Below are 72,089 nucleotides of genomic sequence, written 5' to 3'. Positions count from 1 at the left end.
CCTCCTTCCTTTCCTTCCTCCTTCCTCCCTCCCTCCCTCTCATCCTTCCTTCCTTTTTTCCTTCCTTCCTTCCCTTCCTTCCTTCCTCTCTCCCTCCCTCCTTCCCTTCCTTCCTCCTTCCCTTCCTTCCTTCCTTCTTCCTTCCCTCCTTCGTTCATTCCTTCCTTCCTTTCTTCTTCTCTCCCTCCCTCCTTTCCTCCCTCCCTCCTTCACTTCCTTCCTCCTTACCTCCCTTCCTTTCTTCCTTCCTTCCCTCCTTCCTTCTTCTTTCCCTCCTTCCCTCCCTCCCTCCTTCCCTCCCTCACTCCTTCCCTTCCTTCCTCCTTCCCTCCCTTCCATCCTTCTTTCCTTCCTTCTTCCCTTCCTTCCTTCCTTCTTCCCTTTCCTTCCTTCCTTCTTCCCTTCCTTCCTTCTTCCCTTCCTTCCTTCTTCCCTTCCTTCCTTCCTCCCTCCCTTCTTCCCTCCCTCCCTTCCTTCCTTCCTTCCTTCCTCCTTCCTTCCTTCCCTCCTTCCTTCCTTCCTCCCTCGCTTCTTTCTTCCTTTCCTTTCCTTTCCTTTCCTTTCCTTTCCTTTCCTTTCTTCCTTCCCCTCTCCCTTCTTTCCTCAACAAATGCTCCAGGAGTTCCTGATATCCCCCAGGAACTGTCCCAGGTGTTAGGGATGCAGCCATGAACAAAGTAAGCCACGGCTTCCTATCCCCATGGGGCTGACATTCCAGTGGAAAGAGACAGACAAACATAGTAAGTAAAGCATGAAGGGGTGTCTGATCTTTTGACTTTCCTGGGCCACATTGGAAGGAGAAGAATTGTCTTGGTCACACATAAAATACACTAATAATAGCTGATGAGCTTTAAAAATTGCAAAAAAAAATCATAACATTTTAAGGAAGTTTATGCATTTGTGTTGGGCCGCATTCAAAGCTGTCCTGGGCTGCATGTGGCCCATGTGCTGCGGCTTGGACAAGCTTGGCATAGAGTATGTCAGATGATGGCAATGCTGTGGAGGAGAATGAAGCAGGTGAGGATAGAGGACACTAGAGCGGGGGGTGCTTTGCAGTTGTATGGAGGTGACAGCATCCTAATTGAAAAGATGATGTTTGATCCAAGATCTACAGGAAGTTGGGAAGCCCAGTCTGCAGACACCCACTTGGGAGAAGAGCATTCTAGGCAGAGGAGACCACAAGTGCAAAGGCTCTGAGGTCCGAGCAAGCCTAATGGGATTTAGGAGCAGCAGGGAAGCCAGCATGGCCACCAAACCCATTTCCCTCCCACAGGACAGGTTCTAAGCATCTACCAAAAGGGTCTGGGACTCTTTAGTCAAAAAGACCTAGGTTTATCCCAGCTTTGCCTCTTTTCCTTGCCGATGCAAATTGAGGCAAGTGATGAGACCTCTCAGAGCCTCGGTTTCCTTATCTGTAAGACAGGGATAACAACATGCACCCACTTCATAGAGGCCTGGTGAGGTGCAAATGAAGTAATGCGTGCTGTGCCTCCACTCTGCCTGGCCCATGTAAGCTCCAGAAATGGCAGTTCCGGTTGTCATCATCAACATTATTACAAGCTGGGCATGGTGGCTCATGCCTGTAATCCCAGCACTTTGGGAGGCCAAAGCAGGAGGATCACTTGAACCCAGGAGTTCAAGACCAGCCTGGGCAACATAGCAAGATCCTATCCCTACAACAAATAAAGAAATTGGCCGGGTGTGGTGGTGTGCAAGTGTAGTCCTAGGTACTCAGGAGGCTGAGGCAGGAGGATTGTTTGAGCCCAGGAGTTTGAGGCTGCAGTGAGCTATGATCTTGCCACTGCACTCTAGCCTGGGTGACAGAAAAAGACCCTGTCTCAAAAAAACACAAAACACAAAAAACGAAAAACAAAAACAAAGAAAATAGAATCTAGGCCAGCTACAATGAGTCATGCCTGTAATACCAGCACTCTGGGAGGCTGAGGTGGGAGGATTGCTTGAGCTCAGGAGTTCAAGGCTGCAGTAAGCTATAATTGCACCACTGCACTCCAGTCTTCGTGACAGAGCGAGACCTTGTCTCTGAAAAAAACAAAAATGATTACAGCTATATGAGGTTGTCTCAGCCCCAGCAGACCCACTACCTTCCCAGGAGACTCTAGACTGAAAACATGCTGGCTGTGGCAGCACCCTCTGCCGAATCCCCCAGCCCTGAGGCAGCAGAGAACAGAGGGAGGTTCTGAAATGCGCAGGGCCCCAGAGGGAGGGGTAGTCCTCATGGTGAACCTGCTGTCAGCTCTCCTGACAGCAAATAACCCCTTGATGACAAGGAGAAATTGATTAGAGAGAATCACAGGAGAAATCCAAGATGCAGGGCCAAACCAAGAAGTCCACCAAGGTCAAAGCTAAATGAAATGTGAACTTGCAGAGCGTCTTCTGAAATCCTGCTGGGCTTCCCGGCACCTGCCCCAGGCACTGAGGGTAGGCCTTCTAAGACAGCAGGGCCACCAGGAGTTTAAGTATTCTTTCTCACAGCTCCTCCCCAGCAGGCCAAAATTGCCCCTTCCCTGCCAGTTAATTTTCACTGAGACTCAGGAACGGCCTCCTTACTGCTGAAGTTTTAAGATGATTTACTTAAAAAGTATCTATGAGCACCAACTATGCACAGCCACCATTCTAGGCATTAGGGTACAGGATACACGATCTCTCTTCTCCTGTGGAGCTTTCAGACCAGTAGTTCTCAAAGTGCGGTCCCTGGACCAGCAGCATCAGCATCACCTGGGACTCGTAGAAATGCAAATTCACGGTCCCACCCCAGACCCGCTGAATCAGAAACTCTAGGGTGGAGCCCAGCAGTCTGGGCTTTAACAAGTCTTCCAGGTGATCCTGATGCATGTGAAAGTATGAGAACCAGGCCGAACACGGTGGCTTATGTCTGTAAGCCCAGCACTTTGGGAGTGGATCACTTGAGGCCAGGAGTTCGAGACCAGCCTGGCCAACATGACAAAACCCCTGTCTCTACTAAAAATGCAAACATTATGGCATGGTGGCTCATGCCTGTAATCCCAGCACTTTGGGAGGCTGAGACAGGTTGATCTCATGAGGTCAGGAGTTTGAGACCAACCTGGCCAACATGGTGAAACCCTGTCTCTACTAAAAGTACAAAAATTAGCCAGGTGTGATGGTGTGCGTCTCTAATATCAGCTAGTCAGAAAGCAGAGGCACGAGAATTGCTTGAACCTGGGAGGTGGAAGTTGCAGTGAGCCGAGACCTTGCCACTGAACTCAGGCCTGTGTGACAGAGCGAGACTCTGTCTCAAAAACAAAACAAAACAAAACAAATAAACAAATAAACAAACAGAAAACAGTATTAGAACCAATGGTCTAAAATGGTGGTTCTCAACAGGCCAAATTTTGCAGGGCATGAACATGCATATCCCAGGCTTGCACATGTGGCAATGTCCAAAGATATGTTTGGTTATCATAATATGGCAGAGGATGCTACTGACATCCAGTAAGTAGAGACAAGAGATGTTGCTAATCATTCTACAACCATAGAATGCACTTCACTCGCCCCCAACAAAGAATTATCCAGCCCAGAATGTCAATAGTCTGAGGTTGAGAAACCTGGCCTAAGACGGACACAGGGAGCTAGATAATGAACAATTACATAAATAAATGCATAAGATAATGCATTGTCAGGTGGTAGTAAGTACTCTGAAGTAAATAACTCAGGTCATAAGAGAATAGCTAGTGGTGGTGGTAAGACTGGGTGGCCAGAGAGGGCCTCTCTGAAGAGGTGACTTTTGAGCTGAGACCTGGTGATATGGTTGGGCTATGTCCCAACCCAAATTTCATCTTGAATTGTAGTTCCCTTAATCCCCACATGTCACGGGAGGGACCCAGTGGGAAGTAATTGATCATGGGAACAGTTACCTCCATGTTGTTCTTGTGATAAGGAGTGAGTTCTCATGAGATCTGATGGTTTTATAAGGGGCTTTTCCCCACCTTTGCTCATTTTTCTCCATGCTGCTGCCATGTGAAGAAGGACATGTTTGCTTCCCTTCTATCAAGATTGTAAGTTTCCTGAGTCCTCCCCAGTCATGCTGAACTGTAAGTCAATTAAACCTCTTTCCTTTATAAATTACTCAGTCTCAGGTACGTCCTTATAGCAGCATAAAACAGACTAATACACCTGGATTACAAGAGGGACCTTGCCAAGGAAAACTTTGAAGGAAGATGACCCTAGGCAAAGGGAACAGCAAGACAAAGGCCTAAAGTGGGCAGGGGCTGGATGTGTTGCTGATTCACGGAAAAGGCTGGATTATGACCCCAACTTTTGTAGGAAAACCTTCCTTCCTTCCTTCCTTCCTCCTTCCTTCCTTCCTTCTTTCATTTCTTCTTTTCTTCTTCCTTCCTTCCTAGATGAGCTGGACCAAAATCACTTGCAAACAGAGAGTAAACTGAATAGAGTAGAGTTCCTGAAACTAGGATGGAGGTGGGGTATGGTGGTTCATGCCTGTAATCCCAGCAACTCAGGAGGGTAAAGCAGGAGAATTGCTTAAGGATAGCAGGTTGAGACAAGCCTGGGAAACACAGCAATACCCTATCTCTACAAGAATTGTTAAAATTGGCCCAGTGTGGTGATGCTCACCTGTGGTCCCAGCTAGTAGGGAGGCTGATTTGGGAGAATCGCTTGAGCTCAGGAATTTGAGGCTGTAGTGAGCTGTGATTATGCCACTGTTCTACAGCCTGGGTATGACCCTGTCGAATAAAGGAAGCAAGAGAAAGGAATGGAATGGAATGGAATGGAATGGAAGAAGGGAGGGATGGAAAGAAAGAAACTAGGATGGAGAAGTGAATAAAATGTCTGGGAGGATAATGCACTAACTGGCCTCCAAATATGGACTATCCTTCCCAGTGTCCACACCTAGTATAGTCCTCTCCCCTTGAAACTGGATTGGCTTGTGACCTCTTTTTGACCAACAAAATGCTGTAGAGGTGATGCTGTATAAAACCTGAGACTAGGTCAGAAAAGGCCTTGCAGCTTTCACCTGAATCTCTTAGAATATTCACTCTTAGGATGCCCTGTCTTAGAACCCAGCTGCCATGCTGTGAGCAGCCCATGCCATATGGGCAGGGTACATATGGTTCCCGGCCTTCTGCCAGCATCCATCACTGGCCATGTGAACGTGCCATCTTGGATATTCCAGCCCCGTTGAGTTCCCCACAGATGACTGCAGCCCCCAGAGGGTGCTATGTGGAGCAGAAGAACCACCAGCTGAGTCCAGTCAATTGCAGACTCACAAGAGATCATATAACTGTTATTATTTTAACCCACTCAGTTTTGGGAGGATAATGCAGGATGAAGCAATAGAGAGGTGAGACAGATAGGATTCTGACACTTGTGGGTTCCACCTTGAGGAAATCCCATGCATGGAAATTCAAGCATACCTGGGCATTGTGTGAGCAAAGCTAGGGGTGAAGAGAGCAGCAGGAAAAGCAGGTGGGAGATCAGATACTTGGGATCTGGTCCTGATTCTCCCACCAAGTTGCTGTGTGGCCTTCAGCCTAAACCTTTCAGAACACCCTCTTGACACTTAGGGGCTTGGGTCCCATGATCTCAGCACTGGCCCAGCTCTGACATCTTTAGCCAGCTGGATTCTTCACTGATCATCAATCAACTGGCAGATTCCTGCCTCCAAGCATTTGCTCATGCTGAGCCACCTTCCTAGGGGGTCCCTATGCATCCTCCCTGCTGGTGCCAGCCAAATGCCCACTTCCTAGTAATATTTACAGAGCATAGGGTCTCTGGATCCAGACCATTTGGGTTCAAATTCCAGCTCTATCAACTCCTGTGTATGACGTTGATGAGTCTCTTAACCTCTGTGCCTTAGTTTTCCTTAGTAAAATAATAGTACCTCTCTCATGGGGGTAGTTGGGCAGACTTAATGTGATAATTCATGTAAAGCATTTAGCCCTGGACCTTACCCAAGTCAGCTACTGCCATGATTTCCTGCTCATTGCCTGTGTCACACATTTGCGCTCCACTGAGTATATTTCATTTAAGTCTTGTCTCTTACCCATACATATCATCTCTCTCCTGGTAAGCTGCAGGCTTCTGGAAGGCCTGACTCAGGCTAAAACTCAGACCACAAGACTGAACACCAAACAGGAGAGCAGACCCTGCAGGGGGAAGCAGGTGTCTACAGTCCTTTAACTAGCAGTGGGATCTGGGCACCATCCAGGGCTCTTCTGAGCTTCTGCTTCCTTATCTATAAAATGGAGGTGACTTCCCCGACCCTGCCTCCTCCTGGGGTTGAGATGAAAACTAACCGAGATCCTGGGCACAGAAGTGCTGTATGAACTGCCCCATGCTGGAACACGCAAGCGGCTCAGTGGCCCAGGGTCAGGATCACAGTCCTAGAAGGCAAAGGATCTGGTTCTTGCTCTGGCTGTGGGCACATTGCGCCCCCTCTCTGGCCCTCAGTATCCCCGGTGGTAAAGCAAGGTGAGGTCATTAAACCTGCAGACATGTTAGTTGAGCCCACATAGTGTCCTTCTGTAATTCAAATTTGTTTTTATTTTTATTTATTTATTTATTTAGACAAGTTCTTACTCTGTTGCCCAGGCTGCAGAGCAGTGGCGAAAATGTGGCTCTCTGCAGCCTCAACCTCCTGTGCTCAAGCAATCCTCCCGCCTCAGCCTCTGAAGTAGCTGGGACTACAGGTGCCGGCCACCAAGCCCAGCTAATTTTTGTACTTTTTGTAGAGATAGGGTCTCACCATGTTGCCCAAGCTGGTCTCAAATTCCTGGGCTCAAGTGATCCTCCCACCTTGGCCTCCCAAAGTGCTGGGATTACAGATGTTAGCCATCACGTGTAGCCCAAATGTTTCTATTTTTTATTTTTTGAGATGGAGTTTTCACTCTTGTCACCCAGGCTGGAGTGCAATGGTGTGATCTTGGCTCACTGCAACCTCCACCTCTGAGTTCAAGCGATTCTCCTGCCTCAGCCTCCCAAGTAGCTGGGGTTACAAGCGTGCGCCACCACATCCGGCTAATTTTTGCATTTTTAGTAGAGACAGGGTTTCACCACATTGGCCAGGGTGGTCTCGAACTCCTGACCTCAGGTGATCTGCCCGCCTCGGCCTCCCAAAGTGCTGGGATTATAAGCATGAGCCACCGTGCTTGGCCCCCAAATCTGTTTTTAAAGACTGGAGGCATTCACCTGAAATTTCTAGGCTCTCTTGGAAAAATCAGGAGATATGGCAGTCCAGGTCCCATGGCTCCACATGGCAGATGCTGAGTGGTGGCCGTCCCCTTTCGAGAGGGGGCTGTGCTCTCCCATTCCCAGCGATGCTTCATTCATCCCAGGCTTCATGCCCCTCCCGCTGTACTCATGAATGTCGCCTGCCTGGCCCTGAGGGCCATGAGTTTGAAAGACCCGAGCAAACTGGCCTCTGGGGTTGCTTGTTGCACTAACATCCTAAGAATCTCTGCCCGCAATGATTATGACAGTCATGATTCCTGGTATCCGACTTAGCCCAGCACAGTTCTGGGAACACAGTGGATGCTCTGCAAACATTTGGTTCCCACCCCTCCCCAGCTGCCTAGTGACCTCGGTTACCCTACAACCAGGAAGCTTGAGATGAGCCCTGGAGGGTGTGCCCTGCCAAAGCCTTGCTCCCTGCAGGCCTGTCCCCATGCAGCCTGCCCCCACACAAGCTGCATCCGTGGGGCTGGTGCAGTGGAAATCAGGACCTTGTTCTGGGGGGTGAGTCTCAGGAAACCTCCAACACTGTGGAAGTTTCTTTCTGATCACTTCCAAATTGGCAGCCCTGCCCTCTCCCCACTCTCTTACTCCAAACAGAACCAAACTTCACTTGTGGGCAGGAATTTGCCTTCATCAGAGCAGAGATGGACAGTGTGGACTCTAGCATTGCATAGAACCAGGGTTGAAGCTGAGCTCCGTCACTTGGCAGCTGTGACTACAGCTGAAAGTCCTTCACTTCTCTGACTCACAGATTCCTCGAGTGTAAAATGGGAATAACTCTCCCACCCTGCCCACTTCAGGCCACTGGCAAGATTAAGAGGGACCTGTCTGTGGAGCATTTAGCCAGGCACTCAGTGACTGCCCAGGAAGTGGTAGCTGTCGGTATCTTTGTCCCAGCCACAGAGGGACATCATGGCTTGCTTGGCATTTCCAAACCAGAAGAGGCCGTTTCCCCTAACTCCATCATGAAACCGAGAGGAAATCGCAGAGATAGAGTAGATGTGTCTGGAGTCAAATTGGAACTGGGTGGGACCTCTGACTCCTGTGTAGAAGGCACCCCCAAATTTTGCCAGCATTTAGGGGCAAATGAAAGGGTAATAAAAGAGTTTTATCTTCTTAATGCTAGCACGCTGATATGGTCTGAATGTTTCTCGCCTCCAAATCTCATGTTGAAATTCGATTCTCAGTGTTGGAGGAGGGGCCTGCTGGAAGGTGATTGGATCATGGGGGCGGATCCCTCATGAATGGTTTAGCGCCATCCCCGAGATGACAAGTGAGTTCTCGTTCTGAGTTCACAAGAGATCTGGTTGTTTGAAAGTGCAGCATGTCCCCCGTCACTCTGTTGCTCATGCTCCAGCCATGTGATACACCTGCTCAGCCTTCACCTTCCACCATGATTGGAAGCTTCCTGGGCCCTCACCAAAGGCAGATGCTGGCACCATGCTTCCTGTACAGCCTGCAGTACCAGGAGCCAATTAGACCTCTTTTCTTTATAAATCACCCAGTCTCATATATTGTATAGCATGCAAGAATGGCCTAATACACATGCCAAGTTTCCTTAAGGAACTAACCCTCCTCCATGCTCAGTATGTGTGATTCACTGGGGTTGACACCATCACCCCAGAAGCAGGCCTGCCAATCAGATCCCTGATTCCTCTAACCACAGTGATTGGTTCACAGATGAGCATGTGACTCAGGCTAGGCCAGTGAGAGGCCTCTCTGGGATTTTTGCTGGAGCTCCTGGGAAAGAGGACTCTTCCTTGAGCAGAGGTGGCTAAGCTGATAGGACACTGGCCTGCAGCTGCTGGTGGGCAACTTTACAAGCAAAGGAAAAAGCAAAAAACCAGCCTGTGAGTGATGCCAACACAGAAGAAAGCAGAGCCAAAGGCTGTAGGGAGAGTTTCTTGACAATAACATCTGAGTGCCTAGATCCAGCCCTGACTGAAGCTGTCCTCTCCTTTGGACATGTCAGATAAAAGTATTCATAAATTTCTTTTTCTGTTTGAATCAATTTGAGTTGTGTTTCTGCCACTTGTAATAAAAGACTCTGATGAATACAGTCCAGAAATACAGACTGCTGCAAACAGACTGGGTGATTAAACAAATGAATTAATAAGTGAATAAGTACATGAGTTAATAAAGGAGAAAGAAAACAGCGAGTGAGTGAATGACTGATTTAGGGAGTGAGTGAGTGAAAGATGTATGCTAGGAAACAGTCCACTCTTGTCCTCTAGGCCTCAGGTACCAAAGCCTTCTGTTCCAGAAAGACCTCCTCTATGGCTGCAGGTTTCAAGAGGACCCTGAGTAGCCTGTGGTATTGTGTTAGGGAGGATTTTGCAGTGTGTCTCAGAGGGCATCCAAATATCTTGGGCAAGTCACTTGACCATTGGAGAGCCTAAGCTTCCTCGTCTATGAAGTGGGGATAAGAAGTCTTCTCTTCCAGGGCTATCGTGATAGTTAAATGAAGTAATACACATAAAGCACTTAGCACAGGGCCTGGTGCTTGAAAGCCATTTTGCAAGCAACAGCACGATTATCGTTCCTGTTATTAGGCTTTCAGGCCCAGCTCATTTCTGCCTCCTCCAGAGAGTTTTCCCTGACCATCTGCTCTCCCATCATCTGCCTTCTTTTGTAGCAGAATTGACAAGCTGGGCCAGCACTTGGACACTGTCTCCTCTAGGAGTCTTGCTCAAACTTTGGGACATTGGAAACCCCAAGGGGAATGTGTTACAAATGCAGACTCCTAGACCCACCTCCCGAGGACCCTTGCCAGAGGCCTGCTGTGAGGCCCAGGAACCTGCATTTTCACCAAGTCCCACACCCTGAGATGATTCTGAAGCAAGACCGTACCTGGAGAACACTCATATATGCATCATCGCATTTTACAGATGGGGAAACTGAGGTTCAGAGGGGAACACAGATTGGCCCAAAGTCATGTAGTGATTCACTGGCAGAGTTGGGCTTGCACCAGAATTTGTGCCTTGCGGACCTGGGCTGGTTCCGCCCTGCTGTGGAGGGGCTCCCTCTCTGCAGACTGAAGCTTTCCTACAGCCCCCTCAGCATGCTTTTCACCACTGGGTGCTCCAATCCTGGGCTGCCTCTTGCTTCCAGAACATATGTCCACCAGAGCCCTGAACCTAGTTGGTGCTCAACAAATATCTTCCAGGTGATGGGCATGACTCAGGCAGGGCCAACATATTTAGCAGATTTTTTTAACAGACGGGTGGGAATGGCATGAATGACCTGGCCGTGGGAATGATGGAATCTCCAAAATGGCACAAGGAAAAAACTATCATGCCTTGATGGATCCCAAAATGTATATAGTTTTCCTTGGTTTTTCTTTTCTCTCTTGATGAGAGAGTTACGATGTTGACAGAGATACTGAATAAACCTGCTAGAATGTAAACTCCATCAAGCAGGAGTTGCCTGAACTTTACCCTTCCCCTGCCTGGCACACTGTAGGTGCTCAATAAGTGTTGCTGAGATGAAGGATATGAGCTGTGGACTCTGTTTCCCACTCTAAGTAGTTTGTTCGCACCGTAGGTGGTCTGATAGTAACAAAAGTGTTATGTTCCCTGGAGGTGTCCCTGCTCCCCTCCCACAATCCCTCCCAACCCCTCCAGCTGTGGAGAAGGCAGAGATGGAGAATCACGAGATGGTCCTGGTTCACATTCTTGGGCCATCTTCTGCAGCTCCGTGTATCTATGGGATGGAGTGTGGGTGAGAAGAAGGTTTATGCTGAAATCGCCTCTGCACTGCCAGGCCTGCCATCCCCTCTGGCTGCCCGGCCTTCCTCCATTAGCACTTTGGCGCCGCAGCCCTTGGCTAAGCCCAGACTGGATTTGATTGATTCTTTATGGGCTGCAGATTTGATACCCACGCAGAGCACATGTGGAGGATATGCCAGGGAGGAGGCGGGAGAGAGAGTCGAGGCCAGGGGGAGCCTTGGGGGTCAGACCCTAACCTTTGCAAGACATGGGGCTTCCCCAGATCTGGCCCAGACCAGGACGCCCCTTCCTGCTGCACCCTCATGCGAATGACTCTGGTTTCTAGAATGACCCTGAAGTTCATTTTCCAGCAATGTCTGATCAAATAGGGATGTCTAAGGGCAGTCTCTTCAGATGGGACAAGCCCGGGCTAAACGTCCTCCCCAAAAAATGCAATGTGAGCATTGTTCATCTGTTATTGATTGGGAGACTGTGAGCTTTGCATCCAAAATCTCCAATAAAACTGGCTTGGAAGAGAATTTCCTGAATCCCTGGGTAAGTGGATAAAGATGTTCCGGGAGTCTGGGGTGGTGCCGGCGGGGAAGCTCACACACCACGCACAGTTGGTTTTTCCCTTTGTTACTTAATGAAGAACAGAAAACAATCAGCCTCATCTCTCTGTATCCAGAGCCGGCTCCCTTCTTCCTTTGAGTTAATTTCCGGTTGGAGGCTGGCGCCTGCTTAGCCGGAGGGCCCCTGGGAATCTGCTCCCCTTCTCTTTTGGGTTGGGGACTGGAGGTGGCTCATTCTTCTGGGCATCCCGTGGTAGGGGTCTTGCATCTGTGTGTGGCATTAGGCGGGTAGGGGGTTTTGAGGGAGCACAGTAGAGCATTTGGGAGCTGGTTCAGTTGCTGAAGCAGCCTAGATTACAGAGAGATGGAGCCAGCTGTGAGGTCCTGTCTCAGCTGTGACTGGCCGTATGACCTTGGGCAAGGGGCTTCACTTTCTGGAGCCTCAGTTTCCTCATCTGTGAAATGGGTGTCATTTCAGCCCCTGCCTCAAGGGGTTATGATAAGGAATCGAGGAGGCTATGTATGTAAGGCACTTGCATGGTGCTGGTGCAGAGCAAGCACTCAATACATGTGGGTTGTTAGTCCTATTCGCTCCTGACATCAGCAGCTGGGACTCCGCTGACTTCATGGTGAGCCCCAGAGACAAGAGAGATGGGATCACCCTTTCCTTGGACTGTTCTTCCCCTTCCTCCACGCCCACCACAGCCCCCTGGGTCATGGCCGGAAGGATGAGGACAGGCTATCTGAGTCAGAGTGTGTGTCATCTGGGAGTGGGGGGTGGGGTGGCCCCTCCATGGGAGAAGAGCCTGAGGCAGGCCAGGAGCTAGAGACCTCAGCCCAAGCCAGGGTGTGGCTGGAGAGGTCAACTTTTGGCCTCATGACTCCACTGTGTGGAGAAAAGAGGCTTGGGCAGCCTCCCACCTCCATCATCACTGATTTGGGCTTCCTTAGCCCTCACAGCAGGTGAGGAAGGTGCCCCCTACAGGTGGTCTCTGCCCTTGAGCACCTCTGGGGCTTTGAGCTCCAAATGCCTCCTCCCCCAGATGAGGAGGTTGATTTTTGCCTTGTGAACATCAAAGGTTGTTAGACAGCTCCAATCATGGCAGGGCTCACAGAACTAGACTGAGATCTGAGCCACCAGACAAGTCTCAGCCTATCCCAGAACTGTGTACATACCGAACAGGTCCAAATCAACATGGCTAAGCCTCAGAGGACTGGACTGGGAGTCCAACCACCACCCAAATAAGTCTGAATCTAGCAGGTTGTTTGGTTGCTCTAGGAAAAAGCTCAATGTTCTCTAGGAGACAATAATGATCTCCCCCTACACAACATAACAATCATGACGGCTAGGTGCAGTGGCTCAGGCCTATACGCCCAGCAGCTTGGGAGGCCGAGGCGGAAGATTTGCTTGAGGCCAGGAGTTCAAGACCAACCTGGGCAACATGGGCAGATCCTGTCTGAAAATAAAAAAAGAAAAAACAAACAAGAACAGTCACAATGCCCAAGGAACAATTCAAAATTATTCAAGACACAAAGAACCGGCCGGGTGTGTTGGCTCACACCTGTAATCCCAGCACTTTGGGAGGCCGAGGTAGGTGGATCACCTGAGGTCAGGAGTTCAAGACCAGCCTGACCAACATGGTGAAACCCCGTCTCTACTAAAAATACAAAAATTAGCTGGCTGTGGTGGTGGGTGCCTGTAATCCCAACTACTCAGGAGGCTGAGGCAGGAGAATCGCTTGAACCCTGGAGGCAGAGGTTGCAGTGAGCCGAAATCGCACCATTGCATTCCAGCCTGGGAGACAAGGGCAAGACACCATCTTAAAAAAAAAAAAAAAAAAAGACACAAAGAACCATGAAAACATGAAGTCCTCCATCTGATAAAAGTTATCTATGAGAAATCTAGAACTAAGAGCATACTTAATGGTGATAGATTGAAGGCTTTCCCCTTCATAGGATAGGAGCTGTATCCTGCACTAAACATAAAATGAACTCAAATGGATCATATACCTAAGTATAAAACATAAAAATATAAAAATAAAAAGCATAAAAATATAAAAGTTCTAGAAGAAAATATAGGAGGAAATCTTTGTGATCTTGGGTTAGGAAAAACTTTCTTGGATTCAGCACCAAAAGCTCTATCCATAAAATAAAATTTTAAAAAATGGATACAATGGACTTTGTCAAAATTAAGAACTTTTACCCTTTGAAAGACTCTGTTAAGAAAATTAAAAGAAAAGCCACAGTCTGAGAGAAACGATTTGCAAATCACATATCTGTTAAGAGATGTGTATCTGGGATATATAAAGAACTCTCAAAAATAAGAAAATAAATAACCTAACAAAAAACGGGAAAAGATTTGAACAGATGTTTCCTCAGAGAAAATATCTGGATGGTAAGTAGGCATGTGAAAAATGTTCAAAATAATCATTAGAGAACAATTACAGTCATGCATCACTTAATGAAGATATGTTCTGAGAAGTGTGTCTTTAGGTAATTTTGTCATTGTTTGAACATCAGAGTATTCTTTTTTTTTTTTTTTTTTGAGATGGAGTCTTGCTCTGCCACCCAGGCTGGAGTGCAGTGGCCGGATCTCAGCTCACTGCAAGCTCCGCCTCCCGGGTTTACGCCATTCTCCTGCCTCAGCCTCCCGAGTAGCTGGGACTACAGGTGCCCGCCTCGTCGCCCGGCTAGTTTTTTGTATTTTTAAGTAGAGACAGGGTTTCACTGTATTAGCCAGGATGGTCTCGATCTCCTGACCTCGTGATCCGCCCGTCTTGGCCTCCCAAAGTGCTGGGATTACAGGCTTGAGCCACCGCGCCCGGCCAAACATCAGAGTAGTCTTACACAAACCTAGATGGTAGAGCCTGCCACACACCTAGTCTATGTGGCAGAGCCTATTGTTCCTAGGCTACAAACCTGTACAGCATGTTTCTGTACTGAATACTGTAGGCAACTGTAACACAGTGGTTAAGTATCTGTATATCTAACCATTAAAAGGTGCAACATTATAATATATATGGTATGATAAAATACAGTATTATAATCGTATGAGACCACTCTTGTATATATGGTTCTTTGTTTAACAAAAATGTCATTATGCAACCCATGACTGTGAAACTACAATGAGATACCATTCACACCTATTACACACCTATTAGAATGGCTACAATTTAAAAGACCAACTATACCAAATATTATTGAAATGGAACACTCACACTGTTGGTATGAGTGTAAAATGGTATAACCACTTAGTAGTTTGTTTCTCAACTAGTTAATTACATACCTACCATGCCACCCAACTATTCCATTCCTAGGTACTTACCCTAAAGAAAAGGAAATATGTGTGTTCACACAAACTCAAATGCAAATGTTCATAGCAACTTCATTTGTAATAGCAAAAAACAACAACCCAAACATTCATCAACGGATGAATGAATTATTAATAACAAATTGTGGGGGACTACTATTCAGCAGTTAAAAGGAATAAACTATTGAGACACATGACATCATAGACAAACCTTGAAATAATTTTGTTGAATGAAAGAACCCAGACAAAAATATATGCTCTGCGACTGTAGTTATATAGGATTCCTGTATTGTGACAGAACGCAGATCCGTGGATTTGAGAGTGATGGAATTATTTGTTGTCCCAATTATAGTGATGGCCCCGTAATTGGTATACACAGGTCAAAACTGATCGAATTGAACACTTTAAATATGTGCGGATTGTTGGCCTTCAAATATACCTCAATAAAGTCTGAGCGAAAAGGGAGAGCGTCCTTCCCATACTGATATTAAATGTCCATTCACACATCACTCTAAGTCATCCCCTGCATTTCCAAGCATTCGAAGCATTTCCTTAAGCGCTGTAATGTGTCCAGCCTTCCTGCAGCCTGGTGAGCTAGAGGAGGCAGACATAAAGCAGTAACCATATGTTGCTGTGAACTTAATTTGACTATTCGAGACACAAAGCCCAAGAGTTACGGGAGAAAGAGTAATTCTGTCCTAGCCCAGATTCCTTTTCTAAAACCAAGCCTGAGACAGGGGGCTCTTGCGCTATTACTTGAAAGGGAGGAGCTGTAGAAGGTTGTGTGTTCAAACCAGCTGCAGACAAGAGTCACGATGGCCAGATATGTGAACTGCGCCCTGGGACGTCCCTCGCGGGCCAACCGTGGAGCGAAAAGGAGACCATCTATGCACTGGCTCCCATCTCTCATTGGTCAGAGGTTTGCACACAGAGCGACGGCTCTCCTACACTACTAGGCTGTGCACACGTGGGCGTGGGCCACACAGGCGTCCTGACGCACAGTTAAGGGAAGTGCCAGGGTGGGCAGGAAGCTCCGCCTGTGAAAAGCCTGTTGGGCCCAATAAAAGCTGGGACAGGACACTGCCTTAGGACTGAGGACAGGGAGGACAAGAGGATCTGACTCGGTGAGTAGGAGACATCTGGTAAAGACTCCAGCAGGGGTTGCTGGGAAAGCACCAGAAGGAACAGAGATGCTGCAGCCAGGCACTGAGGAATGAGTAGGATTCCACAAGTACGAGAGTGTGTGTGGCAGGGAGCGGAGGTAACAGTCTCAAATGAGGGAACAGCAAGAACAAAGATTTTGAGGCAAAATCGCGGCGTATCTGTTCAGTTGCCCTGTGTGCCTCTGGCTTCTGTTACCATTTCTACTGGGCCTCCATGATTGGCTCCTGCGATTGGCTCAGGAGCTGGCACATGACCCATGCTCGGCCAATCAGAGCCAGGGAGCATCAACCCTGGATTTTGCAGGAAAAACCTGGCTCTTTCCGTGAGGATTGCTACAGGGGTAGGAGAGGAGCCTGGAGCCGTTGGGGGCATCATTGTCACATCGAGGAGAGGATGCCTGAGAATGACTCTGACACCGAAAAGAGCTGAGAGATGAAACAAGTTCTTGACGTCATTCGAGTGCCTGGATCCAAGCATACCCCTGATTAGGATCTATCTTTTGATTTTTCAGTTTACTCAAGCCAATGAATCCCATTTTCTATTTTAGGGTGTTTGAGTTGAGCTCCTGTCACTTGCGACCAGAAGTGACCAACAGGTCCTAAGTATCCTCAGGGCCTCGTAAGCATCTGATACAAAGTAAGTTTTAGGGATTGGCATTCCTTGAAACACCTAGAACATCCTTTCTTCTTTGGACACTGGCTCCCGGGGGGAGCCCTTCCATTCTCGTGGCACATGGGACGTTGGTCAGCACGTGCACTTTGAGACCAAACACCTGGGTTCAAATTCAAGCTAAGCCAATTACTAGATGTGCAACCAGAGGAAAATTCCGTACTCTCTCCGTGCCTCAGTTTCTCCATCTATAAAATGGGATTCATACTACTCTTTACTTCGTAGGGTCACTGGGGCCTTTTAGTGAGTTAATATATGTGAAATGCTTACACTGGAGCCCAACACATAGTTAGCACTCAGTAGAGTCAAGCTGATATTAGCAGTGTACTGGTGACTTCTAAATCAAGATCTCTAATTCATACTGGCTGCTGAACTCCAGGCCAATGGACAACTCTGTTGAATGGGCACAAGACTGGGCATAGCCTCTACCCCACCTCCTACAACTCATGCCCCATTGGCATCTGATTCCAAAGCTCGGTTACTCATGCCAGAAAACTGGAGCTTCTCCTGGAATACTGCCCCCATCCTGCCCCCATAACCAGGCATCAGCAAGTCCTGTTGATTCCACCTCCTCAATATCATCTGGAAATTCTTGCTATTCAAAATGTGGCCTGTGGACCAGTAGCATCGACATCAGACTCTCGGCCTCACTCTGGACCTAAGGACTGAAATCTGCATTTTTTACAACATCCTCAGATGGTTTGTGTGAACATTGAACCCCTTCTGATTTTCTCAACCTTGGCCGCACACTGACATCATCTGGGGCTGGGGGCAGATCTTTTAAAATGCTGATGCCTGGGTCCCACCTCCATAGACTCTGACTGCATCAGTGGAAGGTGTCAAATACAACAGTCCTCTGGCCTCCAGGGTAGCCCCTGCCACTCCACCCCCCACACTTCAAGCCAAGGTGGCCTTCTACAGCAGGGAAGAATTGTTCCTACCCCAACAGAGAGGTACCACACAGGTACAGAAACAAAAGTCATTTTCTCTGACCCCAACTTCCTCATAAGGCTCCTCATGCTGCTGATGACAGGTAAAACAAACAAACAAAGAAACTTGATTTTACCAGTTAAAAAGGCCTCAGTGACCCTATGAAGTAAGTAGTAGTATGAGTCCCATTTTACAGATGGGGAAACAGAGGCATGGAGAGAGTAAGGAATTTCCCTCTGGTTGCACATTGAGTAATGGGCTTAGCTTGAATTTGAACCCAGGTGTTTGGTCTCAAAGCACATGTGCCACGAGAATTGGTACCTTGGTCTTTCAAGGCCAAGGTGATGCTGTCCTGCAAGGGTTCTCCTCCTGCCCACACCAGAACTTTCCTTCCCGACCTAGGCTGTGCATTCAGGGGGCACATGCTTACTCTCACAGTGGCGGGGGAGTGGCTGCTCGTCCATCTGTGTCCTCTGACCCCACTCCACCTCAGGACCTTGGGTGTACTAAGTCACTTATCTCTGAGCTTTGGCCTCTCTGGTCCCTGAATCTGCTGGTACAGTCTTCGTTCCTCCTGGCCTGCAGATATGTGCCCACACTCCTGCTGCTGATGGTAGGCCCTGCCATCACCTCCCTGTGGCCTCCTTGTCCTCATCCTCTGGGCTCCTCTGAAGCTCCCCACTGCTCCCCAAGCCATTGAGAGGTATAGGGGGACTTATGGACCTTGTGAATGTCACTCCTAGGCCTCTGGGAACCAGCAGGGCTCTCTCGGGCCTGCCGCTCTAGACACCTCCCTTGGTGTCTACGTGAGTCAAGAAGGCTGGCAGGGGATGGCCAGGGCCGGATGCTCTCAAATTCCCCCTTCACTTCCCCAAAGTGCCCATGAGAGTTTCTGTCTTCTCTCCTCCCCAACAGACCCATCCCAGCTTCAGCACTGGGCTGGGGCCTGTTCCACCTCCTGCTCCTTCCCTCCTCCCTGGAAGGATGTCTAGGTCCTATTTTCTCTAGGGCAGGAGCTTCTCTTGCATCCTATGTAGGTTCCCTCTCCCTAGGGCTCACAGTAAAGCTCTCTGGTCCAAGCCAGTCAGGCCCAGCCTGTGAATTCAGAGGGAGCTTTGAATATTTCAAAAAACTTCTCTCTTCACACAGCTGGCTTCTGAGACACTTCTCTCACTGCAATCCTAAGAAAGCCAGCCTGGCCTCTTCGTTCTAATGAATACCTGCTCTCCGCATCCCCAGGCAATAAGCCTCCTGGACTTTTCTTGGAGGTGGAAAGGCTGCAAGACAATATGCTTTAGTGTGGGAGGAGGGGAGGATTCAAAGCAGCCTCCTCACAACCTGAATGGCCATCAGCTGGTGAAAGATACAACCACGTAATGGATTATTACTCAGCACTGAAAAAGGAACCAGCTCTGATACACACACAGAGAAATCTCAGAAGCACTGTAATAAGTGGAAGAAGCTAGTTACAGAAGGCAACACACTGTGTGAGTCAATTTATGAGAAAGTTTAGACAAGCCTAGTGTGTACAATTTAGAGCAGATCCGTGGTTGCCTGGGACTGGGTGGAGTGGAGGGGAGGGACTGATTGCAAAAGGGCATGAGAGAACTTCGGGGAGTAATGGAAATGTTTATATCTTGATTGTGGTAGTAATTACATGATTGTATACCCTTGCCCAAAATGATTGAATTGTACATTTAAAATTGGTGAATTTTATTATATGTAAAATAGACCTCAGTGTAGCTGATTTAAAAAAATAGTAAAAATCACCAGTTTTATGTTTTAAAACATCAACCGCATTTCATATTGAAAACTGACATCCCAATATCTGATTCTCCATTTCAAACCCCTTACTATCTTCAGTATCAAGTCTAAAAATCTGCCCTGCTCTCTCCCTTCCTTCACCCTTCTAGCTCAAATCTGTTCTTGGAAACTCAGCTTAAACCTCACCTTCTAACATGGGCCATCCCTGAACCCCAGGACTAGGTTAGGTCTCCATGTTCTGTGATCACATGACAAGCTCCACCTCCTTCGTGTCTTGTGACTATTTGTTGGCTTTCCGTTTTCTCCTCCACACTGTAAGCTTGGTGTGCCGAGGTCCCAGTGCAGTATCTAACATAATCAATGAGTGTTTGCTGAGCAATTATTGTAGGCTCTCAGTGAACGTTTGTTGAATGAATAAATGAAAGACCTGTAAGTAGTTAGGTGGGGCTAGGGTGTTGTTTGCAAGGAAGGGAAGGTATTGAACAAAAATTAGACCAAGATCTAGGGAAAAGCCGTGTCAACAAGGCTGAACCCTGAAGGGCAGAGGGAACTTAGAAAAGAGAAAGGGCAATGAACAGATGTTCTGAGCTGTAGGATCAGCCTAAACAAAGGCTTGGAGGTGACACATCACAGCGATCAGGATGGTCAAGAAAAGAATGGCTGCTCTAAACCACACTCGGACATCATTAATACGTATTTACCCAGTGCTAATCACGTGCCCAGAACCGTGGGGGAAGCTGTAAGAAGTACGAGCTGTTCCCAGTTCCCTCCTCCCCGCGTCTCACCACCCTGTGCATTAGTCTCTCTGCCTTGTAAAGATCAATTCTGTATTGACAGTTTCTGTCTACACCCAAACAGGCAGAAAAAAAGCCTGTTGCAGGAACTTGACAGCAACTAGATTTATGACTGCATCTCCTAGAACCCAGCCCAAATGCACCAGCCCTGCCGCGGCATCCAGCACTCTGAGCCATACAGCTCCTGGTTGGAAAATCAAAGATGGATCCAGGAGGGCAGGGTTAGTCCAGTAAACCAACATTTACTGATGTCTACACTGTGCCAGCCTCTGAGGATACGGAGAGTAGTAAAACACCATCCCTGCCATGTGTAAGCCCTTAGACCAGCCAACAAACATTACCGAATGCCTTCCATGTGTATTCAATCATGATTGTTGAGTTTTTGGTTATTTAACAAACACGTACATCGTGCTTTCTGTGTGCCAGGAAATGTTCTAAGTACTTTACAAAGATAAACACAGAGAATCCTCATAACAACCATTATTATTCCCATTTTACCAATGTGGAGACTGAGGCAGAGAAAAGTACAGAAACTTGCTTAAGGTCTCATGGCTGGTAAGTGACAAAGCTGGAAACCAAACCCAGGAAGTCAGCTCCAGAGTTTGTGCTCACATTCCCGCTACTGTAGTGCCTTATTTTTGTAGATCTAGAGCTTCATTCATTCAACAAATATTTAGTGAGCTCCCACTGTGTGCTAGGCGTCTGCAAGATGCTATGTATGCAAAGAGTAGCGCGTTCCGATTGCATGAGGGGAAGCTCCGCTATATGCCTTGAGGGCAGAACCATGTCTGGCAGATTTTAGCACCAGACATAGGGCTGCAACACAGAGTTGGGGCCTGATCATGTTTGTTGAGTGACTGAAAGTGTCCGGCATTGGAAAGAGTGCTGAGCTTGGAGCCTAAGAACTTGGATCCCTCTTTTGGGAAAGGAACGTGTTTTGACGTGCTCATCCATACTCAGGTACGTTATACATCCCAAGGGGCTTATATTTAAAGAGTGGAACTGAGATAAGGCCATAATATCCTCCAAAAGAATGAAGTATTAATAGTGGAATTTCAGGCATCCACAAAGGAGATAATTCGGTGGGTGGGTGGCCCCCAATCACGCCCTGTCATTGATTGCCTCCTCCAAGGGCCGGGGAATGCAACAAGCATCGTCCGCCTAGGAGGTGCCAAGCACTCTGCTTGGGGCTGTGAGTCATTGGTTGGTCCTATTGAAATCTGACGGGGAGGAGGGGAAGCGTGTCCACCCTGCAGGCAGACAAGTCCCTGGGGACAAGGCAGGGTCTGTGGGAGCAGAGGGAGAGTCTGGCCATCCATGTCATGGAAGGAGGAGGCTGCCAGCAGCCCCATTTTTGTGCCTGGGCTGGGGCTGGAGCCGCTTCTCTGGGCTGGCAGGAGCCTGGAAAGAGCTGGCAGAGAAGTCCTGAGGGCCCCACACTGGGCTGCTCTGAATGAATCCAGCTCCCTGCCATTGACCTGGGGTGCACCAGGCTCACCAGTTGCCCTCTCTTGTAGCCAGACATGCAGCAGCACCAGGGTCTACCTCATAAGAGGGCAGAGGCAGCCACGCTGGTATAGACACCACCTGACACAGAGTTTCTCAGGAGGCAGCTGAAACCTCAGAGACACATGTGAATAGTGCAGATTCCTGGTCCTGCCCCAAACCAAATGGAGCCCCGGGAAGATTGGAGCTGGGATCTGCATTGCTAATAACTTCTCCAGAAGAGTCTTATGTGCTGCCTAAGCCACTTGCAAAGTCCACTTTCATATCTTTGTCCCTAGGACCCAAGCGCAGTGGGAGCTGGCAGAGGTGAGACCTCCCCACATTCGCTTGGCTCAGCCCAGAGGTGGGGCAGAGGCTGCAGGTGTCTTCTGCTGGATGGGCCTCCTGTCCTAACAAGCCACCCACCCATGCCCAGGTACACCTGACACATGGCCCAGCCTCTTACATAATCCTAGCCCCTGCTCTTGGAGGTGGGACTGTTACTTTCCCCTCTTTCTGATGAGGAAACAAGGTTCAGAGAAGTGAAGTCAGCAGCCCAGGATAGCTCAGCAGGAGCCGGTGCCAGGCTGCAAAACTGCTTCTTCTGAATCTGTAGCCTAAGCACAGAACTACAGTGCCCAGCTACCACCTGCAGGGGGTGGAGTCCTGTCTCCACCTTCTGGTCACCCATCCTTTGCCCTGGGTCTGGACCCTGGCATTGGTGGTGGCCATTGGCACCGACCCATGGCTTGTCATCGTATCCAACACTGAAAACATACTACCAGCCCCACTTGGATCAGAGCCTTTAAGTGCAGCCCTTAACAAAAGTCAGATAATCCCCGCTGCTGCCCCAGCAGACACACACGTGCACACACACAGGGTTGGCTCTGCTCTCCTTGGGGGTCTCTCCAGCCTCCGCCTCCCCATCCCCCAATCCATCCATGCTCTCCGGGAGTTCCCAGCAATCCAGCTGCGACATAGTGAAATATGCCCCAACCTCTCCAAGGTAGAAAAGGTAGTGCTTGGGTGTGAAATTCCCCCTTAGCAGTTAGAGAATTCCCCCTTAGCAGGTAGAAAAGGTAGTGCTTGGGTGTGAAATTCCCCCTAAGCATTACCTTTCTTGAAATAGCAAGTGTGTTGCTTTTCCCCGTGCATCTGGTGATGATGTCAGAAACATCAGGGACAGCTTCTATTCGGCCACAGTTGAGCCAATCCTAGGCAGTGGTGACCAGGGAGGCCCTGAGAGGCCATTGCAGCCAATGCCTTCATTAACAGACGACGAGTGTAAGGTCCAGTGATGGTCAGGGATTTACCCCAAGTCATATGATGGCATCTAGCTAGGGTTGGAAGCCCACTCCCTGCAGTCCCAGTAGGGCACTCAAAAGCAGTGAGCAGTCTTTGGGACCTCCAGCACAAAGCCCCCTCCTCAGAACCACTCCCCCTGCCCGGTGGACAGCTCCAGACAGCTGCTCCTCCTGTCCCGTCCATGGCTGTTCACATTCATGGCTGCGGCCCCCACATCACTCTCTTCCCCGCCCTGTAACCAAACTAAACACTTCTCCATACTTCATTTCATCACTAAACAATAAAAGCAGGCTTATTCCCCCTTAACGGAAGTGTTAATTTATTCTCTATCTTGCAGGCCAGCTCAGCCAACATGATCTGGCCAAGCTGAGCATGGGAGGCCAAGTGGACAGCAGCTTTCCAGAGAGCCCAGGGACCAAGGTGTCTTAGCTCTCGGCAGGAGTGCTGGGCTCCATCCCAGCCAACAGTGCAGGAGAGAAGCAGCTCAAACTCCTTTCCTGGTTGGGCCAGGGCCAGTAGGCCCCTGTCCTGACAGTCCTCTGGCTGGGAGGCATAGCTTATCCACAAGGCTGGGACGGCAGACCCATCCCAAAGCACCAAATTAAGAGTAAAAATAAGCTCAAGGTGGGGGGGAAAGCCCTTCTAGCAGCCTGGCGCTGCTGGCTAAGCTGCTTCCAGCCCTAGTGGCCCAGATCCCAGGGCTGGCGCTCACCTAATCAGTTGGACATTGCAAAGTTGGGCTCCCCCACCACCTATGTTGAGATGAATCATCCATTGCGGGTATCTCCATCTTCTGCACCTCTCCTCACACACACAATGACCCCAGAATCTGGACTGTCATTACCTGTGGCCTTCTGCACCAGTGAGGAGCAGGATAACATACTGGTTAAGAGCTAGACTTGGAGTTGGCTCCATCCTTTCCTGGCTGTGTGACCTGGGGCAAGTTATTCAACCTCTCTAAGCCTCCCTCTCCTCAGTCAGTAAGATGGGGTAAGAATCATGCCTTCCTCTTTCAAAGAGTGGCTGTAAAGATGAATGAGCTAATAATTTTAAATGCTTAACCCGATGCTGGGCATAGAGTCCAGACAAACAGTGGTGATAAACAACCAATAATAGTTGTAGCAGATGCGTAAGAAAAGTTGTGGAGAGGTGAGCACAGTGGCTCAGCCTGTCTGTAATCCCAGCAACTCTGGAGGCTGAGGTGGGAGGATTGCTTGAACCCAGGAGTTGGAGGCTGCAGTGATCGTTCCTCTGCACTCCTGCCTGGGCAACAGGGCGAGACTCTGACCTTTTTTTTTTTTTTTTTGAGATGGAATCTTGCTCTTGTCGCTTAGGCTGGAGTGCAGTTACCTGATCTCAGCTCACTGCAACCTCTGCCTCTTGGGTTCAAGCGATTTTCCTGCCTCAGCCTCCAGAGTAGCTGAAATTACAGGTACCCGCCATCATGCCTGGCTAATTTTTTAAATTTTTTTTTTTGTATTTTAGTAGAGACAGGGTTTCACCATGTTGGCCAGGCTGGTCTTGAACTCCTGACCTCATGATCTGCCCGCCTCGGCCTCCCAAAGTGGTGACTCCGACTTGAAAAAAAAAATGTGGAATGTGGAAGAAGGCACAATGCCCAGGGCCTGGAGAAGCCAGGCAAGCATCCTTAGAGGCTGTAGGGAGAGTCAAATAGGGGCCTGGGCCTGCACAGAGCTGTGGGATGTTCTGGGCCTGCAATGAACCCAAGGCAAGGAGGCAAGAGCTAGAGGGACAAGGGCTCTGCAGCCAGAAGCAAGCTGATGGCTGGGAGCCAGGAAGGTGGGTTGAGCATCAGATCAAGGACCAGGCAAATAGGGTGGGGGTCAGGAGTCCAGCAGGCCAGGGACACAGAACTCAGCAGAAAAATGGATTCTAATCCCTGAGCAGGGGCACTTGCCTTCCATTCTGTTTTAGTGCTTCCTTCTCCAGGAGGGGGTAGGCTAAGGATGTGGATAATTGCAGTGGTCACTGGGGTTACCTCCCCTCCCCCACTACAATGGCCCAGTCCCAGGAAGTGGGACTGACCCCACTCCTATCTCCAGGATGACCAATCAGGGTCATCGCGACTTCCCTACCATCCATAGCGATTGTCCATCAGAGACGGTCTTCTCAGAGCATAGCTCAGAATACCCGTGTCATGGGTATGGGAAGAGTGGTTTCTTTCTCCCAGAAGAGGAAAAAGGAACTGTATCACCCTGGTTTCTGCTGGCAGCATTCCTGTGACTATCAAGTAAGCCATTTTAAGGAGTAAGCATGGAAGGCAGAGCATAGAGAAACAGAGAAACAAAGGTCAAGTCCTGATAAAACTATGCCTGAAGCCCACACACAGTACCTTCAGTCCTTTACTACACAAGGCAATAAATCTCAGGGCTATTAATAGTCTGAGTTGGTGCAGCAGACAGAATAATGCCACCCCCAAAGATGTCCATGCACTATCTCTAGAAACTGTGGATACAGGCCAGGCTCATGTTGCGATTACCCCAGTGCTTTGGGAGGCTGAGGTAGGTGGATCACCTGAGGTCAGGAGTTCGAGACCAGCCTGACCAACATAGTGAAACCTCATCTCTCCTAAAAATACAAAATTAGCCAGGCATGGTGGTGCATGCCTGTAATCCCAGCTACTTGGGAGGCTGAGACAGGAGAATCACTTGAACCTGGAAGGCACAGGTTTCAGCGAGCCAAGATCACACCATTGCATTCTAGCCTGGGCAACAAGAGTGAAACTCCATCAAAAAAAGGAAGGGAGGGAGGGAGCAAGAGAGAGAGAGAGAGAGAGAAAGAAAGAGAAAGAAAAGGAAAGAAAGAAAGAAGGAAGGAAGGAAGGAGAAGAAAGGAAGGAAGGAAAGAAAGACAGAAAGAAAGAAGGAAGGAAGGAAAGAAAAAGAAGAAGAAAGGAAGGAAGGAAAGAAAGAAAGAAAAAAGAAGGAAGGAAAGAAAGAAAGAAGAAGAAGGAAGGAAAGAAAGAAAGAAGAAGGAAGGAAAGAAAGAAAGAAGAAGGAAGGAAAGAAAGAAAGAAGGAAGGAAGGAAAGGAAGAAAGGAAGGAAGGAAGGATGGAAGGAAGGAGCGGAACTGTGAATACATGCATTTACGTGGCAAAAGGGACTTTTCAGATTGATTAAGGACCTTGATATGGGTAGAGTATTCTGGATTATCCAAATGGACCCAATCTAATCATATGAGTTCTTATAATCAGAGAATCATTTCAAGGAGTGGTCACAGGGAGATGTGACTAAGGAAGGCCAGTCAGAGAGATGCAGTAGCGCTGGCTTTGTTGACAGAGGATGGGGACCATGAGCCAAGGCCTTCTAGGATCTGGGAAGGACAAAGAAACAAATTCTCTCGCAGAGCCTCCAGAAAGGGATGCAGCCTGCTGATGCCTTGTTTTAGCTCAGTAAGATCCACAAGAAGCTTCTAACCTACAGGATTGTAAGATACATTTATGCTATTTTAAGCCACTAGGTTTGTGGTAATCTACTGCAACAGCAGTTGAAAACTAAAACAGTTAGGTTTTCAGTTACTTGTAACCAAAAGCATCCTGATTCCATCATAACTCCACTTATGACCATAGCGAACAGTCTTTTTCAAATGTATTATTATTATTATTATTATTATTTTGGAGATAAGGTCTTGCTCTATTGCCCAAGCTGAAGTACATCTGAAGTGTGATCATAGCTCACTGCAGCCTCGAACTTCAGGGCTCAGACAATCCTCCTGTCTCAGCCTTCTGAGTAGCTGGGATTGCAGGCACAAGCTACCAACACCTGGCTATAGCTAACAGTTATTAAGCTGGTCTTCTCTTTCAGTATGTTGCTAAATGCATTATGCATCCTATCTAATTTAATCACCACAATAATTCTATATTATTGAAACTATTAGTCCCATTCTAGATATAAGAAAAACTGAGTCTCAGAGAGGTGAAATCACGTAACTTGTGAGTGAGGAGCCTGGATTTAAATTGAAGTTTGTTTGACCCCAAAGCCTGTCCACTTTTCTCTACACCGTGCTGCTAGCTCTCAGTTCACCCCTCTGTGGTGAAGGCCAGCTCTTCTGTATCCCAGGAAAGGAAAGTGGTTCTAGCTGCCCAAAGGACAGTAGAGACATGTTAGTGTTTCCAAATCTGCATGTCAATTCTCACCTTAACTTTGAGACTTGCCCTCACCCACACACTCCTCTTCTCTGTTCCACTCACAATGCTGTCATTTAAAAATCACCTTCCTTATGGAAGAAATGTCAATATATTCACAAAATCTAAAACACCCAAAGAGAAGATAAAGAATTCCACCCTTTCAGACGTGTGACCTACATCAGTGTTTCTTAAACTTTTGTCTGTGTGGGGTGTGTGTGTGTGTGTGTGTGTGTGTTTTATTAGAGACAGGGTCTAGCTCTGTCACTTGGGCTGAAGTGCAGTGGCATGATCATAGCTCTCAGCGTCCTCAAACTCCTGGCCACAAGTGATCCTCCCCGCTCAGCCTCCCAAAGTGCTGGGATTACAGGCATGAGCCACTGTGTCCAGCCATTTCTTACACTTTAACAAGCACACGAATCACCTGGCAGGCCTGAGCATGTAACCAGTTCCCACACTTTGAGTAGGGAGAGTCTACACAACAGCAAATCAATGAGCATCTGGAAATTTGGAAGTTGCCAGGGATTGGCTGGCTGTTGCGGGCTTCCATCGCTTGTGTGTGTGCCATGGAAACATAAATCCCAGAAGAGAACTCTCATATATCTGAAAGCTCCCATTTAATTCCCAATTGTTGGTCATTCTCCACCCCTCTTTCTCTCACCCTTCCCCCACATGCAACGCATCAGCAAACCCACTGGCTCCATCTTCAAAATATATCTGGAATCTGACCGCATCTCGCTCTTCTGCACCACACTCCTTATGATGAAGTCCAAGCCACCATCACCTGTCACCTGCAAGATTACGATTGCCCCTTCCTGGGCTCCCCACTTGCACCCTCGCCTTGCTATAGTCCATCTTCCATACAGCAGCCAGAGGGATTTTTAAAAAGGAACATGGGATCTCTTTCTTTTTTTCTTTTCTTTTCTTTTTTTTTTTTTTTTGAGACGGAGTCTCGCTCTGTCTCCCAGGCTGGAGTGCAGTGGCACGATCTGGGCTCACTGCAACCTCTGCCTCCCAGGTTCACGCCATTATCCTGCCTCAGCCTCCGGAGTAGCTGGGACTACAGGCACCTGCCACCATACTAGGCTGATTTTTTTTTTTGTAATTTTAGTAGAGACAAGGTTTCACCGTGTTCGCCAGGATGGTCTCAATCTCCTGGCCTCGTGATCCGCCCGCCTCGGCATCCCACATGGGATCTCTTTCTTACCTTGCTCAAACACTCCGGGAGAGCAAAACATACCCATGAGGGGACAGGCATTATATAGGACATTATATAGGACTCCGCCCTCACAGAACTGATGATGTTCTATGGAAGTATAGACATGAACCCCATAGCCTGAAAAGAACAATACTCTGGGGCTGGGCACGGTGGCTCACACCTGTAAACCCAGCACCTTGAGAGGCTGAGGCAGGTTGATCACTTGAGCCCAGGAGTTCAAGAATAGCCTGAGCAACATGGCAAAACCCTGTCTCTACTAAAAATATAAAAATTAGCCAGATGTGGTGGTACATGCCTGTAGTCCCAGCTACTGAGAAGGCTGAGATGGGAGGATCGCTTTAGCCTGGGAGATCGAGGCTGTAGTGAGCTGTGATCGCACCTCCGCACTCCAGCCTGGGTGACAGAGTGAGACCCTGTCTGGAAAGAAAAAGCAAAACCAAACCAAACACAATACTCTGAGCTCCTGATGACAGCTACAAGGGCCATAAAACAAGGGAAGGAGAGAGAACCAAGCCCAGCACTTAGTCCCTAGTCAATGAATATTTCTTGAATGAATGAACACTTGGAGCGTTTTAAGTAGAGGAGATGAATGATCTGATTTCCATTTAAAAAAATTATCAAAAAATGTTTTTTCAAAAAAAGGTAACACATGTTTGTTATTAAAAAAAATCAAATAGCATATGGGGGAATATTAATATCATGCATTATGCAGCCCATAGAGAACAGCCACTGCAGACACTCTGGTGAACGTCTTTGCAAGCCTGCCTCTCACTCACTCTCTCGCTATTCCTGTCTGTCCCTATCTCTCTTTATAAATATATAAAAGCATTTTACGCAGTGGATTCAAGCCATTCATGCTGATTTGTAACCTGCTTTTTTCCTGTCCTTTGTAATTTTATGCTCATTGTAAACTTTCTACAGTGGGCATATATAACTTTTATAATCCGGAACATTAAAAAACAAAAAAGCAAAAGACCACAAAAAATAAAGTTAAAACCCGCAAATACAGGATGAGGGTTCCCTGGCTGAGCAGTAAGACTGTGAAGAAAGGCTTTGGGGTTTAACTGACCACAAACTCAGCATGAGTTGACGGCATGGTGTGGTTTCTAATTTCGATCCAGTTCATGTTATCGGACAATTCCCCAGCTCGCGGTATGGGAAAAGTAAAGGCAATATAAAGAAGCTTCTCTGGGCTCAGCTGGAGACAACTCATTGTTTGCTCAATCCCCTGCCTTACAGCTTTTGAAACACCTACTATGTGTAAAATCAGGATAAGAACAGCTAATGCTTCATGAGCACTTACTCTGGCCAGGCACTATTCTAAGAGCTTTACATACATTAACTTGTTTAATCCTCCCAACAACTACCATTATTCTTCTCATTTTATAGATGAAGAAACCAAAGCCCAGAGAGGTTAAGTAACTTGCCTAAGGTCACACAGCGTACTAAAGCATCATGAGAAATACCAAGAAGAGCAAGATATGGGTCTGCCCTCAAGGAACTGACAGTCAAAAGGACACATGTAAAAGACTCACATTAATTCATTCAACAAACATTTAACTGTGCAAGGCTCCTATAAATACATTCTCTCAACCCAGCCTCAGTGGATGTTCATTTATTCAGTCACCCAACATAGTTTTATTATGCACCAACTATGTGCCAGGCATGGTGCTAGGCACTGGGGAAATGGTGCCGAACAAGACAAGTCCCCACAGCTCAGCTTATAATTAGGTGGGAGACAGAAGAATTAGTGAAGCAAATAAGCACGTGATCTAATTAAATGTGGACCTCAGTCCTGTAAAGACAAATACAGCAGGCAAGGACTGGAACTGACTCATGTAGAGGTCCAAGCAGGAGACCCAACGTAGGTCATTTAGAGAAGGCCATTGAGGAGGCATTTCAGCTTTGGGCCAAGGAAGATCAAGGAGGTGAATATGTCTTGATTGCAGTGAGACAGAACCACAGAAAATGCAGGTGGAGAGGCAGGTTGCAGTCAGTCACACACAAGAGGGTTTGCTGCCAGGCAAGACTCTATTATGTGTATGCTGGGAAGCATTTGAGAGTGTTAAGCAGAAGAGTAACAAGATCTGATGTCCACTTTTGAAAGATCACTGGACCAGAGGGCAGCAGGTAAGAGGGGAAGCAAGGAGACAGTATAAGGCCAGTTTCATAACAGGGGCACAAGCTGATAGGACGAGATTAGGGTGGCAAGAGGGTGCCTGGGGAGTCAGGATTCATGATTAAATGAGCACTGACCAGACTTGTGGATGGGATGCAGGATGTGAGGGAAAGAGGAGGCAGGACAACTTCAGGGGCTTGGACCGGAGCAACCTGGATGCCGTGTACCGACAAGCAGAAGATCGAAAGCAAAGCAGTTTTCAATAATCCACCTGGTATGAGATGCGGTGGGCCTTCTCCAAGCGGGGGGCTGGATGCACCAGTCTGGAGCTTAAGAGAAAGGTCTAGCCTGTAGATCGGCATTTGGGAGATGTCAGTGTCTGGGGGGACCCTATCTACAACTTCAGCCTGGATGAGCCCACCCAGGGAGTAGGTGTAGACAGGGCCCCAGAGAGAGTGTAGACAGGGCCCTGGGGATGAGTGTAGACAGAGACCAAGAGTGGGTGTAGACAGCCCTGGGAGTGGGTGCAGACAGCCCTGGGGTGCTCTACCACTTATCAGTTTGGAAGAGGAGACAGATTCCAGAAAGGAGCCTGAGAAGCAATGGCCAGGGAAGAAGGAAGAAACTGAGAGAGTGTTGTCTTGGAAGCCAAGTGCTTAAGGCAGTGGGGAAAGATCAGCTCTGTCAAAAGCTGCTGATAGGGTGAGGAAGATGAGGCCTGGGGATCGCCCGCTTTGGCAGCAAGAGGCCACTGCACAGGAGGCATCCCCAAGGCCTGGAGCTTCCAGCTCCCAGCTCCATCCAGACTCACCAGCAGCCCGCAGACCTCTCCTCTGCTCATGTGGGTCTCAGGAAATGTTAGCCAGCATCTTGGTGCAACCCTCCGCAGGCTGGCCCGGGCAAAGATGGTCTTGCCTTGGTCGAGCTGACACGGGCACACTTCAGCTTCCCGGAGGCCCTGCAATGTCTCCACTCTCCATGCCCACGCTGCCCCAATGCCTGCGGTGGCTGCATTGAATGGAAGCAATAACGCCGTCCTTCAGAGATCCCCGCGAGGGCTAAGGAACTGGAAAGGAAGCCTCTTATCAACTGAGCGCACTGAATGATGTAAGTTAATGACCATCATCTGAAATGAACTCCTCCCGCCCATTGCCTTCCCACTCCTCCCAGCCTCTTTCGGCTCCCCTGGCCCGCCTAACTTGTCCTATCTCTTATTTTCAGGGGTCTCTTCTGGCTTGTCATCACAGTTCCTCCCGGTCTGCTTAGCCTTCTTTCTTCTGGTCTTACCATGCTGTCTCCCACCCTTTGTGGAGGAGAATGCAGGGAAAGAATAACAGAAATTATAGTGAGATGAGGATGATGATGAGGAGGAGGATGATGATGATGACAACGATGATGAAGAGTGTTAATACCCCTTACTGAGCATTTCTGCAGGCTGACCTAGTGCAACTTCTCATCTATTCTTGCCCGCAGCCTCAGAAGTAGGTGTTCAAAGTGGTAGTGGCTGCCCCTGACGTCAGCAGAATAATAATCATGCTTACTATTTATTAAACACTTACTCTGTGCCCAGTTTGGAATAAGTACCTCTGCTCACTCTCTCCTTTCAGCCTAACATCAGTGGTAGAGAACAAAATATTCTTTTTTTTTTTTTTGAGACGGGGTCTCCTTCTGTTGCCCAGGCTGGAGTGCAGTGGCACGATCATGGCTCACTGCAACCTTGACCTCCCGGGTTCAGGTGATCCTCCTGCTTCAGCCCCTCAAGTATCTGGGACTATGGTGCGTGCCACCACGCCTGGATAATTATTGTAGAGATGAGGCTTCCCATGTTGCCCAGGCTGGTCTTGAACTCCTGGGCTCAATCAATCCACCTGCCTCGGCCTTCCAAACTGTTGCGATTACAGGCATGAGTCACTGTGCCCAGCCAAATATTCTTATTACATCCATTTCGCAGGTGAGAAAAGGTTAAGTTGCTGAGTAAAAGAATAAATGGTGTTCAAATTATTGAGTTCAAAACTGGGGTGGTGGATACAGAGGCAGAGAGACTCCAGAAATGCCCTACTGTGCCACTTGAGTGCCCAGAGAAGTGCAGGTGGCAGTGGTTGTCAATGTGTGTATTGGGTGGGGCAGGGAAACACACAGAACATTCCCCTGCAAGTCCTGGCCCTGGAGAGGGATCAGTGAGTCCACGGCTTGTGGTACTTGGTGTGTGTGCTGCCGGGACAGTGGTGAGTGGGGCGAGCACGTGGGGTGCTGGTGACTGCGACTATGTCCCAGCAGGACTCGTGGCAGCCTTTACATTTTTGTGGCATGAGGTGGAAATTGGAAATAATAAAGAAAGGAGGTGGGGGAGAGACAGAAATAAGAAAGAAAGAAAAAGCAAGGAAATCATAAAATGTTACCATCCTGCAGGCGCCAGCCTGGGCGATGAAACCACTAATGAGCCTGAGGTTCTGCAGAGCCCAGCATCTAATTCAAACCAGGCAGATAACAGCCGCGCGGTGCCCCTGCGCAAGTGTTAGCATGCACCCTCGAGGCCATGGCACGGGGAGGGAGTCCCAGAGCCCCGGAAAGTGGAACTCAGATGCCATCCGCCCAGCCCCAGCACCCTGGCTTGGGAAAGGTCCTGCTGCCTCATCCCCAGAGCACTGCAGAAGGCCAGCTTGCCCATGCCTCCAGCAGGTCCACACTCAATCAGAATTACATCTGCAGCATTTCGTGATTGGGGGTGTAGATCCTCCATTTAATTGAAACTTTTTACCCTTTGACCAGCATCTCCCCAATCCCCAACCCCTGGTAACCACCATTCCACTCTCTGCTTCTATGAGTTCTACTTTTTTAGATTCTACATGTAAGTGAGATCATACAATATTCATCTGTCTATGCCTGGCAAATTTCACTAAGCAAAATGTCCTCTGGGATCATCCATGTTGCCACAAATGACATTATTCTGTTCTTTTTTTAACCCTGGATAGTATTCCATTATGTGTATTTACCATGTGCTCTTAATACATTCATCTGTTTTTTGGGTTTGTTTTTTGTTTCTGTTTTTGTTTTTGCTTTTTTGAGGAGTCTCGCTGTGTCATGCGATTTCAGCTCACTGCAACCTCCGCCTCCTGGGTTCAAGCGATTCTCCTGCCTCAGTTTCCCAAGTAGCTGGGACTACAGGCGCCCACCACCACACCCAGTTAATTTTTGTATTTTTGATAGAGATGGGGTTCCACCGTATTGACCAAGCTGGTCTTGAACTCCTGACCTCAAGTGATCTGCCCACCTCAGGGCCCCCAAAATGCTGAAATTACAGGCATGAGCCACCACACCCAGCCCCATTCATCTGCTGATGAACCCTCAGGTTCATTCTGTGTCTTAGCTATTGTGAATACTGTTGCACTTAACATGGGACTGTGGATATCTCTCTGGCATACTGATTTCATTTGATTTCCTTTGGATGTATACTGATTTCCTTTGGATATATACCCAGAAGTGGAATTGCTGGATCATATGGTAGGTCTATTTTTACTTTTTTGATGAACCTCCATACTGTCTCCCATAATGGCTGTACTAATTTACATCTCCATCAACAGTGTACAAGGGTTCCTTTTTCTCCACATCCTGGCCAATATTTGTTACCTTTTGTCTGCATTCAATTGCATCTCAATTATACACAATCCTATTTGATTGAGTAATTTATCAGTTGTCACATGTTTGTTTGTTTTCAAGATGGTGGAATAAATACAATTCAAGTTAAACTGCTTTTAAAAATTGGGTGAGAATCACACAGCCTTGAAGTTATTTCAGAGTTAGTAGGTAAACAGAGACCTCTGTTAAATGCTGTGTCCTTGGCATTCAACGTAAATGGCCCGTGTTATTAGCAGGGAGCACCCGTCCCGCACCATACATTTAATGCAGGACTTTCATATCCACCACACTTGGAGGTGGGGCCAGCACACCCACTTCGCAATAAGAAGAGGGAGACTGTCTGGCTGGGTGCAGTGGCTCATGTCTGTAATCCCAGCACTTTGGGAGGCCAAGGTGGGTGGATCTGAGGCCAGGAGTTCAAGACCAGCCTGGCCAACATGGTGAAACCCCATCTCTACTAAAACATACCCACAAAAATTAGCTGGGCATGGTGTAAACCTGTAAACCCAGCTACTGGGGAAGCTAAGGCAGGAGAATCACTTGAACCTGGGAGGCGGAGGTTACAGAGAGCCAAAATCATGCCATTGCACTCCAGCCTGGGTGACAAGAGCAAAATTCCATCTCAAAAAAAAAAAGAAGAAAAAGATGGAGACGCTCCTTAAGGCATGATCAAATGGCAGCCAGCACTCAGCCCCAAAGTCTATCCCCTGAGCAGACTGTGTTCCCTCACTGAGCCACGTTTCTGAGCCGCGTGCCAAAGCCTTGGGTAGGAGTTGGCAGGGTCTTATCCTCCCTTACCAGCCTCCCCCACCCCATGGGTCTTCTCTTCATTAGGAAGTTCCTGGGCTTGGAAGAGCAGAAGCTCCTCCTCCGCATCCTCCACAGAGCTGCCCTTGGCAGGGTGGATTGGGTATTGATTCTCCCTGTGTTTCTGCAGTGATTGCAGATGTTGGAGTAGGTGGGAAACATCACCCACTCCCCAGCTTCAGAAACCCCTGTGCGTCACCAGAATCAACCAGAAACATTCCTCCCAGGCTTTGAGGTGGATGCCACCATCCACCATGTCATGAAGGGAGCAAAGAAAAGCCCTAGACTTGGCATCAACTCCTTGCCTGCTGGAGAGGTCACTGTCCCACTCTGAGAGCATTTTCCCATCCAGGAAATGGGGATATGCCTGTCTCACAGGAAAGCTGGGAGAATTCAATGAGATTATGCATCTTATAATAAACCTCAAGGAATAATGCGTTGAAAGTCACTGAGCTGACGCTAGAGTGACGCTTAACATAACTTTGTGGGGATGAAATCACAAGAATTTCTTCAGCACTGAAAGCAACATTCCTCACATTTCCTAAGCTGCCATGGATCTGATGCCCCATTTCCACAGCATTCTTTTGGTTGCAAATGATAGACACAGAGAATTGAAAGAAAGACAGACAGAGACAGACAGAGAGAAAAGAAAAAAATTCTGCAGAGAAAATGACCAGGTTGGGGGAGGAAGATAAGGGAACAGAGAATGGCCAAGAGAATACCAGAGGCATTGAAAAAAATAATGCATAAAAGAGCTAAAGATCCCAGGAGAGGAAAGGAGGAGTGGGAGAGACAAGAGGGGCTGAGGGTGAAGGAGAAGAAGCAGAAGGCTTGGGAAGCCAGGGATGGAGGTGGGAGGGTTGCCAGCAGCAGAGGGGCAGGGGTCAGAATCTGACCAGGACAGGGGCCCAGGCACTTAAGCTGAGGCCTAGACAATGTGGCTCTGAGGCATCGTCCTCTGTGACGGGGGAAGAGTCAGAGAGGAGAGTGGCATGGCGCCTGGGCTGCATGACCCCTTTGGCCATATGGCTCTGGGTTGGGATTGAGGAGAGAGCTTGTGTTTTCTAGCCCCCACCCTGATCCAGAGAAGAGAGAAGACCATCTGTTCCATTTCTGATGCCAGCACCTCCTCTTTACCACCAAGGTCCAGGACAGAAAACCCAGCATCTGTTTAGCAGTCAGATATTGACCTTTGTCCATAGGTCAGTGATTTCTAGAAGGTCACAAGAAACTCAAAGTCCAGTTGTTCCAACCTTCCCTCTCTCACTGTCCATTATGAAGATGAGGGTTCAAGGCTCAGAGGGAGGGAGACTACCTCAGTTACCAAGTGAGATGGTGGCTGTCTGGAGCACAGCCTAAGCCTCCTGTCACCAGAGGAGAGGGCTGAGAGTAGAGGGGGTGGAGGGTAAGGGGAGGTCTCAAAGCTGGGAGATGGAGAGGAGCAGGGCTCTCCTCTCTGTATAAGGCATTGTTCATCTTCACAGATGCATCCTCGGTACCTAGCAGAGGGCCTGGCATGCATGGGGTCATTAGCAAATATTTGCTGAATTCGTTAAAGGAGGTTTTCCAGACTGAGCACAGGAAAGCCATCTGGTGACCCCTCTGCCCCTGACCAGAGCATGTCATTGACTGCAGGGAAAGCTCAGGCTGAGGTGACGGCAGAGCTGAGAGCAGGATTCAGGGCGTGGGTTAGGTTTGAGTTTTAGGACTGGGCTGTAGCTGCAGTGGGTTTGAGGTTAGGCCTGGGGTTGGCAGAGATTGAGTTTAGCTTGGGATGGAGCTGATGTCTGGTTTGGACTGTGAATGGGGCTGATGCAGCTGTGGGATGGTGTTTAGAACTGGAGCTGGTGCCCAGGTCCAGCCGGGATGAGGGCTGAAAGGAGGGTTTGAGGTGGGTGCTGATGTGTATCCAGCCTGACTGGAAGCTGGTTTAGGAATGGCCTTGGGATTAGCTCTAGGGTTGGTTTGGAGGCTGCTGGAGGAATCGGGGCTGGAGTTCTCTTCCTTCCATTCCCCCAGCCCCATTCCCTTTTGGACAGAAATCCTCCACCGAGCTTGCCCAGTGGGTCCTTCTCAGAGTCTTGACAGTGGCTCACAGGAGGGCAAGCAAAATGCCATCCTCTGACCTGGTGCTGCAGCCTGAGACACACAGACATGGTGGTTCTCAAGGGGCACTAGGCTGGCCCCCAGCCCCAGCTGGGATGGGGCATCTTTACAGCTCTGGCAGACTCATGAAAAGTAATGGGGCCTTGCCATTTACTGCCTTTTCACAAAGAAAATATATCAAGTGAGACATATTTTTCTTAGAGGCAACATAAATATTTATCAGTGTTGTGGCTTCCTGGGCCCCTGATTTATAGAGGACCTGGGCTATGGGGCAGGATTCCTCCCAGTGGCTGCTGAATCCCTGAGCCCAAGTGTTAATGGGTAGAGTCAGGTTTCTACCTCTCAGGACTTGACAGGAGGTGCTGATGTAGCCAAAAGCAGAGATGGGAACTTCTACCAACTGGGAAGAGGGGAAACCCACCATCAGGTCTTAGTTCCTACCTCTATATAAAAGTGTGGGGATTTGGAGCCAGGTGAATCTCAGTTTTAATCTCAGCTCTGGTACCTATAAATCAGTTACATCATCTCCTTGATCCTCAGTTTCCACACCTCTAAAAGTGGGACAATTCCTCCCTAATAGAGCTATTGAGAGGATTTGCCTGACTCAAGGTCTGGCTTATAAAGGAAACACACAGGAAAGGTTTGCTGGCTCTTCTTTCTCAGTAGAGGTTGAGAGATCAGGCTCTGGAAGTCAGACAGATCTGGCTTTGCATCTTTGCTTTGTCACTCATAATCTGGGGGGCCCTGAGCCTCAATTTTCTCATCTGTAAAATGGGCCAAATAAGAGTATCTCCTATCTCATAGGGATGCATCGGTCAGAGTAAATGATTGCAAGCAACAGAACCTGACTGTCTCTGACGAGTGCAAAAGGGAATTTAATGAAAGGATATCAGAAGCTCACAGAATCTATAGGAAACTGGAAGACCAGGCCTAGAAAGTAGATAGAATGCAAGGAGTGATGGAGGAATAGGTCAAATAATGATTCATCAATCAAGGCAGTAAACTCTAGAGCAAGCGGGAGCAGCCCAGGGTGCCAGCTGCCACAGCCACAGTCATGGGCAGGACTGCAGAGGCCGCTGAGCCTCTGCATGCTCAATGTTCAAGGCCCAGTCGAGGTTCTATGCTTATCTCCTGCCCATTTCTTTGGTCTCTAGGGTTGAGATACCATGACCTCCCACCAGTCTATGTTCACTGAGGACGCCCCAGGAAAGACCAGGGTGCTCATGCAGAGAGGGTTTGGCATTCTTAACAAGGTCCATGACAGAGGTCTTTGAGAATGAAATAAGACCACCCTCATTGATGCCCCTGTGCCTGGCACCGAGCGTTACTCCTCAAGTGGCAGCCATTAGCTGTCATGACAGCCTCCTCCAGTGCGAGCTGTGCCTGCAGTGGCCCCTGGACCACTGGTGGCAGATACAGACAGAGTTGGAGATTGGCTCAGGAAATGCCATCTGCTCATCAGGCAGTCTGACATGAGGGAGAGGGCACCAGACCAAGAGTCTGGCCCTACTTCTTGTGCCATCTCTACCACTAATTAGCAATGCCAGCCTGACAGGCCCTCCCTCCTCTCTGAGTTCCAGTTTCTCTGCTGGGAAACAACATCAGTGCTACCTTCCCTGACTCTGTCACCAGAAGGCTGGGAAGTGCATATTTAATAACACATAGGCCAGGTGCAGTGGCTCACACCTATAATCCCAGCACTTTGGGAGGCCGAGGCAGGGGGATCACTTGAGCCAGGAGTTTGAGACCAACCTGGGCAACATGGCGAAGCCCCATCTTCAAAAAATACAGAAAACTAGCTGGGTGTGGTGGTGCAGTCCTATAATCCCAGCTATTCAGGAGGCTGAGGTGGGAGGATCACCTGAGCATAGCAGGTCAAGGCTGCAATGAGCCATGCTTGCGCCACTGCACCCTAGCCTTGGTGACAGAGTGATACCCTGTCTCAAATAATAATAATAATAATAATAATAACAACAACAACACATAGAAATATTATTTTTTCTATTTTTAATGTTTTTAATAACTTTAAAATCTTTCCAAAATAATTTATATTCCATAAAGTCCACCCTTTTAAAGTACACAATCCCGTGATTTTTATTCACAATGTTGTGCAACCATCACTACTAATTCCAGAATATTTCATCATCTCCAAAAGAATCCTGTATCCTTTAGCAATCATCCCTCATTCTTTCCTCCCCTCAGCCCCTGGCAACCACTAATCTCCTTTCTGTCTCTATGGATTTGCCTGTTCTGACAAATGGAATCATGCAATGCGTGGTCTTTTGTGTCTGGTTTTTTTCACTTAGCATAGTGTTTGCAAGGTTCAGCCATATTGAGGCATGTGTCAGTGCCTCATTCCTTTTCACAGCTGTGTACTATTTTGTTGCATGGATATGCCACAGTTGGTTTACCCATTCATGTAGGATTCTTTTTAGTTGACACAGGGCCAGGGCCGGGGCTTCAGGTATTCTCACGGAGGGAGAGGCTAGAGCAGAACCAAGAGGAAGGGCTGCATCTAAACAGGGGATGTGTATGCAGCCTGAATGGATCTGTCTCTGGCTTTGCTTACTCTCAAAGTGCCTGAGGGCATTTCAGAGAGTTCCTGGATTCTGAGAATCGGAAATTATTGCTACCTAGACTCTGTGCTTTCCATTACCTCTGCCTCAAACCCAAGGTGACTATGGGCATGGGGCCTTCCTGGGGGTTGGAGTCAGTGGACAGAGTTGAGCTAGGCACATAGAGGTGATTAATAAATATATGGATGGATAAATGGATGGATTGAATAGATGGATGATTGCATGGTGGGATGCAAGGGTTCATGTGGAAAAATGGATGAATGGACGGATGGATGGATGGATGGATAGATGGATGAATGAATGGATGGGTAGATGAATGGATGGGCAGGTGGGTGGGTGGATGGATGGACAGAATGTATAAATGGAAGACTGGATGAATAAACTGGCATGCGGAGCTGGCACTACATTCTTGCCAAGGCCTACTTAGTCTGTTTGTTCTGAGACAGTGTCTTGCTCTGTCACCTAGGCTGGAGTGCAGTGGTGCAAACATGGCTCACTGCAGCCTCTAAGTTCTGGGTTCAAGCAATCCTCCTGCCTCAGCCTACCATGTAGCTGAGACCACAGACACGCACACCATGCAACATCATGCCTGGTTAATGTTTTTTTTTTTGTAGAGATAGGGTCTCTCCATGTTGACTAGGCTGGTCTCAAACTCCTGGACTCAAGTGATCCTCTCATCTCGGCATCCCAAAGAGCTGGGATTACAGGCATCAGCCATCGCACCTGGCCTGCCAAAGCGCACTTTATGCATGGGAGAAAGATAAACATTTTTTACCTAGAGAGAAATTCTAGCACAAGGTATCCTTAAGTCAAAAGACCTACCATTTAGGTACTAACTCTTAAACAGGTGTAGGAAGGATCAAATCTTAAATCTTTAGAGTTGCAAATCAAATGATCTAGCTATGTTTGGCACACTGAAGGTGCTTACTACATAGTTGGAAGCGAATGGATGGACGAATGAATGGCTTGAACAAATGAACAAACCTACTTCCCACCCAATTTGTGAATTAGGAAAGTGACACCCATTTTAGAAATGAGGAGAGTGGCACCTAAAGTCACCCACAGATCAGGGTCAGGCTGTGGCGTGGAATCCAGCCCAGCATTCTTTTCCCCATACCAGGCAGTTTCCCGGTTCCTGATCTCAGTGGGGACATCTCATGTCAACTAGACAAGTCACTTCCAAGCCTTGGATTTTGTGTTCTCCTACCTAGGACAAGGAGGTCACTGAACTGACCACATGTCTATTTGATGATTGTTTGAGACTGGGGTGTGTGTATGTGTCTTTGAATGAGAGAGAAAAAGAGAGAGAGAGAAAAAAAAAGAGACAGAGAGAGAGAGAGAGAGGAGAGAGAGAGAGAATGCATACATTCTCACGAATGGAAAGGCAAATACATCTTGTCAGCAGCTTTCACCTTCCCGTAGTGCAGCTGTAACATGTCAGGTGTATTGGGGCACCCGAGATAAGCTGGTTTTGACACGCTGCAGATGCCTTCCTACCTCCCAGGGAGGCTGTGACCACCCCATGTGACAGAGACAATGACATTCAACATCTGGGTAGCAGCTTATGTGAGGTCATGACTCAGTGCCTGGCACATGGCAAGTACCCAGTGAATGGTGGCTGCTTTCATTAATTAATAGCAATCTCCCCGGCCCAGACCTTCTTACTAGGCTCATACTTTCCAGCACACTGAACTGGGATCAGGAGGTCTAATTCTACTCCCAGCTCTGACATGCACTTTCTGGGGGACCCTGGATGTCTAACCTCCCTGGGCCGCCATCTCCTCTTCTGTAGAATGGAGAAAATCATACCCTCCTCACGGGGCTGCTGGGAAAATAACCAGAGAGACAGGCTATGGGGGCACTTTGCATGCTATAGACAAGGGGCAGTAAACTACCAGGGGCCAAATCCAGTGAGCCGCTTTGCAAATAAAGTTTTATTGGAACGCACCCACCCTCATCCATGTACGTATTGTCTGTGGTTGCTTTCAAACGACAGTAACAGAGCCAAATAGTTGCAACAGAGACTAGAGGTCTGCAGAGTCTAAAGTATTTACTATCTAGCCCTTTAAAGAAGAATTTAGCTGCTCCTGCTATTGAGCGATTATTCCCAGGTGTTAGCAGCCTTCCTCCTTCCTCTTCCGGGGGAGATGCTCACTCTCAGGCCCTCCTCAAAGGCTGGTGTACAGCCTGAGTATCTCCTCTTTGACAAGGTTTCCTGGTGACTCTGATGAAGAAAGGCCCCTGGTCCAGACTGCAAAACACACCAGGGTAGTGGAATCAGACAGACCTGAGATCAAATCCCTGTTCTACTGCTTCCCACCTGTGTGACTGCAACAAGTTGCTTAACCTCTCTGAGCCTCAATGCACTTATCTACAAAATGGGGGCAACAATGCCTATCCCTTAGAGTTCCTGGGAAAATTAAATGAGACAATGTCTATAAAGGGCTCAGTCAGGCCTGACGCAGGATGGGTGCCTGGTAATTGACAGTTTTTTTTTTTCCTGCATCCCTAAACTAATTCAGTCCCTGGGTATGCTGCGTCTTCCCAGTTCTTCCAGAACCCTCCTAGCTTCTCCCTTTCTGCCCCACTGTGGCCTCTTAGGTGGACTCTGCCTCCCATCTTTGTTGAGGGTCCTTCTTCCCCAGCAGAGAGAGGTGCCTTTGCTGAGAGGTAGCGCTGGGGAGCTGGTCTGATACAGCCTGGAGTTCTCGGCCCATTTCTGACACTGAAACACCGGCTCCGTGTTTACACAAGGACTCTCATAATATTTGCTTTCCGTGGCCATTATTTGTCCAGGGGCTGACGTCAGATGAAGACAAGCAACTCCCCACTAGCGCTTTCAAAGCACAAGGTCAGCACCTCCCTGTCCCCACTTCACTGTCCCATCCCCTGGCTCCTTGTCTGAGTTTTCTAAACTAACCACACTCCAGGCTTTGGGTGACTTAGCAAATGAGTTGGCGTGGGACCAGCAGAAAGGCAGATTCTGGTCCCAGCCTGTCGCTAACTAGCTGGGCGACCTTGGAGGGTCTGGTCCTCTCCCTGGGCCTCAGTTGCCTCCTCTGTGCCCTGGGAGGGTCGCTTCCAGTGCCACAATTCCATGACTCTGGAACTTCAAGAACCCCCCAGGCTGGGAGAGTCCAGCACCCGCTGTCACTCTCCTTCCCACCCCTCCACCCTTCTCAAGCTGCCTAAGAGTGGGAGGAAAGCGAACAGAAATTGTGAAAACAAAGCTACACTTCGACTTAGCTACAACCCTGCCGACAGCACAATCTTTCATCAAGAGAGAAAATAAGAAGTGAAAAAAGCTACAAGCCTTCAGCTGGGCATTTTAACATGGAGGTATGTCCTCCACCACAGCAAATACCCTGCACCTTGACCAGCGTGGGGAGCCTGTGAACGGACATAAGTCCAGCTTCTTCCACCCGTCTGCCACCCATATGAGAAGGTTGCCGGGTGCCATGGCTCACACCTGTAATCCTAGCACTTTAGGGGGCCAAGGGGGCCAGATCACCTTAGAGAGGTCAGGAGTTCGAGACCAGCCTGGCCAACACGATGAACTCCCATCTCTACGAAAAATACAAAAATTAGCTGGGTGTGGTGGTGCGTGCCTGCAATCCCAGCTACTGGGAAGGCTGAGGCAGGAGAATCACTTGAACTTGGGAGGCAGAGGTTGCAGTGAGCCGAGCCGCTGCACTCCAGCCTGGGCGACAGAATGAGACTCCATCTCAAAAAAAAAAAAAAAGAAACAGGTCAAGGTGCAGGTAAAGCCACCTGTGTCACAGGGTCAGCTCTGCTTCCCAGGGAGGAAGAATCATACATAAGTCCTAGGGGAGAAAAAAAAATGGCAAAACCAATCCAGGGAGTTACTGACTCCATTGCAATGTGTATCCATGCCAAAGACATATGGGTCCACACCTCCCAAGGACTAAATAAAGGACACTCATCTGAAACTTCAGCCCGAGGGACTTCAGTAGGTCATATCAAACTCTTTCCTGACTTGGCATGGGCCGGTGTGGGGCAGTCCAGTGGTTTAAGCAAGCATACGGAGCCGAACAGACCTGGGTCTGAATTCCAGTAAGGCCACCCAGTGGCTGGGTGAGCCAGGGGAGCCATGGTGCCTCTCTGAGCCCGGATTTCCCCAACTGTGAAATGGAGATGATAATAATTCATACGTTGTGGGGCTGTTGTGAGAATGTAAGAAACAGTTCAGTGCCTATGCCAGTTGGAAGGTCATACGGGGCCCTTGCAAAATAATCTTCTCCTTGGGTTACTGGATGATTCTTCAAGGGTGATCATCATTGAGACCTACTCTGGCGGGTCAGGCACAGTGGCTCATGCCCGTCATCCCAGCACTTTGGGAGGCTGAGGCAGGCAGATCATTTGGGGTCAGGAGTTCGAGACCAGCCTAATCAACGTGGTGGAACACTGTCTGTACTAAAAATATAAAAATTAGCCGGGCGAGGTAGCTCATGCCTGTAATTGCAGCATTTTTTGAGGCCTGGGCAGGTGGATCATTTGAGTTTAGGAGTTTGAGACCAGCCTGGCCCAACATGGTGAAACTCCATCGCTACTAAAAATACAAAAATTAGCTGGGCATGGTGGTGTGCACCTGTAATCCCAGCTACTCGGCAAGGCTGAGGCAGGAGAATTGCCTGAACCCAGGAGGCGGAGGTTGCAGTGAGCTAAGATTGCACCACTGCACACTCCAGCCTGGGCAGCAAAGCAAGACTCTGTCTAAATAAATAAATAAATAAATAAATCCCACTCTGGCATGGAGAACATCTGAGTTCTTTGAAGCACTCACAAGTGCATTCTCATTTGTAGCACTTCTCACAACAGTGACATAAGGTGGATATCACTCTCCACAGTCTATAGATGCAAAAACTGAGGATCGAAGAGACAAAGCCATTTGTCCAGAGCTCACCACAAGCCCTCGCCCTGAAGCCCAGGCCTTCGACTCCCAGTCATTGCTCTGGCACCTCTTTCCACAGGCTCAGATCCTACTGGCCCCATGTGGCCTCGGTGGGTCCAGCTGTGTCCAGAGGCCTCCCAGACACTGGCTCCAGGCCTCTCAATTTCTCTGCAACCTCAAGAGGAGGTCCAGACATCGGGGGTGAGCTCAGCCAAAAGTGTGAGGAGACAGCGCCCTCCGGTGGTCTCTGCGCAGCAGCGAGGGAAGCCGAAGGAGGGGGTGGGGCATTTCGATGTCACAAGGGCTGCAGCCCCGAGGAGAGGGACAGAGATCAGGGGCACATTCCACTCCTGTCCTCAGCGGTCCAGCCCCTTGATACCTCCAATACTCCTTCTGACCCAGGACTCTTAGACTCACATCACTCCAATCTGGAAAGAAGCTGAAACGCCATCTAAATGAACGTTCTCTGCACAAAGATGATTGAATCCAGGGTGGAGACAGATGATCCAAGATCACGTGAGGAGTCAGGGTGGAATGCATTCAGAGCTCAGGTCCCCTACCTGCCCCTTCAGGCCCAGCAGGAAGTTCAGGGAGGTTGGATTTACCAGCCCTGCACCTCCCCGCTCCCCATTTTTCTCCTCTGCCTTCAGGGCTGCCAGGCACACTAGGTAGAGTGGGAGGGGCTGAGGCAGAAGAGTGATGGTAATGGACTCTCCAACTCTTGATGGCTGTGTGACCTTGTGCAGGTTACTTAACCTCTCTGTGCCCCAGTTTCCCCCTCTGTGAAATGATATTGAATCCTCAACGCCACAGGACTAAATAATGCATACATTTAAAAAGGCCTGGTACATAGTAAGCCGCCCCTAAACATGGTAGCCCCTGCTACTGCTTTTATTACTATTCATTTGGTGCCTCTAATTAATTGGTTCGCTTCTGAGAGGCCATAAACTCTCCCACACACCTTTCTTTCCTCTCCTTCTCTCACTTCATTTCTTCTCATCAAACCCCAACGTGGCAAATTAATCCCCAGTACCTGTATCTCTTGTCTGTCATATTCGAGGCTCTGCAAGATGGTGTGGCCTGACCGCGGACTGGGGAGTCGGTGCTACACACACAGCCCCTCTGTGGGTCAGCCTGCCGCTCTGGCCCAGGGTAGGCTTAGCTAAGGCTGAGTCTCAGAGAAGGGCTGAAACCCCAGAGGGTTTTTCTGGGGCCAAGAGCAGACCAGGTTGAAGGGCGTGGTCAGTATCTTCCTGGGATGATTCCAAGGGCCCAGCTCTAACAGCGGAACATCACCAGGCTCCAGTTTCAGGATGGGAACCTTGAAAACCGCTCCGCAATTTTCCTTTTCACACCAGTCTTGGGGCCAGGCAGATGTGGGTTCAGATTCTTGCTCTGCCACTCGTGAGTGAGGTGATCTTGGGAAGAGACCGAATATCTCTGGACCTCAGTTTCCTCGTCTGTAAAGTGGGAATGGTTAAAGGAGTGTACAGAACTGTTGGGTTTGGATTAAGGTGTCCAGCCCACTGCCTGGAATGTAGCACTCTGACTAGCTTATTGAACATCAAAATTAATTTACCACCTTTTTCCCCAGAATCCTGTTCTTCTGGAATTCCCTGTCCTGGTAGGTGTCTATAATACTTACATCTAGGATGTCCATAATACTTACACATCCAAGGAGGGGTGGCCCATGTTCTCACACTTTCTATCAACTCTGTCATAGCTGTCTTGCATGGAGGTGAATCCATCACAGCTGCCTTGCATGGCTATTCCTCCCCATCTAATTTGGCCATGGCTCTCCTTCCAGGACAAGGTTATGGCAAATCCTTCATCACTGGTTTCCTCCTTCCAGCCTCCTTACTCCTGCTGGGGTGGTTACATCAGTCCCTCTCCACACCTCACTCTGAAACACATGTTCAGAGCACAAAGTCCAAACTGCTCAACAAAGCCAGGACACCGAGGTCCCCCATGATCTGGGCCCCTCACTCCCACCTCCCCAGCATCATCTGCTCCCATCCTGCCTCCCACACAAACCAACCCTCCCTCCCAAAACTCTCAGTGTTTCCTGAAGATGAGGCTCCCTGCTGCTCTGTGCCTCTAAGCCTCTGACCTCTGCCCCAACCACCCAGAACGCCCCTCTCTGACACCTCCTCTGCAAGCCCTCTGTGACTGCCCCCACCTCCCCAGTTCTTCTCACGGAGAGCCAAGCACTCTGTCCTTCAGGCCCCATTGGCCTCTCTCAGACCCCCATGACAGCCCTTCCCACCTGTCTGCAGCAGGTTTACCTGACTAGGCAATCCAGGAGGGAGGCGAGAGCGCTGATTGAGAGCAATGCCTCTGGGGTCCTGTCTCCTGGGATTTACTGAGAGAACGTGTGGAGTCCTAGTACTGTGTCTGCTGCATATAGATGCTCAGTAAATGAAAGTGATTCTTTTTATTGCTATCTCCCCATGAGGCTGCAAATTCCTAGAGCAAGACTCATGTCTTCATTATCTGCATCCCCAGCAACTAGCCCTGTGATCTGGCCCACAATAGAAGTTTAACAGATGTTTTCACATGGATGAATGGGTGGATGGATACATGGACAGATGGATGGATAAATAGATGGATGGTGTGGCTGAAAGAGGAGGAAGAAATACGTAAGAGCTGCATTCAGCTGGTAACTAGGCAGTGACAGAAACGTGCATAGCACTTTACAAAGCAATGTCAGCCAAGCCCAACCACGGAGATTGATTCTATTTTTATCCCTGTTTCATGGAGGGGAGGAACTGGCTCAGAGAGGTGAAGACACCTGCCAGAGTTCCATAGTGATGACATTGGTGACAGCCAATATTCAAAGTCACTTCTGTCTGGTTACAAACCCCATGCAATTTTCATTTATCCACACTGCTTCCTAAAAGGGAGCAGTTGGAATAGCAGCTGCATCTGAAGGAAATATGAACTAGAATTTATGTCGAGATTGCTAAAGTTCCAGCCTGGCCAACAAGATGAAATCCTGTCTCTATTAAAAATACAAAAATTAGCTCTTTCCTTGCCTAACGCAGCCATGGCTCGTGGTCCCAAGAAGCATCTGAAACGGGTAGCAGCTCCAAAGCATTGGATGCTGGATAAATTGACCGGTGTGTTTGCTCATCGTCCATCCACCGGTCCCCACAAGTTGAGAGAGTGTCTCCCCCTCGTCATTTTCCTAAGGAACAGACTTAAGTATGCCCTGACAGGAGATGAAGTAAAGAAGATTTGCATGCAGCGGTTCATTAAGATCGATGGCAAGGTTCGAACTGATATAACCTACCCTGCTGGATTCATGGATGTCATCAGCATTGACAAGACGGGAGAGAATTTCCGTCTGATCTATGACACCAAGGGTCACTTTGCTGTACATCGTATTACACCTGAGGAGGCCAAGTACAAGTTATGCAAAGTGAGAAAGATCTTCGTGGGCACAAAAGGAATCCCTCATCTGGTGACTCATGATGCCCGCACCATCCGCTACCCCGATCCCCTCATCAAGGTGAATGATACCATTCAGATTGATTTGGAGACTGGCAAGATTACTGATTTCATCAAGTTCGACACTGGTAACCTGTGTATGGTGACTGGAGGTGCTAACCTGGGAAGAATTGGTGTGATCGCCAACAGAGAGAGGCATCCTGGGTCTTTTGACGTGGTTCACGTGAAAGATGCCAATGGCAACAGCTTTGCCACTCGACTTTCCAACATTTTTGTTATTGGCAAGGGCAACAAACCATGGATTTCTCTTCCCCGAGGAAAGGGTATCCACCTCACCATTGCTGAAGAGAGAGACAAAAGACTGGCGGCCAAACAGAGCAGTGGGTGAAATGGGCCCCTGGGTGCCATGTCAGACCTTTGTACGTAATTAAAAATATTGTGGCAGGAAAAAAAAAAAATACAAAAATTAGCTGGGAGTGATGGTGCTGCCTGTAATCTCAGGTACTCGAGAGGTTGAGGCAGGAAAATCGCTTGAACCAGGGAAGCAGAGGCTGCAGTGAGCCGAGATCTCACCATTGCACTCCAGCCTGAGGGACAGAGCGAGACTCTGTCTCAAAAAAAAAAAAAAAAAGATTGCTAAAGTTACCAGTAGGTGCTTCACACTAAAGAGATGAGGAAACTGAGGCCCAAGGAATTTGGGGAAGGGCGGGTATATCCAGAGCCCTTTACTGCTGCCTGAGCCATTCTTGTTCCCAGATGCTGGAAGTATCTACAGCACAGAAGGGCTGGCCTGGAGGGAGGGTTCTGGGTCTAAAAGTTAGAGGCAAACAGTGGAGGGAGGAAGGTATTGGTGTCTCCGGGTTATTGGTCAGAGCTGGGGTCTTAGGTGCCCAGGAAGTATCACTGTTATGACTGTTATGAATGATAAACTGCATTATTAGAGATGCTATGTAACCATAAACTGTAACATTACTTACGTTGTTAGGGCACTTCAGAGTGTCCAGAGCACTTTTGTATGTACCATCAATTTTCCCCCACAATTCCTTCAAAACGTGCAAAAAGCCGGGGATTATCACAATCTTACAAAGCAAGTGGCTGCAGAGGAGTCACGTGGATTCCCCCAAGGGCATAAACTTAGCAAATAGTTTCCCTAGTCTCAACACAAACGTTTCTGATTCCTGGTTCGGTGCTGTTTCTCACATACCTGCAGCCTTTCCGAGCCCCTGGTGTGTTACGGTTGCTGTTTAGTAAGCCGATGCGAGCATCGATGGAGAGCAAGAGAAAACAGAGATGGGTGGGAAAGAGGAAGCTGAACAACGGCTGGGAAATGGGGAAGGAAGCTCTGGGGAGCCCAGCAAGAGGACTGGCAATCCAGGCTTCTTTGGGCCCCTCCTCAGGTCCCAGTCTTTGCTGGAGCCACACATACAGCTGGCAACCTGATGCTGGCACGAGATGGCGCCCTTGGATGGGGAAAGGACTGGAGTGAGCCTGGACAGGCTGGTAATTGGCTGTGAGCACTGCTGACTGGGCTGTCTGCAGTTTCCACACCGCCCCTGGACAGTGGGCACATCAGCTTCTGCTTCAGAAAGGCCCTTTCAAGTCTCCTCTACTGAAATCCTAGGCCTGTTCACTCAAATGCACAGTTGCAGGATGAATCAGGGGTGTTCATAGTTATCCCTAGCCAGGTGAGTTCAAACAGGTGGATACAGAATTTATTTTTTTAGACGGTGTCTCACTGTCACCAGGCTGGAGTGCAGTGGCGCGATCTTGGCTCATTGCAACCTCCGCCTCCCAGGTCAAGCACCTGCCTCAGCCTCCCAAGTAGCTGGAACTACAAGCGTGCGCCACCGCACCCAGCTAATTTTTGTATTTTTAGACAGAGTTTCACCATGTTGGCCAGAGTGGTCTCAATCTGTTGACCTTGGGATCCACCTGCCTCAGCCTCCCAAAGTGCTGGGATTACAGGTGTGAGCCACTGCGCCCGGATTGAATGCAGATTTTACCCACAGTCCAGGCCTCCCAACTGAGTCCCACGAAATCAAAGTGTTGGGTTCCAGCAGAGAACTTTCTAAAGTGTATTGATCCCTTCCAATGGGACAGGCATCACACTAAGTGCTTTCTCTGCCTGTAAGGCTGTCAGATAAAATATAGGATGCCCAGTTACATTGGAGCTACAGATCAACACGCAATAATTTACTAGCATGAGTGTGTCTCCAATATTGCATAGGACATACTTACACTAAAAAGTTATTCCTTGATCTGGAATTCAAGGTTAACTGACCACCCTGTATTTCTATTTGCTCTATCTGTATTATTTCATCTTCACAGTCATAGAGGGAGAAGATCCCATCTCCACTTACAGGCATTGTAACTGAAGTTCCAAGAGGTAAAGGAATTGGCTTGTTTCACATGTGGGTGAGTGGTGGGGCTGCGATGCCAGTCCAGGCCTGCCCATTTCCCAAGTCTGCACCCTCATTGATTTCCTCTCTAACCAACGCAAGGGGCAGGGGAAAAAAAAATGCTGAATGCCTCTGGCCTTTCAGGGAGATGGTCAGCTAAAAATGGGCTCTGAGGGCATCAGATGTAAATATCTTCAATGTGAGAATAATAAAGGTTCTATTGTAAAACAGGAATGAGTCTTATACATCATCCAACCAAGAGACTTTGGGGTTAACAGGTGGGCTCTGGAAACAGATTGTTGAATAAAAGCCCCAACTCCATCCATTACTAGCTATGTGACTTTGGGCAAGTTAATCGACCTTTCTGTGCCTCAGTTTCCCTACTAAGAATATGGGGATAATAACAACACCCGTGTCATAAGGTTGTTGTAAGAATTAAATGAAGTATACATGGAAAATATTTAGAACCGTACCTGGCACTTGTAAGCACCCCAAATTATGTATTCTAGCTCATGTCTGTAGACCAACTGCTTCGCTCCATGAAGGAGAATGCTGACGCCCAGAAGCCTCACTCAGGGCCATATAGCAATCGGGTGGCTGAGCAGAGTCTCAATGCCAGGTCTCCAGGCTGATGTCTGTGATGCTGTCTTAAAAGAAGAGAGAAATCGGCATCAGATGGCAGCAGGCACCCGGTTCCTGGTGTTCCTATCCTGATTTGTCTCACGCCTTTCAGTACAAAGGAATCCTACCACTTCTAAGGTCACTAGCAGAATTTAAATCCTCCAGTTCTTTTGCACCAGTACAATGTTGTACATTTATTTCACTCCCTCCACAAACCATTATGGGGGCTAGCCACATGCCAAGCACTGTGTTAGGCATACAGGATATAGAGAAGCTTGGCACATGGCCCCTGTTTCTGCCCTGTTGAGAGAGGGAGAAAAGCAAGTAGATACCAAAAGATAGGCTGGGTGCGGTGGCTCACACCTGTAATCCCAGCACTTTGGGAGGCCCAGGTAGGAGAATCACTTGAGGTCAGGAGTTCAAGACCAGCCTGGCCAACATGATGAAACCCCATCTAGACTAAAAATACAAAAAAAAAAAAAAAAAAATTAGCTGGGAGTGATGGCACACACCTGTAATCCCAGCTACTTGGGAGGCTGAGGCTAGAGAACCACTTGAATCTGGGAGGCAGAGCTTGCAGTGAACCGAGATCGCACCACTGCACTCCAGCCTGAGCGACTGAGCAAGACTCCATCTCAAAAAAAAAAAAAGATGGCTGGGCAGAGTGACTCATACCTGTAATCCCAGCACTTTGGGAGACGGAGGCAGGTGGATCACTTGAGGTCAAGAATTCAAAACCAGCCTGACCAACATGGTGAAACCCCATCTCTACTAAACCCACACACACACACACACACACACACACACACACTTGAGGTCAGGAATTCAAAACCAGCTGACCAACATGGTGAAACCCCATCTCTACTAAACTCCCCCCCACCCCACACACACACAAAATTAGCTGGGCGTAGTGGTGCACGCCTGTAATCCCAGCTACTCGTGAAACTGAGACAGAAGAATTACTTGAACCTAGGAGACGGAGGTTGCAGTTGCAGTGAGCCGAGATTGCACCGTTGCACTCCAGCCTGAGCAACAAGAGCAAAACTCCATCTCAAAAAAATTTTAAAAGATACCAAAAGATAGCATGATTAGCACCAGGAGTAGGGAGCCCAGGGCCTGTGGGAGCCAGAAGACGGAGAGACACTGCTGGGGGAAATTATCTCATTGATTTGAGCCCATCAGTACAAAGAGAGTTGGCCAGGGAAGAAAGGGGCAGGAAAGGCCTTCCAGGCTGAAAGAACAGCATGTGCTGAAGCCTAGAGGCCAGACAAGAAAGGACAGAGCATCCTCTGCTGGGCCCATGACAAGGAGACCAGGGTTCTATCCTAGTGAACCAAATGCTCCCCAAGATGCCCTTGACCTGTGCAGGGAAGCAAGCCCCCTCCAGTGTGATGGCTGCCTCCATGGTTAAGATGCAGTTGAGAGAAAGAAGCTCTTTTTTCATAAAGAAACCACTGCTCACCAAAACTGCCCAGCTGGACTCAAATCAATGGCACATAAAGAAAGATTCTGTCTTAGAGACTGGCTTGGGTTTGGGCTCTATGCTGTTGTGGATATGAATTCATTCACCGTTGGAGAACTGAACCTGGAATGGGACTTGGAAGCATCACACTGCACCCTGAAAGTCACTAGAATACAAGCTGGTGTGCTGGCTGAAGGTAGATCTTTGGCAAATCTCCACCTGTTTCATCTTGGTATTCTTGATGCGAAGAATTCTAATTGCTACCAGGCCAGAGAGGAAGGCAGCTGTGCCCTTTGAAATCTGTGGAGCTATGGCTCCTGGGTTGGAGAGTTTTGTCCAAACAGCTTTGTGCTTGCTTGGATTTTCCTCTGAAGGTTATTACCACCAAGGTCACTGGCAGTACTGCATCTCTGGGAGGCCAGGGGTAGTTGCTGGTTATTGGATGATATTTCTTCCAGGGTCCTAAGGGAGCCTCAATTGTGCAAATGCCAGGAAGTCTGAAATGCCTGCTTGCTGAAACCATTGATATAATCTATGCCCAGCAGCCCCTCCCACCGCGGCCTCGGCAGGTGCTTCCCCCTTCTTCGATGGGAAGCCATTTCCCCCACCCTTTGCTATCTAGGAAAAGATGGAGGTGAATTGAAAGGGGGCATGGGCCCTTAGTCCATGTCTTCTGGAGTCACCAGGTGTATTAGTCTGTTCTCATGCTGCCAATAAAGACATACCCAAGACTGGGTAATTTAAAAAGGAAAGAGATTTAATGCGCTCACAGTTTCACCTGGCTGGGGAGGCCTCACAATCATGGAGGAAGGCAAAGGAGAAGCCAAGTTACATCTTACATGGCAGCAGGCAAGAGTGCATGTGCAGGGGAACTGCCCTTTATAAAACCATCAGATCTTCTGAGACTTACCATCACTAGAACAGTATGGGGGAAACTGCCCCCATGATTCAATTATCTCCACCTTGCCCCGCCCTTGACACGATGGGATTATCGCAATTCAGAGTGAGATTTGGGTGGGAACACAGAACCAAATCATATCACCAGGCAATCCCAACATCATTCTCATGGGCTTCAGGTTTCATCTCTGGCTACAAGCAGATCACAGCCACAGACTGTCAATGGGACCCCAAGTGCCCAGTTGTCCAAGTCAAAACTATGGAGACCATCTTGGACTCCTGCCCACCCCCGGTCACCAAGTCCTGGATCTATTGCCCTCCCAAGCCTCTCTTGGCCACTTATTGACCATGAGTAAGTTTCTTAACCTCTCCAACCTTCCATTTCCTTGTCTCTAAAATGAGTAAAATGAGCAAAAAGTATTAAAGTGTCTCCAAAATCCTTTCTCATGAAGGCATCATTCTGACTATGTATGGAAAAGGTGACAGTATTTAAACACATTTGGTATCACACACAAATATGTTTTAAATCCCTCATGGGAGGGCACGGTGGCTCATGCCTGTAATCCCAGCACTTTAGGAGGCCAAGGTGGGTGGATCACCTGAGATCAGGAGTTTGAGACCAGCCTGGCCAACACTGTGAAACCCTGTCTCTTCTAAAAATTACAAAAATTAGCCAGGCATGGCAGCAGGCGCCTGTAATCCCAGCTACTTGGGAGGCTGAAGCACAAGAATCACTTGGACCCGGGAGGTGGTGGTTGCAGTGAGCCAAGATCGCAACACTACACTCCAGCTTGGGCAATGGAGTGAGACTCCCTCTCAAAAAAAAAAAAAAAAAAAAAAAGAAATAAAAGCCCTCATGACTGTGCACGCCTGCATTTCTTCTGGATAAAAGCCTTGAGTGAGAAAATGGTCACTAAACAAATCTGTGAAGTTGAAGGCAAAGGTGTGTTTGAGGTGCAGAGCATCAAATGCGCCTGGGCAACAGGTGGAGTGGGGTGAAGAGTCTTTGCAGGGGGCCTGCACCTGTTCACATGGCAATGCCCTATATTCCTCTCTAGAAGCCTCTATCCAGTTTTGACAAGTCACGGGCTGAATTCTAAGAGATAATCCTGTTGTTTTATTTATTGCCAATAAACTGCATGCTTATAGGAAAGCATTTTGAGACACTCTAATAGCAACTTTATAGGATTGCTGTGAGGTTTGAAAAAGATAATGAATGGAATGAGATTGCCTCTGTGCTTGTTTGGCACAGAGAAAACTTATTAATAAGTATGTGCTGATTTTAGAAACGTGAGGTCACTGTCGTTGTTGACAGCAAAAGCTAAAATTATGAAGCACGGCTTGTCTCATTTGTCCCAGAATCCCCCAGCACCTAGTACAATGTTGGCACATACCCGAAATTCAATAAATATTAGATGACTAAATATATAGACAGGGTGGGAAATTAACACTGAAAGGGGGAAATGTCTTTTGGGTTAACTCTTAGAATGATGCTAACCTGAATAGGTGTATAATAAAGAGGTTTTCCCAAAACTCTTCAAACAACCCATGATTTGTGCAGTCAATAGATATTTAGTGGGCTGGGTGCAGTGGCTCATGCCTGTAATCCCAGCACTTAGGGAGGCCAAGGTGGGAGGATCATCTGAGGTCGGGAGTTCCGGACCAGCCTGGCCAATATGATGAAACCCTGTCTCTACTAAAAATACAAAAATTAGCTGTGTCTGGTGGTGCATGCCTGTAATCCCAGCTACTCGGGAGGCTGAGGCCTCCTGACCTCAGAAGGCGGAGGTTGCAGTGAACCGAGATCGCGCCACTTCACTCCAGCCTGGGCAACAGAGCTAGACTTTGTTTCAAACAAACAAACAAAAAGATATTTAGTGAGCACGTTCTCAGTTCCAGGCACTGTTCCCGACATGGGGATAGAATGGTCAACAAAGTAGATAAGGTCTGGTCTCATGCAGCTCGCCCAGCAGTGTAGGAGACAGATAATAAACGAATAAACATATAATATCATATAAGAAGTGCCATGAAGAAAGATAAAGCAAGGTAAAGGGGCAAAGGAGGCATGGATATGCTATTATAAATAGTGAAAAGCCTCTCTAAAAGATGACATTTGAGCGGAGACATGAAGGAAGCCATGTGGATATCTGAGGGAAGAGATTTCCACACTTGGAAACAGTTGAAAAGAGAACCAATGCATTTCATCCGGTACGAGGCCTCATTTTCAATCGACTGAAACAAAATAGTCTTTGTAGCATAGCACCTGAAAGTTGAACAGAAATATACTCAACATGAAAGGCAAACCTTTAGTTAATCTGTTTTCGTTGTTATTGAAATCTTAAGTACCTCCTTTATCACAGATGGCTCAAAACCTGCAGGGAAGGAGATGCTTTAGAAACATAATTCCAAATGAAAAAAAACGACAACCACCACCCAGCGATGATAATGGCCTCACAAGAAATAACTTGAAATTGTATGTGCGATGCTTGATGAGATTAAGCCATTGGAGGCAAATGATGGAAGCCCCAAAGAGGAAAATATTCTTATAAATCATTACACAACTCCTGTGCTGTAGCACATCAGACTCAGCGATACTCAGTTTGGGGAGTAGTCATTCATTCACTCTTGAAATATTATCAAGCACCCCATTATTTGTAAAGCTGGGTGCTTTGTGACTTGAATGAGATGAATCCGGTCTGTGGTAAATTAAACTCAGATCTACCCTTACGGAGCTTCAATCTGGCCACAGGTTTATTACTTACTTTTTAAATTTCATTTCATTTCATTTCATTTTTTGACATGGAATCTCGTTCTGTCACTCAAGCTGGAGTGCAGTGGCATGATCTTGGCTCACTGCAGCCTCTGCCTCCCAGGTTCAAGCAACTCTTCTGCCTCAGCCTCCCAAGTAGCTGGGACTACAGGCGTGTGCCACCATGCCTGGCTAATTTCTGTATTTTTAGTAGAGATGGATTTCATCATACCGGCTAGGAGGCTCTCGAACTCCTGAGCTCGTGATCGCCCAGCCTCGGCCTCCCAAAGTGCTGGGATTACAGGTGGGAGCCACTGTGCCTGGCCTATTTTATTTTTTAATTTAATCTTTTTCTTTTTATCTTCTATATCCAGTCCCATTCTCCTTGCCTCGTAGACACTGTCCCAAGGTTCTCTGTCCATTTTATTTACATTTATAAATGTATTTGCATTTCAAATGCATACATGTGCATTTATATAAACAACATATGGCATTGTTACATGTGTATGTTTAATGTATATAGTGATACATGGCTAATAGCTCATTCTGCTTCTTTGACATCTATTGATCTTGATTAATATAGATTTAGAATTTTTTTTACTGTTGTATTATATTCCATCATTTATACATATTATATTTAATAATTATTTATTGAAGAACATCTAAATTACTTCCAATTGTGTCATTATAAACCATGCTGCAGTAAACATCCCTGAATATATCTCTTTGTGTACTTAAGCAAGAATTTCTCTGGGGTTTATACACAGGACAGGATTTACATTATAAAGTGATATGCACTTTGTCCATATCACTAAATACCTCCAAATTGCTCTCCAAAGTGGCTGCATCAATTTTTACTCCCAAGAAGGGAGGGAAGGAGGGTCACAAAGGTTGAAAAATGACCTATAGGATACTGTGTTCACAATCTGGGTGATGGTTCACTAGAAGCCCAAACCCAAGCATTACTCAATATACCCATATAGCAAACCTGCGCATGTACCCACTGAGTCTATAGTTTTTAAAAAGTGAAAAAAATTTTTTTGCTCGCCTCTGCAGTGCGTAAGGGTTGCATTTTCCCCAGATCCCCACATCTGTGGCTGTTTGATATTATCCTACATTTTATCATTGAATGTAAAGTAGCATCCATTTCTCATTTTATTTTGCATTTCTCTGATTATTAGTAAGATGAAACATCTCTTCTGTTTATTAGCCATTCTGGTCTCCTTGTCTATGAATTGCTTGCTCATATCCTTTCCACATTTTTACATAGAGTTATCTCCCTCGTTTTTTGGTTGTTTCTGATTTGCTGTTCATTTCAGATATTAATGTCAGTCATGTATATTGATAATATATGCTCTCAGTCGAATTGGCATGGACTCCGTCTATGGTATTTCTTTGTTGTGTAGCTACTAGCTAGTTCCAACAACTTCCCTTCCTTTATTTCCTAGTTAAAACAAATACAAACTCTGATTTGTAACTGGATTCAAGGCTTCCTGGCATAAAGACTACATTTCCCAGCACACCTTGCAGATGTTGCCATGTGACTAGGTTCTGGCCAATAGGATATAAGAGAAGATATGTGGGAACTTTGTAGGCAATATTCTTGAAAAGAAAGAGCTCCCTTCTTTCTTCTTTCTAGTTTCCTCCTCCTTGTAGGTTGGAATATTGGATTGAGAGGTCAGAGCCATGTGCTGAGGTTGGGGAAACATCCCGGATGCCAGCCCTGGACTGCTGGTAAGCCTAATCTAACTGACACAGGCAAAAGTCTTTCATTTTGAAGTAGTCAAATCCAGCTATTTTCTTCTTTAAGGAATTCTTACTGATCGCAAAGTCACAAAGGCATTTGCCTACATTTGTTTCTTCTAATAGTTTTATAACTTTGCTTTTTCACATTAGGTCCTTAATCCAGCTGGAAGTATGTTGGCTTTCTTCCCCACCTTATCATCCAGTTCTCCCATCAGCATTATTAAGTAATTCATTTTTCCTCCCTGAATTGTGATGCCACTCTTTATTATACCCCGGGTTCCCAGTACCACATTAAACAGTAGTGGTATTGGAAAGTATACTGGGCTGGTTTCCATATTCATGGGAAATCTACATTTTTTTCCCTTTAAATATGATGTTTGCTGGCCAGATGCGGTGGCTCACACCTATAATCCCAGCACTTTGGGAGGCCGAGGTGGGTGGATCTCCTGAGGTTGGGAGTTCGAGACCCGTCTGACCAACATGGTGAAACTCCATCCCTATTAAAAATGCAAAAAATTAGCCGGGTGTGATGGTTCATGCCTGTAATCCCCGCTGCTCGGAAAGCTGAGGCAGGAGAATCGCTTGAACCCTGGGAGGTGGAGGTTGCAGTGAGCTGAGATCGTGCCACTACACTCCAGCCTGGGCGACAAGAGCAAAATTCCATCTCAAAAAAAAAAAAGATATTTTACTGATAAATGTGGCCCTTTTTCTTTGTATGCTTTGTTGTCTTGGGTTTTTTAAAATTTATATTTGATGGTATTATATATATATATATATATTTTTTTTTTTTTTTTTTTTGCCTATTTTGTGCTGCTACCTGGGCCACTGAGGTAATGGTATATATTGAGCTCCAGCCTGGGCAACAAGAGTGAAACTCCGTCTCAAAAAAAAAAAAGTATGATGTCTGCTGTGAGTTTTTGATAAAGTACTTTTATCTAAGTATCTTTTATTTAAGAAAGCTACTATAATCACTAATAAGTGTTTTCTTGTATCTATTAAAATATTGTAATTTTTTTTAAATCTGAAACACCTCAATAGATTTATCTGACTCTAAATCATCTGTACATTCCTAAAATAAATGCTACTTTGGTTTTTTGAGTTGGGAATTTTGCATCTGTAATTATAAGTAAAACTGGCCTATAATAATTTTGTCTCATACTGTCCATATTTGGTTACAATGTCAAGGTTTAGGCCAGGTGTGGTGGCTCACACCTGTAATACCAGCACTTTGGGAGGCTGAGGGGGCAAGTCACCTGAGTTCAGGAGTTGGAGACCAGCTAAGGCAACATAGCAAGACCCTGTCTTTACAAAAAATTTTTAGAACTTAGTTGGGTGTGGTGGCACATGCCTGTAGTTCCAGCTACACAAGAGGCTGAGGTGGGAGGATTGCTTGAGCCTGGGAGGCCAAGGCTGCAGCAATCACAGCTCATTGCAGCCTCAACCTCCCTGTCTTAGTCCTTCCTCCCACCTCGGCCTCCCATGTGGCTGGAGCTACAGGTGCATGCCACCACACTCGACTAATTTTTTTTGTATATTTTGTAGAAACAGTGTCTCACTATATTGCCCAGGCTGGTCTTGAACTCTTAGGCTGAAGCAATTCTCCCATCCCAGCCTCCGTGGGTGGCTCACCTGGGCTATGAGCTACCACGCCCAGCCAGTTTTTCTTGTTATATATTGTCCTTACCCCATGAGTTATTTAGAGATATAGTTTTTAGTTTTCAGACATATGAGCTTTTTTGTTATTAGTTTCCACTTTTATTGCATTTGATTTAGATAACTAGCCAATATGTTGCCAATTTTTAGTAATTTATTAATAATTCTTTTGTAGCTTAGCATATAATTCGTTTGTACATGATATATATGATTTTGAGAATAATTTGTATTCTGGGTTTGTGGATGAAGTTATATATATATTAGCTTAAGCTCATTAATTGTTCAAATGTTCTATATCCTTGCTTTTGTTCTCTCTTCTTTATCAGTTTCTGAGAGGGTTATGTTTATATCTCCAACTGCCATTGTAAATTCACCTGCTTTGCCTGGTAAAGACTTACAGTAAAGTCCTTCAGTAGATTGTAAAGTCTATCAGTAGATTAACATATGTATTTCTAAGTTATTAGAAGCATTTACATATAGTATACATATAGAATATACACTGTATATTGACTATATACAATATATTGTATGTATATATATAGTAATTGTTATATGTCCTCAGTGTAAAGATCTTTTACCGGGTGCAGTGGCCCACACCTGTAATCCCCGCACTTTGGGAGGCCAAGGCGGGTGGATCACCTAAGGTCAGGAGTTCGAAACCAGTCTCACCAATATAGTGAAACCCCTCTACTAAAAATACAAAAACTAGCTGGGCATGGTGGCAGGTACCTGTAATCCCAGCTACTCGGGAGGCTGAGTAAGGAGAATCGCTTCAACCCGGGAGGCAGAGGTTGCAGTGAGCCAAGATCATGCCACTACACTCCAGCCTGGGCGACAAGAGCAAAATTCCATCTCAAAAAAAAAAAAGATATTTTACTGATAAATGTGGCCCTTTTTCTTTGTATGCTTTGTTGTCTTGGGTTTTTTAAAATTTATATTTGATGGTATATATATATATATATATATTTTTTTTTTTTTTTTTTTTTTGCCTATTTTGTGCTGCTACCTGGGCCACTGAGGTAATGGTATATATTTTTATCTCATTTTTAATTTTTGGATAAGTATTATATTTACATGATTCAAACTCAAAATAATATGAAATGGTATACAATGAAAAGTTTTGCTCCCACCTGGTTTCCATCTGCCCTGTACCAGTTTTCAATTTCTTGCTTTTCAGCTCAAAAAAAAATATTAACAGACATTTATTATTGCATAGTTCTGGAGTAAATTCACTCTTCTTTATGCTGCTTTGTGACTCTGGGGCTAGACTCTAAACATTTCTCCCATTTTGCAGATGGCAAAATGTTAGACTTTATGTAGAGGATACTGAGGGAAACTGCAAGAGGAAGGGCTTCTCTTCCTGGTTCTGGGTGCTTTTCTTCTGGCTTGTATAGTGCAGTTACCAGTGGGTGGCTTCTCTGCAAAAGGTGTGTAGGAAATATAGTGATATACACACTCCAGCATACTGTGGGCTATAGCCACACACTCCCCAATGAGGTCTGCATCTCAGCCTTGGGGTGGGTTGGGGAAGGGACTCTCCTAACCTTGTCCCTTCCTTGGGTACACTCAGCCTTAGAGACAGCAGCTACTCCCAGCATCTGCTCTGTCCGCGTTCTCTAGAGCTGCTCTATCTAACCTGGCGACCACTTGCCAAATGTGTCACTTCTTTTTAAACATAAGTTAACATTAAGTAAAATTAAAAATTCAGTTTCTTAGTTGCACTAGCTCCATTTCAAGTGTTTCATAGCCATATAGGCACATTGGATAGTAAAGTTATAGAACATGTCCTTCATTGCAGAAAGTCCTGTTGGAAGGTGTTGCTTTCAAGGTCTCTATTCAGATTCCCTTGTTCAGATTTCCCTGGTTTCTGTCTCCTGACTGATGCATACTCCATTTTTCTTATATATTGTTCCAATGTTTTTAAACAAATACAAATGTATATTCTCATATCTGCCTCCCCTCTCCATCACCACCATTAGCACAAAAATAGCAACTGTAATTTAAGTGCAGCAGTTTGACAAACTACTTCCAGCAGGACAAATCCAGAGCCAATTCTGGCCACATTCATTTGTTGAATGTATTGTCTAAGTGCTTTCATGCTACAGTGGAAAAGCAAGTCACGTAGTTGTAACAGAGATTATATAGCAGGCAAAGTTGAAAATATGTACTATCTAGCCCTTTACAGAAAAGGTTTGTTGATCCCTGTTTATCTTTGTAAAGTTAACCGTGCAGTCAGCCTTCTGTATCCTTGGGTTCCACATCTATGGATTCAACCAACCTCAGATCGAAAATATTTGGGGAAAAAATACAAAAGAACAATACAATCATAGAAAATAAGACAGCTAAAAATACAGTATAATAACCATTCACCCAGCATTTACATTGTATGAGGTAGTATAAGTAATCTAGAGATGACTTAAAATATACAGGAGGATGTGTGTAGGTTATATGCAAATATTAAGCCATTATAGATATCAGGGACTTGAGCATCCATGGATTTTGATATGCGGGGGTGAGGGGGTTAGTCCTAGAACCAACCCCCCACAGATATGGAGGGATTTTATGTATTGAAGTTATTTCCTATAAAGATGTTTAGAGCTTCTTCACTTCTTTAAAACTACATAATACAGCATGGGTGACAGAGTGAGACTCTGTCTCAAAAATAAATAAATTAATTAATTAAACTGCACAATATGCCATTATATGGATGCATCACAATGTATTTAAGCTAGTTTTTTTGGTTTGAATTTTACTTTTCTCCTATTTCATGAATCATTTCAGTGAATAACTTTGTATATACATTATTTTGTACACATACAGGTATGTATAAAATCTCAGAAGTGCAACTATTGGGTCACTGGGAAAATGCATTTTAAAATGTTGGTGTTATTAATCTGCAAAGGGATTGTAGATTGGAGTTCCATTTCAACCAGCAATGGATGGGAATGCCTGTTTACCATCACATTGTCAAACTTCCAGAATTTTTCCCAATGCATAGGTGAAGAAAAGATATTTCAGGATAGTTTTCATTTGCATTAATAGTACTATGAATTAATCGAGCAACTTTTTGAGTATTTATAAGTCATTTTTGTGCCTTTCTTGTGTATGAACTGCTTCTTCATGTCTCTGCTCATTTTTCTAAGATTTTGAAGATTTTTGGTCTTGTTCTTGTGAATTTCTAGAAGCTCTTCATATATTAGGAAAATGAATCCTTTGACTGTAAGATGAGTTTCAAATGTGTTTTCCCAGGTTGTTATTTGCGTTTAGACTTTATTTATGGATTTTATAAAATGTGATTGAATTTATCAGTCTTTTCTTTTATGGTTTTGGGAATTTGAGTCAATTAGGTCTTTGCCACCTCAGGGTTATAAAGAAATTGCCCATTTTTTCGTAGTACTTTAATGTCTACAATTTTTTATCTTTAAGTCTTTGATCTTTTTATAGTTTATCCTAGCATAGGATGTGATCTATAGATAAAACTTCTTTTTCAAATTATTACCCAGTTGTACCCAACGTTTAATTATAAAGTTTATCTTTACTTCACATCTTTAGCATGAACTAAATTTCTGTATATATTTTGGTGTATTTCTGGGCTTTCTTTTCATTCTATTGGTTTGTCTGTTTATGTGCTAATTATTCACTATTTTAACTGTTGAAGCTTTAAGATATAGTTTAATATCTGGCAGGGCTGGCTCTCCATATTCTTTGTCGCTTATTTTTCCATTTGAACTTGATAATCAACTTCTCCAGTTTCAGAAAAAAGAAACGTGTTGGTATGTTTGCTGGGAGTTAACATTTTTATAATGTTTACCTTTCTTGCTTCAAGAAATGGTATGTGTTTCCATTTGCTCGAGTTTTTTGTTTTATCCTTCGTTAATTTTTTTTAATTTTTTATTTTTTTTAGACAGTGTCTCACTCTGTCACCCAGGCTGGAATACAGTCGTGTGATCTCCGCTCACTGCGACCTCTACCTCCCTGATCCTCTCACCTCAGCCTCCTGAATAGCTGGGACTACAGGCACCCACCACCATGCCCAGCTAATTTTTGTATTTTTTATAGAGATTGGGTCTCACTATATTGTCCAGGCTGGTTTTGAACTCCTCTGAGCTCAAGTGATCCTCCCACCTTGGCCTCCCAAAGTACTGGGATTACAGGCATGAGCCACTGTGCCCAGCTTATCCTTCACTAATACTTTGAAGCATATATATTGGTATTTTATCTTTCCTTGCTATTGTAAATGTAGTCTTTTATTCCATTTTTCTCTTCTAACTGGTTTCTGTATATTTGTTTAATATTCCATCTCCACCTTATCTTAGCACCTTTTACTCCTTTTTCCTTCCCCCACATCTCTCTCTCTCTCTCTCTCTCTCATTATATTAGGTTCTTCAGCCAATTCTTTAGGCCTTTCTAGTTATATAATCCTGTTATCTCTCATTTTTCTTGGAGTGTACAGAATAATACCTTCAATTTGATGTTAAAGAACAGTGGTGAGAGTGGACATCCATGTGTTTCTTCTAATTTTAGGAGAAATGCACCAGGGTTTCCCAATGAAGCAGAAATACTGTGACAATAATTTTCTTCCTAAAAGAAAAAAATTGATAAGTTAGATTTCGTCACATTTGAAAACTTCTGCTTTTGGATGATACCTTACGAAGATGAAACTATTCATGATACAGACCGAAATATTCATAATACATACATATGACAAAGGACTTGAATCCAAAATATATTTTGGATATCACCTGAGGTCAGGAGTTAGAGATCAGCCTGGCCAGTATAGTGAAACCCCATCTTTACTAAAAAAAAAAAAAAAAAAAAATACAAAATTAGCCAGGCATAGTGGTGGGTGCCTGTAATCCCAGCTACTTGAGAGGCTGAGGCAGGAGAATCATAACTGACAACACCAACTGTTGATGAGGATGTAGAGTAACTAGAACTCTTGCATGTTGATGATGGAAGTATAAATGATACAACCACTTTGGAGAACTGTTCGGTAATTTCTTATAAAAGTGCATAAACACCTCTGCCTCCCGGGTTTATATGACCTAGGCTTCACATTCCTAAGTGTTTACACAAGAGAAATGAAAACATAAGTTCACACAAAGACTTACACATAAATAAATACTCATAAACTTTACTCATAATACCTGAAGCTGGAAACACACAAATTCACACATTCACACAGGTGAATGAATACACAAATTGTGGTATATCCATATTAGTGGACCCAATAATTAAAAGAAACAAAACTGGCCGGGCGCGGTGGCTCAAGCCTGTAATCCCAGCACTTTGGGAGGCCGAGACGGGCGGATCACGAGGTCAGGAGATCGAGACCATCCTGGCTAACACGGTGAAACCCCGTCTCTACTAAAAAAACACAAAAAACTAGCCGGGCGAGGTGGCGGGCGTCTGTAGTCCCAGCTACTCGGGAGGCTGAGGCAGGAGAATGGCGTAAATCCAGGAGGTGGAGCTTGCAGTGAGCTGAGATCCGGCCACTGCACTCCAGCCCGGGCGACAGAGCGAGACTCCGTCTCAAAAAAAAAAAAAAAAAAAAAGAAACAAAACTGATAAATGTAACAATATGAATACATCTCAACTACATTATGCTGAGTGAAAGAAGCCAGGCACAAAACACTACATATTATATAATTTCGCTGATATGAAATTCTAGGATATGTTAGAATTCCATATATATTACACATATAATATGTAGTGTTATATAACATGTAACATATGTTAACATATTCTAAAATTTCATATCTAGAAATTCTGAATATGAAATTCTAGCAAGTCATCTCTAGGGACAGAAAGCAAATCAGTGGTTGTTGGGAGATGAGGATTGGAGAGATGGGAAGATGGGCAAGTCCAGAGCGGGAGGGAGAGTGTTGAACTGGGAAAGAGTACAAGGGAACTTTTGCAGGTAATGAAAATGTTCTAGGATGTCTAGTTTCCAAGCTGTCATGTAAGAAACTTGAAAGTTGCCACTCCATCCTAACAATAAGTAAAAGCCAAACAAACTAAACGTCAAGAACTCCTAGATTTGTAGAGAAGTGAGGTCATAGGGCAAATTACTGCCCCAGAATTGGAGAAACAGACAGGTGGATACAGAAATCATAATTTACCAGAGTGTAATAAACCTCCATGGAAACTAATGCTGGGTAAGGAAGCCTGAACTGTGATTGATGAATTGCTAGAGGCTCAATGTACACAAGTTTGAGAGAAAAAAACTCCAGGGGACCCAGTCATGTTGGAGGAGTGCACATACCTCTTTTTTTTTTCCAAATTTTTTATTGTGACAAAATAAAATACCATAAAACTTACCATCTTTTTTTTTTTTTTTTTTTTTTTGAGATGGAGTCTCACTCTGTTGCCCAGGCTGGAGGCTGGAGTGCAGTGGCAAAAATCTTAGCTCACTGCAATCTCTGCCTCCCAGGTTCAAGCAATTCTCTAGTCTCAGCCTCCCAAGTAGCTGAACTACAGGCACGTGCCACCACACCTGGCTGATTTTTGTATTTTTAGTAGAAACGGGGTTTCACCCTATTGGTCAGGCTGGTCTCGAACTCCTGACCTCAGGTGATTCGCCCACCTCAGCCTCCCAAAGTACTGGGATTACAGGTGTGAGCCACTGTGCATGGCCAAAATTTACCATCTTAACTACTTTTAAGTGCACAGTTACTGTTATGAAATAAAATCATAATGTTGTGCAACCATCGCCACTATCCATCTCCATAACTCTTTTCGTCTTATAAAACCAAAACTCCGACTGGGTGTGGTGGCTCATGCCTGTAATCCCAGCACTTTGGGAGGCCGAGGCAGGCTGATCACCTGAGGTCGGGAGTTCGAGACCAGCCTGACAAACATGGAGAAACCCTGTCTCTACTAAAAATACAAAATTAGTCAGGTGTGGTGGTAGATGCCTGTAATCCCAGCTACTTGGGAGGCTGAGGCAGGAGAATTGCTTGAACCCAGGAGGCAGAGGTTGCAGTGAGCCAAGATCACGCCGTCTCAAAAAAAAAAAAAAAAAAACTCTATACCCATTAAACAATAACTCCCCATATCCCTCTCCCTCCAGCCACTGGCAACCACCAATCTACCTTCTGTCTCTGTAAGTTTGACTATTCTAGGTATTTGTTATTAATAGAATCATATTTGTTTCTTTGTGATTGGCTTATTTCACTTAATATCTTCAAAGTTCATCCCCATTGTAGCATATTGCAGAAATTATTTCCTTTTTAATATTGAATAATATAGTCCATTGTATCTATATATGACATTTTGCTATCTATTCATCAGTCAATGGACACTTAGAGTTGCTTTGATGCTTTATGTATTGTGAATAATGCTGTTATGAACATGGGTGTACAAATATTTCTTTGAGACCCTGCTTTCAATTTTGGAGTATACAACCAGAAGTGGAATTGCTGGATCGTATGGTAATCCTAGTTTTAACTTTTTGAGGAACCACCATACTGTTTTCCACAGCAAGTGTACTGTTTTACACTACCAACAACAGTGCACAAGGATTCCAGTTTTTCCGCATCCTTGCCAACACTTACTAGTTTCTGGTTTTTTGTTTTATAGCAGCTGTCCTAATGAATGTTGATGGGGTATCTCATTGAAGTTTTGATTTGCATTTTCCTAATTATTATTAATGTTGAGCATCTTTTCATGTGCTTATTGGCCATTTGTATATCTTCTTTAGAGAAATATTCAAGTCTTTTGCCCATTTTTATTTTATTTTATTTTTATTTTTTGAGATGGAGTCTTGCTCTGTTGCCCAAGCTGGAGTGCAGTGGCACGATCTTGGCTCACTGCAACCTCCACTTCCCAGGTTCAAGTGCTTCTCCTGTCTCAGCCTCCCTAGTAGCTGGGACCACAGGTGTCCACCACCATATCTGGCTAATTTTTGTATTTTTAGTAGAGACAGACAGGGTTTCACCATATTGGCCAGGCTGATATTGAACTCCTGATCTTTTGATCCACCCACCTTGGCCTCCCAAAGTGCTGGGATTACAGGCATGAGCCACCGCACCTGGCCTGCATCTTTTGCCCATTTTTAAATTGGGACTTCTTTTTGTTGTTGAGTTTTAAGAGTTCTCTATATATTCTATATATTAATCCTTTATCTGATATATGATTTATAAATGTGTTCTTTCATTCCATGGGTTTCCCTATTACTATTTTTTTCATGCACAACATTTTTAATTTTTTGTGAAGTCCAATTTGTCTATTTTTTCTTTTATTGTCTGTGCCTTTGCCATCATATTCAAGAAACCATTACCAAATCAATGTTGCAAAGCTTTTGCTTCATGTTTTCTTCTAAGAGTTTTATAGTTTAGGTCTTACATTTATGCCTTCAATTCGTTTTGAATTAATTTTTGTATATGGTGTTAAACAAGGGTCCAACTTTATTCTTTTGTATGTAGTTTTCCCAGCACCACTTGCTGAAAAGAAACTATTATTTCCTCATTGAATGGCCTTGGTGCCTTGTCAAAAATTATTGGACCATATATGGGGAACATTTATTTCTAAGCTCTTTATTCTATTCCATTAGTCTTTGTGTCTTTCTTTATGCCAGTACTACACTGTTTTGATTACTGTAGCTCTGTAGTAAGTTTTGAAATGAGGAAGCATGAATCCTCCAGCACTGCTCTCTTTTAAGATTGTTTTGGCTATTTGGAGATCATTAATATTCCATATAAATTTTAGAATTTTTTTTTTCTATTTTTGCAAAAAATGTCATTGGTTTTTTGATAGGGATTGTATTGAATCCATAGATAGCTTTGGTAACATTAACATCTTAGCAATACTAAGTCTTCCAATCCATGAACATGGGATGTGTTTCCATTTATTTATGTTTTCTTTAATTTCTTTCAGTAATGTTTTATAGTATCCATTGTAAAGTCTTTCATCTCCTTGGTTAATTCCAAATTATTTTATTCTTTTTGATACTATTATAAATGGAACTGTTTTTGTAATTTCCTTTTCAGATGTTCATTGTTAACATATAGAAATACAACTGATTTTTGTGTGTTGACTTTAGATCATTCCACTTTGTTAAATTCATTTATTAGCTCTAACAGGTTTTTTTGGTGGAATCTTTACAGTTTTCTACATGGAAGATCATATCACCTGCAAATAGAGATAATTTTACTTCTTCCTTTCCAATTTGAATGCCTTTTATTTTTTCTTCTTGCCTAATTGCTCTGGCTAAAACTTCTAATACTAAGCTGGATGAGGTGGCATGCCTGTAGTCCCAGCTACGTGGGAGGCTGAGGCAAGAGAATTGCTTGAGCCCAGAAGTTTGAGTCCAGCCTGGGAAAAATAGCAAGATCCCAGTCTCCAAAACAAAAACAAAACAAGTCCAACTTTTAATACTATGTTGAACAGAAGTGGTAAAAGTGGAAATCCTTGTCTTGTTCCTGATCCTAAGGAAAAGCCTTCAGTCTTTTACCGCTGAGTAAGAGGTTTGCTGTGCATTTTTTATATATGACTTTTATTGTGTTGAGGTAGTTCCTTTCTATTCCTAGCTTGTTGAGTGTTTTTTTAAATCATGAAATGGTGTTGTGTTTTGTCAAATGCTTTTTTAGATGATCAACTGAGATGATCATGTGGTTTTCTTTCCTTCATTCTGTTAATGTGGTATATTACATGGATCGAGCTTTGTATGTTGAACCATCCTTGCATTCCAGGAGTAAATCTCACTTGGCCATTGTGTATAATCCTTTTACTATGCTGCTGAATTTGGTTTGCTAGTATTTTAAGAAATATTTTATATTAATGTTCATAATAGATATTGGTCTATAGTTTTCTTTTTCTTGTAGTGCCCTTGTCTGGCTTTGGTATCAGGGTCATGCTGGCTTCAATGAATGAGTCGGGAAGTGCTTCCTCCTCCTGAATTTTCGGAAAATTTTGAAAAGAATTGGTGTTAGTTGTTCTTTTCATGTTTGGTAAATTCACCTGTAAAACCATTTGGTCCAGGGCTTTTCTTTGTCAGGATATTTTTGATTACTGATTCAATCTCCTTACTGATTATAGGTGTGTTCAGATTTTCAATTTCTTTGTGATTTCATCTTGGTAGGCTTGGTGTTTCTGGGAATTTACACATTTCTTCTAGGTTATCCAATCTGTTGGTATATAATTGTTTGTAGTCCTCTCTTATACTCCATTTTATTTCTCTAGAATTAGTAGTAACGTCCCTATCTTCATTTCTGATTTTAGTAATGTGAGTGTCCTCTTTTATTCTTAGTCTGTCTGGCTAAAGATTTGTCACTTTTGTTCTTCTCAAAGAACTAAGTTTTGCTTTATTTTTTCCTATTGTTTTTCTGTTCTCTCTTGTTTATCTCAGCTTCAGTCTTTATTATTTGCTTTCTTTCTTTTCTTTTTTTTTTTTTGAGACCGAGTCTCACTTTTGTCACCCAGGCTGGAGTGCAGTGGTGTGATCTCAGCTCACTGCAACCTCCGCCTCCTGGGTTCAAGTGATTCTCCTGCCTCAGCCTCCCAAGTTGCTAGGATTACAGGCCTAAACCACCACACGCAGCTGATTTTTGTATTTTTGGTAGAGACAGGGTTTCACCATGTTGGCCAGGCTAGTCTCAAACTCTCGGCCTCAGATGATCTGCCCACCTCAGCCTCCCAAAATGCTGGGATTACAGACATGAGCCACTGTGCCTGGCCATTATTATTTGCTTTCTTTGTTAGCTTTGAGTTTAGTTTGTTCTTCTTTTTCTAGTTCCTTAAGTTGTGAAGGTAAGTTGTTGATTTTAGATCTTTCTTGTTTTTTAATGTAAGCATTTATACCCATAAATTTACCTCTTACAACTGCTTTTGCTATATTACACAAGTTTGGGTATATTGTGTTTTCATTTTCATTCTTCTCTAAGTATTTTCTAATTTCTCTTCTGATTTTTTCTTTGATTCATTGATTGTTTAAGAATGTGTTGTTTAATCTCCACAAATTTGTGCATTTTCCACTTTTACTTCTGTTAGTGACTTCTGACTTCATTCCATTATGGTAGCAGAAGATACTTTGTATGATCTCTATCTTTTTAGGTCTATTGAGACTTACTTTTTGGCCTAACATATAATCTATCCTGGAAAATGTCTCATGTGCACATCAGAAGAATGTGTGTGCAGTTGTTGTGTAGACTATTCTATATATCTCTGTTAGATCTGTAAGGTTAGCCGAGAGAAAGGACGAGAGAGAGAGACCCAAAGTCAGGCAAGAAAGTTTATTAACATGCTGGGCTGCTCCACCACAGTCAGAGGAGGCAGCCCTGAGCTTACAAAATGAGGGGTTCCTATGGGAGAGAGAGATTCTGGGGTTGTTTGTTGGTTAACTTGACCACATATCATCTCGTGACCTGCTTACAATATAGGAATTTACAAGAGGGTGTAACTTAGGTTTATCCATGTTTCTTGTGACCTCCCCCATGCCACCTGGAGGGCTGTAAGCAAGTCTGGTGACCTTGCTGTAGCACCTAAAGGTCCAGGAATGCAGCTGCGGAGTATTCACGGTAAGGGTCAGCTGCATTCAGTGGGGGTGGAGGGTCCTAGGGCAGCTTGTCCCTAACAAGATCTAGTTGGTTTATTGTGTTCTTATCTCCTATATGGTTGTTCTATCCATTGTTGAGAGTGGGGTAGTAAAGTCTCCGACTGTATTGAAGAACTATGTCGTTCTGCCTTCAATTCTGTCCATTTTTGCTTTATGTATTTTGATGATGTGTAATTGGGTGCATAAATATTTATAATTACTACATCTTCTGGTTGTATTTAATCTGGAGGTTCACACATTTTTGTGAGTTTTATCTCCTGGAGCTCTAGTCAGGTTCTCAGAGCGAATATCTGAGAAAAATCTTCTCATGCTTCCAAAAGGGGAAGGAGAAAAAAGAATCATTTCAAAATACTCCAGAACGTTATGTTCTCTCTCTAACAAAGTCTCAACAAAAATTATTTAAACAGGGCTGGGCGCGGTGGCTCAAGCCTGTAATCCCAGCACTTTGGGAGGCCGAGACGGGTGGGTCACGAGGTCAGGAGATCGAGACCATCCTGGCGAACACAGTGAAACCCTGTCTCTACTAAAAAAAAATACAAAAAACTAGCCAGGCGAGGTGGCGGGCGCCTGTAGTCCCAGCTGCTCGGGAGGCTGAGGCAGGAGAATGGCATCAACCCAGGAGGCGGAGCTTGCAGTGAGCTGAGATCCGGCCACTGCACTCCAGCCTGGGTGACAGAGCGAGACTCTGTCTCAACCAAAAAAAAAAAAAAAAGAAAATTATTTAAACAGAATCTAACCTGCTGGGGTTTGTTGATGATAAAAGCCAAATACTATAAAATATATAAAGAGATTTATTCTGAGCCAAATATGAGTGACCATGGCCCAGGGTAGTCTCAAAAGGTCCTAAGAACATGTGCCCAAGGTGATTGGATTACAGCTTGGTTTATTCATTTTAGGGAGACAGAAGCCACAGGCAAAGACATAAATCGATATATGTAAGATATACATTCTTTCGGTCCAGAAAGGCGGAACATCTTGAAGCAGGGGCAGGGGCCTTACAGGTGATAGGTGGATTCAAAGAGTTTCTGGTTAGCAATTGGTTGAAAGAGTTAAGCTTTATCTAAAGAGTTGAAGTCAGCAGAAAGAAATGCTTGAGTTAAGATAAGGG

General features: G+C 46.0%; 1 protein-coding gene across 1 annotated transcript; it reads left to right on the top strand.

Moving 5' to 3' along the window:
* Positions 1 to 47,474: 47,474 nt before the first annotated feature.
* LOC117093158 (40S ribosomal protein S4, X isoform-like) lies at positions 47,475 to 48,358 on the top strand. The gene has a single exon (XM_033227912.1). The coding sequence runs from the start codon at positions 47,497 to 47,499 to the stop codon at positions 48,286 to 48,288; it is 792 nt and encodes a 263-aa protein (XP_033083803.1). The 5' UTR covers positions 47,475 to 47,496; the 3' UTR covers positions 48,289 to 48,358.
* The last annotated feature ends 23,731 nt before the right edge of the window (positions 48,359 to 72,089 follow it).

The sequence above is a fragment of the Trachypithecus francoisi genome, unplaced genomic scaffold (genome assembly GCF_009764315.1).
Source record: "Trachypithecus francoisi isolate TF-2019V2 unplaced genomic scaffold, Tfra_2.0 Lachesis_group12, whole genome shotgun sequence".
NCBI lineage: Eukaryota > Metazoa > Chordata > Mammalia > Primates > Cercopithecidae > Trachypithecus > Trachypithecus francoisi.
Note: the sequence above shows the minus strand (reverse complement) of the source record. Positions and strands in the feature narration are given on the sequence as shown.

What these genes read in the sequence shown, in the direction of transcription:
- LOC117093158 (XM_033227912.1), top strand. Translation starts at nt 47,497, where the DNA reads ATGGCTCGTGGTCCCAAGAAGCATCTGAAACGGGTAGCAGCTCCAAAG.